Here is a 72089-nt window from a genome sequence, read left to right on the forward strand (position 1 = left end):
CGGTACCATATACTGGCTCAAATTTCATGAGATAATTTCTTCCCCCATGAGGACTCGAACCAGCGCGAATTCCGTAACGCGAGTCCTAGGCAGGATGCCTTAGACTACGACGCGGGACCTTAGGAACATGTTAATGAAACAAAATCCTGAAAGGTCAAAGTAACAGTATCTTTTCCAGTTGGTTTCCGGGATAGGAAGCGTTGTCTCACAAGCAAACATTCTGATGGGAGCAAATAAAAAGGTTATTTTTTTTTTCTTCCGCCATATTAATAATGTCAAAAGAAGTGCTTATACAAATTTTGGCCACTCGACCGTAATTATGAGTCCATCCAAAAAGTGATTTTACCTGGGGCCGTTTACAGAAAAAAACACAATTACATGGAAAGATTTATTGAAACAGATACAGCAATTGTTGCGCTAATTGTCAACATATCTCCCACTGGAACTGAGACATTTGTCATACCATGGGATCAATTTTTGTACCATTGTGTCGTAGAAGTCAGCTTCCTGGGATCGAACCCAGCGTTGGACAGCCGCCTGCACCTCTCTACCTATCCCATGATATGACAAATGTCTCATTCCGGTGTGGAATGTGTTGAAAAAATAGCTCAACAATTGCTGTGTCTGTTCAATAATTTTTTTAATTAAATTGCGTTTTCTTTCTGTTAACGACCCCTGGCGAACTTTTTTTACGGCCCTCGTAATTGCGGTCAAGTGACCAAAATTTTTCTAAGCACTTCTTTTGACGTTATTAACATGGTGAAAAAAAATAACTTTTTTATCTGCTCCCATCAGAATGCTTGCTTGTCAGCCAGTCAGAGAATATTGACAAGTTCTTCAGCAAAAATGTAAGCGAGACTATAGACATCCGTCCCTGTAAGGGAAAATCCATGTTTCTGCATATTTAATATGGCGAACAAACCTACATCCATTGTCATTGCCTATGTGTCACTTGGTCCCATTGCACCCTTTGTAGAATTGTCTGTTTTAACTCTACTTTCCAGGGCTTTTCTTGGAATATGAAATGTAATGAAGGCTTGACGTACAGAAGTGCCATATTTAATGGCTTCAAAAGCACGGTATAAGTCATCTTCATTCCAAAGACACGTTTGCTGCCGGGCTTTGATTTATATTTTATCGGAATCTAGAAATAACGATACTTTTAACATAATAATATTCCTCAATTGTAGGCCATCTATCCCTGAAAAATGCTGGCCATCTCTCCTTTTTTTACGGGAGAGATGGCCATACCGCGTAATAAAAACTGGCAGCAGTGAAGAGAAAAAAATACAGTTAAGATAGAATGTTTAAAGATGCCTTACCTCTTTAATAATGTTTCCAGCAAATTTCCTCACAAAATGCAGTATTTCTCTATTGTTATTTCAGAAGGTGAAAAATTATTGCTTGCTCACAGACTCACGAACGGCTATAAAAAGCGGAAATAATAACCTTCCGTTTTCGCAGGTGCAACAATCACTTCGTTTAATTAACATCTGGCGGCAAACCGATTTTCATTGGAAACAGATGATTAGAATAAAAATAAGAGCGGTTGGTCGTCTCACCCGCATGGCTATCTCCCCCGGAATTACCCTACTGTAGTACTTGAGTTCCTCTAATATACATATATTTGTATTATAATAATGTTGTTAATGGCGTCAATTAAAGGTTAGGAAATGGATGCGATTTCTTAGCTTTCTTCTTGTGAAAGTGGTGGTGGCCGAACAAGCCTCATTATTTCGGCCCATAGCAAGATTTCTGTGCTTTGCCAGAAGAATTTATTTGAAGAAAATTATTACCCGTGAAGCGTACTTCAATTACATCTATTTTTATTAATTTAGTGGCTATCACGAAATTACCTATCCTATTTTGATTTTAGGTCTAACATGGGAAAAGAGAGAATTAAATACTGGAAATACAACGCTATCAACTTATTGCAGCCGCCAAAATGGTGAGGGACTAGACAGTATCTAGCTATAAAGCTACAAAAAAAATGGATGTGTCATGGAGTTCACGCAAAGATTTCATGAACAGAAATAATGGTAATAGAAATCAGACTCCTAAATTAGGAAGGCTTTTTGCTCTTACGTCCGATCTGGAAGTACGGCTGTATATTAATTATACGTGGTGGATCGGAAAGTAACGTACGATAATTAAAAAAAAAACGTTTAATAGGTAAATAAAAATTAAAAAATACCCAAATGAACTCACAACTTTCTTCTACTTTTCTTCATAGTCGCTAAGTTTTTCAACACATCTCTCCCATCGTAGTACCAGTTTCAGTACACCCTGTTCATAGAAGTTCGTTCGGTTGGAGTATAGCCATCTACGGACAGTTGATTGCACTTCTGCATCGGTCGCAAAGCGATGGTCGGCCAGGAATTTCTTCATGGAATCAAACAGATGAAAGTCCGACGGTGTAAGGTTTGGACTGTATGGTGGATGCTGGAGCACCTCCCAAACAAATGTGTTGATTTTCTCACTAACAGAAGCCTCAACGTGGAAGTGAGCATTATCATGAAGAGGTTCGACATTGTCGGTATTGATGTTACGGCGTTTGTCACGAAGGGCACGACGCAACTTTACCAACAATTGAATGTAGGCTGCAGCATCCACAGTGGTCTCGTGTTTAGCAAAGTCCACCAACAAAACATAATACATATCCCAGAACACTGTCACAAGCACTTTCTTAGGAGATTGGGTCACTTTGAATTTTTCCTTTACTGGGGAAGCAGCATGTTTCCACTCCATAGAGGCCTGCTTTGCTTCGGGCGTGTAGTGATAAGCTCAGAACTCATCACCAGTGACAATTTCTACCAGAAAGTCATGCCCTTCTGCAGCGTAACGCCTTAAGTGGTCCTTGTGGTCGTCTGTCAGGTTCTTAGGCACCCAGCGGGCACTAACTTCATGAAATTTTAATGTGTCATGCACGATATCGTACACCATACTGTATGAAATGTTGAACTGCTGAAATAAGTTTCGCAGTTGGATCCGTCGGCGATAAAAATTGCCGCCTCTATGCCTGTGACATTCCGCTGGGTTGCAGCTGTTATAGGGAAGACCAGGTAACTTGATACCCTAAGGGTGAAACCTAACCATTTTTCCCCCATTACTACAAATGCTAGTGGATTATGGTGATTTTCTAGTTTGAAGGTTGAATTTTCTTTTGCCAACTTCGTTTCGAATTTCGATACTGACAAATACTATAAATGGTAGTGATTTTGTAACTGGTATGTTGGCAGCTGAGGCAAATATCGACAATATTTGCCGGTACTGGAGTTCCATGAAATTAAAATTGTACTAGATTTCTCAGCCGGTTACTGGAAGATAGTGAAATTCGAACTTATTAATAATTAATTAATATTAGTATTAATATTAATACATAATAGTTATTTTATGTGTTGCGTTGTGGTTATAATTCAAGAATAGTCAGATAAGTACGAATAAATATAATATACTTGGGGGTGATAATGCACGTGGGTAATGGATAGAAATATTATTTCAAATTTTAATGAATTTCTTTCGTGTTTAGATTTTTATTACTATGTCAAAAAAATGAAATAGTGTTGCAGTGACTCCTCCAAGGAAGAAAATGTGTGGCATTCAGAGTACGCTTCAGAAATCTGTAGTTCACGTGTATAATGAGTTGAAGAAAGAAGATAATGAAGAAGGAATTATGCTAACGGAGACAGCAATTACAACCAGAATAGGAAAATTATTAGGAGTAAGTATTCTTAAACATACATTTCAAAGTGGTATTCAGTTTTAGGAGTTTGCACTAATAATTTCATGATTGTGGTCAAACAAAACAAATTTTTAAGTTAGGCCTAGATGTTTAATCAAGTCAGTGATTTTCATATTGCCAAACTAAATACATTTAAGATACTGTAATACTGCAGTAGGTGATAGCTTAAATACATTTACAAATTAGACGAACAAATAATCAAACAGCACGAAAGTAAATTTCCAGTTTTCTCTTTTAGTATTAAATTAACCGTTCAGATCACAATTTACATGCCACATCGGCCGAAGAAAATACAAGTCATATTGTAATTATTAACTTGATATTGCAGCAAATATTACATGAATGTTGGCCTGTTATGGTGCTTAAAAATAATTCAGTTTTATATAATAACTATATAACATACTCTATAAAGCATAGGAACGTTGACTCTGGCTGAATAATTTATTCATGACTGGTCTAAGTAATATTAAATATGGTGTTTCTTCAGAAAAGCCACCCCACCCAAAGTACTTGTTAAGATATAACACTCGAGAGGACGAGGACGCACTACTGGGAAACTAACCATTTCTCTTCGTCATGGACCTCTCGCATGTTATATTGGTAATTAGTAACAAGTTTGAGGGAGGGACTACAACAATGCATTAGAATATACAGGTAAGTGTCAAAGGATTTTTGTGCTGAAAGTATTTGTGGCTGTGCACTAAAACCACGTGTTCATCACTATGTAAATATCACAGAAATCAATTAAACAAAATAAAATTATGCCTTCTTTGATGTAGCTTTTCTGGAGAATTACCTAAATATTAGCCTACTTAAACCTATCGTAGACCCAACCTAACATATTGATCATTTTCTATTCATATAGCTGCAAATGTTGGTATCATGCATGAATTTTATGATATAACAATTTTTAGAAGTGTTATGTTATTGTTTGTTATTACAGCTTGGCTTTACTACAGCCACGAATGTGAGAAATTCACAGAAGGGGACCCCACTTGTGACACCAGGAAAACATAGACTACGTAAACATCCAGTGACTGATGCTGATGATTTTACGAAAGATGCAATTGCGAGATTTATTTATGACAAGTTACATAAAGGTAGGGAAGTTACAGGAATTATTGTGTTGATTTATGCAATGTAATTCTGATATTAGTCATATGTATAAAAATATGGCATAATTTTCATTTACTGTTACAGGGGAAGTACTAACAGTAGCAAAAGTTCTGGAACATATGAATGATGATTATGAAACATATTTATTTAGAGTATCCTTATCATCGGTGAAAAAAATTTTGAAAGAGATGAAATTTCTATGGAGCAAAGGGGATCCTTATACACATGTACGAGAAAGTGATGTTATTCGTTTTTAAGAGAATATATAAGAAATGTGGAGCGTGAGAACCCTAAACCCGTAGTATTCTTGGATGAGACTTGGATTTTTATGAATGGTAAATTTCAATGTATTGTGAGACATTGAGTGATTGAATTTTTTTACTAACAAATAGGTTAACACTTATGTGGAATATGAAATTGCAATTAATATAGGCTACTAGTAATGAATTCAAGTGGGATCAACATGTTTTGCAATTAATAGTTTCATATTATAACTAGAGGTTAGTTATAAAATTCTTGAACGGTTTTCCTGTCTTTAAAATTTTTGTGTCTCTTAGAGTGTCAATGTGAATTGCTTGTGTCTCTCTGTTTTTTTAAGTAGGATCACCCACTTATTCATGAAATAAACCAGGTGAAGTTTCCAGTGACATGAATGGTGTTATTCATAGACCAACAAATGAGGGTGGAAGATTAGATGCCGGAACGAAAGGTGGATTTATACTCGGTAAGTTATATTGATTTATATTTTACATAAATTTGGCAAGAGTAATTTTTTAAATCAGGGTACAAAAATATAAAAATTGGTGACTAAATAAAAACGTGGGAAAGCCTTTCACCAAAGAGGATCTCATGTCATGTTATGTTTTATTTTCTTTATTTAAATGCTGTGAATTCATGTGACGTAATTATATGCCCAGGTATAATTTTTATTGCAGGTGCTGATTTAATTTTTTCATGCAATTGAAAGAAAAGTCAGGACTACCATAGTGCTATGAATAGCCCTGTAGTTGAGAAGTGGGTGCAAACACAGTTGTTGACCTGAGAACATTAGGGCAATGCGTTATTGTCATGGATAGTGCTGCATATCATAGCAGACTTGTGAAAAATCAGCCAACAACAAAATGGAGGAAAGAACAGCTACTGGTGATTGCAACTGAATATAATAGATTTGTTGTACTAAATGATAAGAGTTGATGGTGTGAAATCACCTTTTGATATTATATTTCAATATTAATTTCCATACTTTGCAGTTATTATTATTATTATTATTATTATTATTATTATTATTATCATTATCATTACTACTACTACTACTACTACTACTACTACTACTACTACTATTGCAACCGTTTCTCTTATTTCTCATAATTAGGCATACTTATAGATGCTACTTTTTTCTTTCAGGTGAAATTGAATCTACATAAGAATCCTAAAACAACAGAGCCTTGCCAATTACTGTTCTGAAGCGGCCTTGTCTTATGTGTTGTGTCTATATACAATTAATTCTTTCAGTTTTTTTTCCCCCCTTTAATGTAATGAAGTTGTTGGTTGATTGATACCAAGTGTTCAGCAGTTGATGTCATTTGTTATCTTGCACTCCAATATTTAACCAGATGATTGAAAGCTGTGTAAAGTTAAACAGTCAAGACAATGATCCATATCTTCATTGAGATTTCAGAAATGGCATGGGGAGATTCTGAAATATCAGTTCTTTGTAAATATTTGAGACAATCATGGCCTGTGATAATATGAGTACTGCCACTGTAGATTTTCATAGAAGTTCAGTTATTAAATTAGGTGTATTGTTTTTACTATGTATTGTACTATATTTTTGTTTCGCTTAATTGATGAATTATATATGCTGTAAATTCAATAGTAGACTGTAGGCCTATAGCTTAACTGATGAATTGTATGTGCTATAAATTAAATAGTAGGCTGTATACCACAAGTGATGAATTGTTTATGCTTGTGATGTGAAGTAATTTGCATGATATTTATTATCAATTTCTACATATTTCAACTGATTGAATTGTTTATACTTTTAAATTGAATTAACTTGCTTGCTATGTATTATATTTTATAGCTTAACTGATGAATAATTGTTTAGGTTTGTCAATTTAATAATCTGAGTGCCATGTACTTCATATTTTTAGTGGAGCCACCAATGTAGCTTAGTTGGTAGACTCGTTGGCCTGCAAATTCAGAGCTGCACTCGAGGGTAGTTTGGATCCCCCATTTGGTCTGATTAGTTGGTTTCTTCTGAGGATTTTTCCTCCATTGTGGAGCAGATGCCGGATGGCCTATTGCAATTTTTTCATTTGCTTTAGAATCATTCCGATTTTTGTTACCACATTGTCATGTTCTGATCTTGTTATTCTTTTAACAGTGTGGTAAGATGCAGGTATAGATAACCTTACAGTAATTTTGCTACCTTTCAACTACCTCATTACCTCCCACTCCATAAAGTTCATGGATCCACAGAAGTACCAGTCGTCGATGTAATTCGACCATTTTGCTTAAAATATTAAAACACTGTAAAATATTGAGATTTCATGCTGTTACGTCCAATACTGCAGCAAGAATATCTGATTTTGAGTCTGATAGTATGACAGCCTTCTCAGATTTATGAAGTTGATACTGGAGATTTTGTAAGCTTAAAAGTGTATCTAAATTTTCACTATCAAAATTAGTCAGTGTTTGAAGTTAGTTAGTTAGTTAGTTAGTTAGTTAGTGGCATTTAAAAAGGGCGCGTCAGCTACTATGGCTATTTGCACCCTTATCTAAAATCTTTCACTAAACACAAACACAATACAATAACCAGAAAGTTTAAAAAACTAAAAAGCATTGTCACGGTTAAAATGGGGCAAACAAGTGTTTGAATATAATTCCCTGTAAAAGGGAATATACTGGTATTGTACTACAACACCACTACATCTATGGCTTGGTAAACAGGATCCATCTATAAAAAATACTGTATGTAGTCACTCACTGACCAGATCATTTATCGTTTCTAATGATTTTTAAAATGTCTGGAAAAGTATCACATTTCTTAACATCATCTGTTAAAGTTAACTTATATACTATTCATTTTGAAATAACTTGGGATTGTGTTTTATTAGTAAAGTTTCCCTTGATTGAGCAAGTTTGAGTTCTCCAAGTAGAGTCAAAAAGTCTGTTGGGATTTTGGCTCAGTTTATTAATATTTGTGGACTGTGATTTTTTGTTCTAGACAACCATATTATCTGCAAATGATGAGATTATCATAAGACCTATTTCTTTAGTTAGACCATCGACATTAATATTGGAAAATGTATTCCTGAAAACAACAATGTGGGAAGCCCAGATGAATCTGTCTCTATTTACATATTTGTGACAATGAATCAAATAATCAAGTCACTGACCCAATGTAACACTTTATCATGGACACCCTAAGTTTGCAATTTCTTAAGTGATTTATATTTACAGAGCCATATGATCCTTGCAAATAAATTAAAATTGCTAAGGTGTTTTGTTTTCTGTTTAAAATATCTTTAATATCTTGACTAAAATTTAAAATCTGTCCATTTGTTGAATGTAATTTTCTAAAGTCAACTCAATAAGATGAAAGTTAGTTACTAGATTCCAGGAACCAATTCAATCTATGAAATCATCTCTTCCATAATTTTGGCTATCATACTGGTAAGTGGTATCTGTCGATAACTCGAAAAGATATTAGTTGAATAATTGCTTTTCAAAATTGATGTTATGATAGATTTTCTCCAGACAGATATTGTATTTTAGTTGAGATTACAAGATAAAAGTAGTGAGTTTGCTTGTTTGCCAACATATTTAAGAAAATCAGCATGTGTATTGTCTGGACTTGGAGATGTTTTGGGTCTTATGTTATTAAATGAATAGTAATATTCAGTTCTTGATTAAATATTGTTATATAAAGTAGATTGTAGATTTAATATTTCTTTCAGTTTTTCCTTAATAGTCTGACGTACACAGATAAAACTAACACCCACACCACCAACTAATCTAATAGAAATTAAAATATAATTAAATGTAGAAAAAGTAATTAAAATTATAAATACACGTAATAAACCATACCCCCTAATTTCAACAATATACTATTTTATTCCCTTTTACAGCTTGTAGATAATTATTAATTATAGTTATTACTTATTAGCATAATATTTATTGAACTTATTGGCTATTTCACTTCGTTTGAAAGATGTTATTGTGTACAAAAAGCATTTTTTGATGATCGTTTCATGCTGTATGTTGTGTATAAATCTATGATTTCTGGCCATCTGTTCTGTGTAATCCATCTTTTGTATAGAATTAATAAAATACTCTTTTGGTAGTAATTATTTTATTAATTGAGTATTTAATTTACACCAGCTCACATTTCTTGAATCATTTGTTTTTTCTTATTTAAATTTAGGACACAAGAGCCAAAAAGAGACTTCACAGTTATGTATCATACATTTTTTCAATGACAGACGTGGAGTTCCAGAAATAATAAGTGTAAGTGTAACATTATTAAGCAATTTACAAACAAATGAAATCTTTAAAAAGGTATCTAGAAGTGAAATTACTTATGGCTTTTAAGGACCAAAATTATTTTTGTAAGTTGATTTATTATTATTTCAGTTTTAGCCTAGTTGTATTATCCATTTCCTTACTAATTTCAAAAGATAATCAGAAGTTCATTCGAATTCCAACCAAAAGTCAATTGGTTATTAATTTATCTACCTTTAGGAAGTACAGTATATGTACGCTGGAATCTTTGAAGTGAAGTGACAATAATTTAATTGGTCTTGGAACAGATTTGATTCTTGAATATTATATACTATACTTTGTTGTATATTTACGTCTAGTAACCTATTAATGCTAATACTAATAATAATGTAAAGGAATAAAAGAATAGAACATAGCAATACATTTCTCATTATTATTGAAACTATTTAGAATAACCTTCCAACATTAAAGTAAAGTACGGTGAGTAAAGAAGTCATTCAGTACATAGGATCGTGATTTTACTACATGTGGTGATATTTGGTAACAGTTGGCAACACTGACAAGGCGGAAATATTTGCTGTTTGGGAACTGAACTTACGTGATCCTCACTATACCGGCCGCCCGGAACATGGCGAATCACAAAGGTTCTCACGCCGTCTGGGAAGAATGCGCACCACCTGGAAGTATTGCTACAGTCCACACAGTCTTCCCCATACAACCACACATGTCCCTGTGAATTTCACTCGGGTTATGTCCTTTAGCTCACAAAAATCGCACAACACTACGCTGCTCTTCACAAGTCGATGACAGTAACATGCGCGCCATCTTTGTTGCGTAGTTCACGCACACCTTTCTCTCGCCAGAGCTGCACATGCAAAACAAACTGTCTCGGTGAAATTTCAACATCCCAGCCGCAATACCGACGCAGAAGAAAATATTGTGTGCTACTTTTTCCGATCTACCCTCGTATTATACAAATGTAAGATTTGGCTTGACGGTGCCAATTGTGAAAGTGGCACACCAGATGGCCAGAAGTGTCGGGCGACGATATTTGTTGAATGCAGAGAGCGAATGTGCTAGTAAATGATGATGGTTTCATTTTAAACAGAGATAGTTACAATTTCACAATAAGGGCTCCTAAAAATGTTGCTGCCGAGAACTCACAAGGGTCGTAAATTTGTTTATGTTTCATGTTTTGTTGTTTGTTTAATGTTTTTAACTTTATTAGCCCTAAAATGTTTGAGTGACTGTTGTCCGGACGATCTCCAATTTTTACATCAACAATCCCTGTAAAATGTTCAAACGGTCTCTTATTTTTACATCAACAGTCCCTGTAAAATGTTAAAATCAATCGAAATGGGTCTATCTCTGCATAACGTTCATAAATGTGTTCATGTTTCATATATTATTCTTTGTTTCATGTTTTGTTCTTTATTGGCCTAATATATTTCAAAGACAGTAGTCTAGAAGATTTTTTTTCATGAACAATCCTATGAACTGTTAAAACTGATGAAAATAATATTCTATATTATTGAAATACATTTATAGGCGTGCATAAATAAGAGGCCATAAATTGTTTAGTGTTTAAAAACACTCTTGTGAATTTATATAAATATACAGTAGGCCTAATATGAAATAACTATGTATTCCTTTCATTCACGAAATTTCCTTACCACCATCACGAAATTAGATACCCATATCACGAAATTACCTACAAAACACGCACTTTTCAATCCTATTTTCTATTAATAATTACAATTTTAAACATATAAAATACATCTCTCTGTTATATATTTTGTTACAATAATGCCATAGAAATAGAAAAATATAGTATCATTCCCAAAATGGGAAAAAACTAGCCATAATATTAAAAATATCACGAATATAACTTTCCTTACCCTACCTTATGGTAAAATAGGGTTCAATAATAATGGGGTAGAGTGGCCAGTTTCTTTCTCTTTCCATTGCATACATCGCCGACTAGCTACATATTACACTAGTCAGACATGAAGGATATAATGATGATAAATCATGTAAATTATGTGAACTAGAAACTAAGCCGTCAATACCAAATTTACAAATGAGGTTACGCATGTCCAATACTTAAGAATGAAACGATATTATGTTTCCTCCTTTCACGTATTTTTCTTTACATCCAAAGCAACAGGAGTAGTTTGCCCTTACTGTACATAATAGCTTATTATCTTACTTTGAACACATTTCACTAATGAAACACAAGCAAGAACCCACTTATTAAATCACTACAAAATCATCTGCAGCATACCGAAGTCCCATGACATAAGTTTCCAATATTGATACCCTACGCAGTAGACGAAGAGCACTCTATCTTATGTTTACTTTATGATTACAACATAACCGTGAGAAATATTGTAGAGGAAAAAGTCGATATTGTTACAAAATTGCGTCTGTTCCTATACGTTATAATGGCTTGACACCTAACGAGGAAAGTATCACATCCTGCATGCCGAAACTTGCCTCGAAACTTGACAGCTGGACATCCCCGTCTCACTGGCGAACGGAATGGAGTGCGCATGTGAAATGGAGTAAACTGTCTCACGTCCAATGGTGTCATGAAGTATAAACAAGAGACAGATGTGACTCGTATTGATTGGATGTTTAAAAAAACAATTCTTTTTGGCAGCACTCACAACGAAAAAACTCTTCATTGTGACACTGTTGTTCACATTGTTTTTTCGTCGTTTGAAGACAATATTTGACGGGTACTACAAATTCAGGAGGTCGTTCTGTGGTGTATCTGCTTGCACACCAAGAATACCTTATTGTATTCCGGAATCATGGAGCTGAAAATTGAAATGGACAAAGGATTGCAATTTAAGTATGGTGTTCCTATGAAAAACTTCAGCGTGAATATCTTCGCGTGTCGCTATTTTTCTTTTTTTCTTTTTTTCTTTTTTTTTTATAAGCGGCGGTAAAGGGCTTCCCACTGCCGGAAGAACTTATTAAGCGGTTAGGTGTTTCCCATTATACCTAGAGGAATCTAGAGTAATTCGATTGTCTTCTAGCATGTTCAAAACGAGCAAATTGTTTCTTTTTATGTTCTATGACATGTGTCGTTATATTTTTCACGTGTTTCTTCCATAAATACTGTTGTCGCTCTGATGTAACGCGACGGAAAATCCTGCGAACGTAAGATATTGCATGGTGCTTTTTACCACATACATTCAGCCAGAATTTCACAGCTTTTCTCTTCTAGTCCACGCTGACACCTACATTTACTTTTTTTTTTACAGGGTTTGCGACATAGCTTGAACTGGACGATTTGCAGGGGGACTGACTATTCGTATCACTGGCTTCTGGGGATTCACTGTCTGACTCGAATATCGAACTCGGGCCTGCAACATTATTTGTGGCAGGAGCAAGGATCTAGCGATCGGTATCACTATCACTTGAATCACAATCACTTCCTTCACATTCATCGAGAGTTGTCTCCTTATATCGGTCCAATCCTGTACAAACTATATTCAATCAGTTCAATAATGCAGTGGACCATTTCCTTTTCTTTTGCGTTTATGTTTCCCGAAAATGAAACAATATTGTTACGGACTGGTGGCGAACTCAAGAACACTAATCGAATTTACGTCTTGCTCCGTGGAACTCATTGCAACAGTTCTCCTTTCTTACACAACCCTCTACATCGTACTGGATACATTAATCCTGTAGCCTCCGCTTGTATTACTGACCTTCATTCACATGCTTCTGTTTGCTGCTGGTTGTCACCGCTCCACTGGTTTGCACACAGTAAGGGCTGTCCATTCCAAACTGTAAAGACTAGTATCCACTTCCCTACTGCTTATATGTATAATTCCGGGGTATATTTCGGGGTCTTGCAGTGAAAACAGGCAGCTAATATTTTGTACATGATCTTCTCGTAGAACATCGGTTATGTCAACAAAGTTGCGAGGCAAGTTTCGGCATGCACGGTGTGATACTTCCCTTGTAAGAACTGATGGAATAACTGTGTTTCTAGATGTGTTAAGAACTAGCTCTAATTTTCACCAGACTCTTAATATGACTAATCCACTTCAGTAATAATCATCCTCCCATGATAGAAAACTGACCAGAACTGCAGATAGATATCTTCAACACGCCAAGGCAAGATCGGAAAAATCCTGACGTTTTACTTAAGAATGGAAGTTCAAACACTGTAACGCCAATTTAGTGATTGAGTTAAAAATCCATCGGAACATGAGTTCACCACCACATTCGGCAATATTAAAACTCAGGGGTGTCTTTAGTCTGCAAGTGGATCAGCTTAATGTCACCAATGAAGAGGGATGAGTATTTGTAACCCTCCTTCTAGGAAAGAAGGCTTGTGCTTTGGCACAAATTATATTTAGTATCAAAGCCAGATAATGCTCACGATCTACGAGAGAGAGTACAGGATGTATTTGCCAGTGGCGAAGCTAAGGTATAAATACGGGTAGGCTGTAAAAAATAACTGCGTACTTTATAGCTTTTTATAAGGGAGATGTTTCTCGGCTTTTCTATCACAATTTATTGTGAAACAGACCCCACTACTAGATGATGGCCAATCATTTTCACCACCAAACAGATTACAGGTAGGTTATAAATAACATTATCAGGGCACGCTGTTAGCCAAGGATGTTTCTTAGACAATGAAAATTGAAAATTGATATTATGTTCTTCTCCATCCGTTATTTTAATATGTAAATACAATGTCGATCTCGGTCATTTTGTCTCATACTCCAAGCTTGAAAAACGGTATCTCTTACAATTCTGTAAATAATAAAATGAGAGTGAGGTGGAGAAGAAAACGGGAGTATCCCGAGAATATTCCTCTGCAACGTCTCCTTTGTCCACCATAAATTCCATCACGACCTGCTCTGGGATCGAACTGGACCTTCTGGTTGGAAGGCCATCGCGATAGCACTGCAGCCACAGACGTGGATTCTGCGCACCACATGGGCAAAGTTCGTTACATGTGTTCAACACGATGGCGAACAAGAGCAGAAATTGAAGTTAGTGTATAAATGTGTAATTCATTGCTCACATATGTGTTAACATTTTTAGACACATTGTATATTTATGGATCCCGCAGAACATTTATTTGTGAAATATTGATCCGTTCTTGTTGATTATATATAAACAAAATGTATTACTTACAGAAAATTTATGTATAAAGTTTCTAAATCCATTGCACTTACTGCCAAAATAGTAACAAATAATAATATTCACAATTATCTGGTCCTCTCGGGAGTTATGCTTGCTAAGTACAGAGAGGTCTTCATTTGACGGCAACCCATAACTGTATAAAGTTATTAATGACTTCAAAAATACGTTTCTGAGTTAAAGTCTGCTAATTTGTGACTTAAGAATGCTTTCATATCACTTTTAACTTTATTTACTTTCCGGGATAAAAATTACGGACCGTGCCATAAATAGGACGATATGCATAATGGTCAGTGACACAGAAGTTGAATAGAATAACCCCTTTTTGTAGTTCAAAAAGTATATATATATTTATTATGCAGCAGATACATATACATTGTAGAATCAGTGGTTCACCTGCACTTGTGACAGAAGCCAACGCATTGTACAACACTATTTTGTGTGGTAAGGGTAGAAACATTTAGGGTGGAGTTCAATTTGACACTTGCTGCAGACAATTAGTACACCTTCGCTGAGTTTCATTTTCAACTGGCCAGTGGTGTTGACCATCAAATCTTATATCTCCTGATGGAATGGAAGCATCTTTTCCTTGGTGGGAACGGTCCCCATGCCTCTTCAGTACTCTAAGAACCAGGAACACAGCGAAAATTGGGGAGCTGTTCTAGATGTTTGAGGCTTCATTTTTCTGTACGGCAACATCAAGAAAATAAGCGAAGATGGACTACCACTTTGTTGTTGCCGCTGCCGCTGTTGCTAACATTGGTACTGCCAACACTGGTGCTGATGTTTCTGCTGCTAGAGCTGGTGCTGCTGTTGCTGCTGCTAGCGCTGGTGCTGCTATTGCTGCTGCTAGCGCTGGTGCTGATGGTGGTTGTAGTAGTAGTAATAGTACTTGTAGTACGATGGACTTCTAGCTAGAATTACCTTCGCTGTCTTGGAAATTTTCATATATATTAGCTTCCTTCTCTCCGGACGACAATAACTTGTACGAGAAAACCAGCTTCATTTTTGTCTAATGTGCTTTCGAAATCATTTGTTGCAGCTTTCGTGTTAGAAGATCCTGGCATACTTTCATCTATAATGTCATCTTCATTATCAGCATTACATATTTTCTGTAATTTCCGCTACTTAGTAAAGTAGCATTTTACTGCCAAGATTATTCAAGCAAACCTGATGCTCGTCGTCCGATTTATCACTGTCTTTATCTGTGTCATGGGAAACTTCTGGATGGGTCATATAAATATTACATTCTCGCTGTTATTATTTTGGTTTTTAATTAACCCCAGAATTTCACTCATGGTTAGACTGGAAATAAAAGAAAGTAATGGAAACCATATGCATATTATGAAGAATACTGCAAGAGTGCACATGGCATAGCGTCCTATTTTTAGGACGGCACTTTATTTCACCTTGTACCTAGCAACATACAAGAACATTTTATTGTTGTTATATACCATATAAAAACTAAAGTATTGAAATCATTATGTGAAAATAAAATTCAGATTTCTGTATCATCATTACAGAGCAGAATGTACTTACCCGCGGTGCGTCACAAAATACTGTTTTCCTGCCACCTTATCAAAAATGAACTGGTACGAACAAATGTTCGCGCGGAATTCAAAAACTCCCAATATGAAAATAAAATATGATAATTTACCTTCTAAAATTGCATCCAACTGTACTAAACAAGAAAAAGTTTCATAGGAATCCGTATTTTAAGCAAATCCTAGTTTAGGATGCTATGCAGTACTAGGTTGAGGAAATATGTATCAGTAACCACGACATCATTCACTGAAACTGCTACATGAAGGATACACCTATATTGTTATTAATTTCCTTCGGTTACAATCTTAAACTGCACGCTATCATTAATTTTAAATTATCAAAAATTAGCTTTATGCAATGTGTATGGCTGCAACATAAAAAGTGAATCTGAGTATTGTAGTAAGAACAAATACTTTCTTACATTTCCGAATCGATCTCGATCTCCAAAATGTTAAAGGAAATGGGTTGAATTTTCTTAAAGAGAACTTTTGTCAAGGAAGAGGAAATGCTATGTCACTTACTTTTTAAGCTTAGAGACTGTGAATAAAGTCAAATATTGGAAATAAAATTAATTTAAACTGACAATTTCCAAGGAGAATAAAATTGTTAGAGTCAGATATAGTTCCCACTATCAAACAAATTGTCCTTCCTCTGACACATATCTTCAAGTGAGATATATTGTCTGATAGTTGTACATACCATGAAGAATCTGAATCAGAGGACATTATGTTAGGATAAAATACAAACACCATTAAGGAAAATACGAGAATTTTACATTAAACAAGTAAAGAGATAGGTTTGGAAATAAATCCCGAAAAGAAAAAAATATATGATCATGTCTCTTGAGCGGAACATAGTACGAAATAGACATGTAAAAATTGTAAATTTATCCTTCGAAGAGGTGGAACAACGGAAATATTTCGAAGCAACAGTACCAAATGTAAACGACACTCGGTAGGAACTTCAACACAGAATAAATCTTAGAACTGCCCGTTATTATTCGGCTGAGAAGCTTTCATCGTCCAGTCTGCTCTCAAAAAAGCTGATATAATTTTTTCAGTTGGTTATTTAACGACGCTGTATCAACTACTAGGTTATTTAGCGTCGATAAGATTGGTGATAGAGAGATGGTATTTGGCGAGATGAGGCCGAGGATTCGCCAGAGATTACCTGGCATTTACCTTACGTTTGGGGAAAACCTCGGAAAAAACTCAATCAGATAATCAGCCCAAGTGGGGGATCGAACCCGCGCCCGAGAGCAACTTCAGATTGGCAGGCAAGCGCCTTAACCGACTGAGCGACGCCGGTGGCTAATAGTTAGAATTTATAAAACAGTTATATTACCGGTTGTTCTGCATGGTTGTAAATTTGAACTCTCACTGTGAGAGAGGATATATGAGAGTATTATGTCCCGCTAATTTAAGGGATAAATTACGGTGGTTAAACATAGCAACTGTCATGAATTTCATAGTAAGTTTTACGGACAGCACCATGTATATGCAAGTCCTTGACGAACAGTACGGTTGCAAATAAGACGCCGGACTCGCATTGTCGAGTTAGTGGAGAGAGCAAAGTCAGCTTTCTTTCACCTTTATCTCCCACGCGCTAGGACGAGTGCGCGATTAGATTGTCCCATAGCCCTCTCTTGCTTTGAGACCCATATTAAGACCAGCTGATCGCAGGAAATCCCATGATTTTCTGTATGTTAAATTAACGCAAACCCAGCGTTTGCGTTGAGAGTAAAACTGGCGTATACGGTATACTTCATCTCAGTAGTACTCACGCTTATTCCTCGCGGTCCGGATAGCGTCATGACGCTACCGCTCTCAATATAACGAACATCTCCACGGGCGCGGCCCCCCTCTCTTTTTCGTGTGTTCACTTCGAACAGATCAGTCAGTTTTGTGGTTGCAAGACAGAAGATGGTGAGACGCATGTAGATCAACCAATCGAAGCCGGGACCATGGCGTCCGCCATTAACACAACACTATTTTCGTCTCATATACCAATTGCTACTAATGTCGAGAGAGATTTATTAAATGCTACTAGTGTCAGAGTAATATACCACATAGAATATAATAAGGAAATATCAGTGCTTGAAATTCAGTGAATTGTGCATACTTCGAAGTTATATTTTGATCGCATTTATTTAAGACATAATGGATTATTCCGAGGTTTTTGAATGGTACTACCTCACGAGATATTTTGATGGACAATATTACATTATTATCAGTATTCGGTGATCCAAGCCGAATGTCACCCGAGTCAATAAACGCCTTTGTAGGTAAATTCTTTAAATGATTTTTCATTGTTTTACGAAGTTTGTTCGACTAATTGCACCTTACGTAACCAAATTAACGCACTGAAGTTTCCATATTATTTCATTGTTTAATTAATTGCATTCTAATATAATCAATGATTTATTTTACCATTTTGTTTTCATTTAAACTCATGTAACTGAGTAGGTATACCAAGTAGGTATATCCTAGATTCTCTTTTATTGCTTAAGTAAAGTAAAGTAAAATGAAATAACAAGAAACATACATAACGTAGTAGACCTGTTAAACATTCTGCAACTTTTCATAACATAGCTAAATAGCTTAATGTATAACTCATATATACAGGGTGTTTAAAAAATACGGGGCATAATTTTAGGTATGTATTTCCCATATGTAGGCAATCAAAATAGTTCATTACAACAAGTGTCCGGAAATGCTTCATTTCCGAGTTGTGGCCTTCACAACATTGAAATTTACCGGAACGTTTTTCTTTCCGCAGGTCGTTGTCATTACAGAAGATGTTCAAAATGTCTACCTCCTGCTTGAATACAGACCTCACATCGATGTCTCATTGACCTGCGAACACGATCCCAAACTCCAGGAGTATTGCGTATGTCCTCAGAACATGCCACAATTCGATTCCGAAGGGATTCCAAATCAGGCACCGGAGACGAATAAACTCTTTCAACAGTCTCCAGACAGTCGTATGAGAAACATTGACTTGCAACGCTACCCTTCGTGTGCTGATAGAAGGAGTCATGTTCACAGCCTCCAGAATCTCCTCCTGTACTTCTGGAGTTGTAGATCTTGGTCGTCCCCTTCCTAAAAACCTGGAGAGTTAAATTTTCCATACTCGCACAGACGGTAATGGAGACGTACAAATCTCTTCCGATCTGGATATTGTCGCTGTGGGTACCTCTCCTGGTACGACGAGCCAGCGCAACATTGCCGTCCGCCTTACCGTACATGAAGTGTATCTCTGCAGCTCTTGATTTGAATACATGTCGCACAGTCTAACGCCTACACAACACTGAATGTAACCTTCGCCTCGGAATGAACTGTCAGAGTGCCCTCTTAATGTCTCCTTTGACGGCAACGACCTGCGGAAAGAAAAACGTTCCGGTGAATTTCAATGTTGTGAAGGCCATAACTCGGAAACAAAGCATTTCCGGACACATGTTGTAATGAACTATTTTGATTGTCTACATGTGGGAAATACATACCTGAAATTATGCCCCGTATTTTTTAATCACCCTGTATAAGAAAGTTTTACAATATATTATAATACAGGGTGTCTATAAAGTCCCAGTATATTTTTGACTTCTAGTTGAGAGATGGCATTTAATTTACAGGTACCACAATATATACTGTAGAAGAACGGATTGCCGGGCGTTTGAGAGATCGGCCTTTGAAAGAAGATTTAGGAAACCAGCACCAACGCAACAGAATATCCAAACGCTGGTGAACAAATTCATGCGCACGGGGTCCGTAGCAGATGAACGGCGGTCAGGTCGGCCATCAACATCCCAAGAGAGAGTGGAAGCTATCCGCGAAGCTATAGAGCGTAGCCCACGTGCATCCACTCGTCGTCTAAGCCGTGAACTAGCGATACCACGTGCGACAGTGTGGAAAGTGTTACATTTCACATTGAAAAAGAAGGCTTACCATATCCAGCTACACAAACTGGAAGCAGAGGATTATGCTGCAAGAAGGGCAATGTGTTACGACCTCTGTGAGGCTGCAGAGCGAGATCATTTAATGGACAACATTCTCTTCAGCGATGAGGCTACGTTTCACATCTGTGGGATGGTAAACCGCCACAATTGTCGCATATGGGGTAATGAGCGACCCGTGAATGGCAAAGGGACACACCAAAGGTCAATGTGTGGGTGGGTATCACCAAGCAAAAAGTGTATGGGCTATTCATTTTTCGTGAAAACACTGTAACTGGAGGTACGTATCACGACATGTTGGAACAGTTCCTGGAACCTCAGTTACAACAAGACGGTATCCTTGGTACAGTGGTATACCAACAAGACGGTTCACCACCCCACTTTGCTCTACAAGTTCGAGAATACCTGAACAGAACATTTCCAAACAAGTGGATTGGATGAGCATCACCTCGCTTGTGGGCAGCCCGTTCACCTGATCTTACCCCAATGGACTTTTTTCTGTGGGGTTTTGTCAAAGACAATGTCTACAGAACGAAAGTTCAGAATTTGGCAGTTTTGATACAACGGATAAGAGAGACATGTGCTATGATCAATGTGGCTATGTTACACAAGGTATTCAGGGCTACCGTGACCCGTTGGGAATCATGTTTTGAAATGGACGGTGGCCACGTGGAATGGGAGTAACCTTGTCTATACTGCAACATCCTTTATGTTGTAATTAAATCACTATTTCCCAAAAATATACTGGAAATTTACATACACCTTGTATAACCAGTGAAGTGATTTATTTGATTTGATTAAGCTGATATTCTTCGAGCCTGATCCAACCTGTGATCCTGTTCTTGAATACGCAGTACCTAGTTAAGATAATAGCTCGACCATTACCATCCTGAAATATCCTGACGTAAACATAACAAACTGATGTCAGAAATACCTTGACAAAAGTAATGCTCGGTAGGGCAGAACCACAACATAATAATTTTGGTGTCAGAATTTAATCATAACATAACCGTGACCGATAGCATCGGCCACAACAAAGTTGTGCCCAACAACAACAAACAGGCACAACAACAATTTGGTGCCAGAAGTGGCACAACCATAACAAGACTAAAGTGCTTGGGGTAATTTTTGGGTCTAAGAGGGATGAAGTCACAGGATAGTGGAAAAAGATACACAACGCAGAACTGCACGCATTGTATTGTTTACCTAATATATTATATATTATATATTATAATCGAGACGTTTGAGATGGGTACGGCATGTAGCGCGTACGAGTGAATCCAGAAATTCATAAAAGAATATTAGTTGTAAAATCTGAGGGAATAATAATGTTGTAGACTATCATAGTCCCACAATATCAGCATTTGAATATCCTCGGAAAGTAAAGGAGATTATTAAAAATAACACGAACATTTTATTCTTTGAATTACATCCATGTATTAATGAGGTAGTATGCGAATTTGGTAGTGGAATTGGACGGAAATCCTTTGAATTGTAACGAGAAACTAATAACGAAATATTAGATTATTGTAACATTATATTTTTAATAATAGCTATTATGAACCAGAATCCTCTGACGAGTGTTGAAAATGAGTTAAGAAGAGTCTCTAGGAATGTCCGAAAATACTGATTTTATTGGTCCATTGGCACTTTCACTCTTACTTTAGAGTGTTGTAAATGTAAAAAATTAAGTTAAAATATCTCATTATGGTAATGACACGACGTTGTTTGTTGAAATAATTTTAATTGTTGTAAGTGTGTGTATATGACTTTCACAAATATGCCAGGGAGAAGGACAGAAGGCAGTCTAATAAAAAGAAATACTGTATGTGTCCATTGTTGCATTGCGTAATATTGTGTGAACAGCTTCAGTCCTTAACCTTTGAGGCACAAATGTTATTTTTATGTTTTTCATGTTATGGATCATAAGAAAGCTTTCATCAATTTTTTTCAAAATTGTAACTCTGCACACAATTTTAAACACAGTTGGTATCTATATATATCCTCAAGGGATGGTTCCACGGTGGAACATCTGTGCTATAATTGTAGAGAAAGAAAGAAAAACGGCGGTTCATCTGAACAACCATTATGCTGCAAAAGTTTAAGTTAATCAGTAAATTTGGAAATATTTTGAAGATCTGTGTACGATGAAATATACAATTATCAGCATAGTAGTGACACCAAATGATTTTTACAAAATATTAAGATGATAAAGGGAAACATATTTATATTCGGTAACAAAATATGAAAATATATTGTGGCTAGCAGGAGACGGTTAATCTGGTTACCGTAGGTATCCAGGGGATATTTATCTTTTTTTTTAAGTTATGTATCGATATTTGAATTCGGCAAATTTATTTTAAACTACAACAGAAGAAGTGTTGGCAGATGATATAAGAATGACTGCCTGTGATTATTTAGTGAATCGATTATCAAAGCAGAAGAAACAGAAGAAACAAACGTGTGCGAAATCTATTAAAAACAAAAACCCACAATACTGAATATGAATTTCATGTTTGGCATAGTTTACCATGAAAAAAATTATAATGAAAGAATTAAAATACACTAAAATAAATATTTGGGGACATTTACTTGGAAGAACAGCACAAATAATCATTTGTGGTTGTCTACACAAACTTACAGAGAGAAAACAGCAACATTTATTAGAACACTTACCGATACTTCCGTTTTGTATTCCATAATTGAGGCGTGTAGTTGCAAAATCTGATACATCACTTTTTTTTTCGAAAATAAGTTAACGTTATATTTCATATCTTCATATGATTCTACAACTGCTATAACATGTTATGATCCAAAGCCTGATACATCAAATGGATTTGTATGATGAAAGAATAGTATTGGTTGCAAATCCTTGGTTCTTCACAAACGTTTTTCCATCATGCTGATAAATTATGTTTTAGTGATGTATCTGATTTTGCAATTAAACGCCTCAATTAATAAACAGTGATGGCTGGAAAATGGAGTATGGACGTCCTACGAACATTAAGTGTTCTTAAAAGAAGAACAAACAAGAATTAGAAGACATTTAAAATGCATCATCAAGCCCTTCAAAATTATTTCAGACAAAACATTCGTGAAATATTTAGCTTAGTACATCAAACAATTTCATACTTACAGTTTGAAAAGTTACCATCTTTTCCGTCATTAATATGTCCCCTAAATAATACATTAATTATACTTTTAAAATACACACAACTGTAATAAACATGTATTGATGCAGTGAACTAAACGGTAATAAAAGTGAATTGTCATCAAGAGGATATGTGTTGATAATAGGACAACCTGTTTATATTAGCAGATAATGGAGAATTTAAGAGACTAATCAAAATTTGGATCGTATATGAAATTCACTTGTATTACGATCATATGGTGAATGTTACATTCCATAGACCTCGGAGGGAATGTTGGTACAACTGTTAAAACAGAAAGTGCTGTACCATTTTTTTATAATTCATACAGCTTTCTATGTTTTATTTGTTATTGCGTCGTATAAGTCGAGATTGTGCCATGCGGTACAAAAATAAACCTTTCACAGTTCAAGTTCACAGGAAGTTAAAACGAGGAAAAAAGTGCAATCTTTTTACAACAATTTTTAATATTCAGCTATAAATACTGTCGTCATCGATCTCTGCTTTTAGTCATCTTCACACAACAGCTCACTTCTCAGAGTCAAGTTCAGCAGAAGCGAAGAAGGGAAACTCTGGACTGTATCAACCAAGTTCAGTAAGTGTTAAATAATATATTTTCATAACCAAAGCTAAATTCGTATGTGTGTGTAAATAATTATTCAACATCACATTGGGTCTTCAAGTTACAGAACCTGGTATATATATTTTATGATTTCCAAACGTTTGTGCATATTTACATAAAATGTCTTATTATTCTTACGTTTAAGGGGCATGTTACAACACTGAATGAAAAATTACGTACCTGAAATTTTTTCTTTAGATTAGAAAGATTATGTTATTTGAAATAATTTCTGAGGCTAAATTACAAGTACAGGGAAAAGTCCTATTAACAAAACTCGCCTAAATTATCTCAACCAGAGATATTAGTTGCAATGCGCAGCTGTGTAGTTTCAATACCATTCACAGTAGAAATCACTTTTAACGTTTTCTGTCAAATTTTACGGAGAGTTCTGTGCGAGAGGAGAAAATAAATGGCTAAAAGCAGGGACAAATTATAATAATCTGTAAGTCCCATTCGGTATATTGAAAAGGTGAATGATTATTATTAGATAAGATTTCGTTTTCATTGTTTTACAACAGAGTGCTTACAACTTAATTATTGCTATGCCAGGCATTTTTAACGTGAGAAGCTTTAGCGGAAAACTATATGGATAAAACTGCTTTTAGTCAACTTCAAAACAGCTCAGTTTTCAGAGTTAAGTTCGGCTGAAGCGAAGAAGGAAAACTGTGGTCTACATGCAACCAAAATAAGTAAGTGTTAAATAATATATTCTCATACCCAGAGCTAATTTCGTATGTGTGTGTAAATAAATATTCAATATTACATTGGGTATTCCAGTTACAAAAAGTGACATATATGTTATTATTTCCAAAAGTGTGAGCATATTTACATAAAGTGTTACCGGTACAGACAAATAATTAATATTTTTAAGGGACATATTACAACACTGAATGAAAAATTAGGTGTCTGTAATATTTTCCTTAGAGAAGAAATTTTATGTTAATTGAAATATATAATTTCTCAGGCTAAATTACAAAGTCTTATTAAGAAAACTGGCCTAAATTATCTCGGTCATACATTTCCAGAGTGGCAATGCGCAGCTGTGTAGTTTCAATACCATTCATACTAGAAACCACTTGTGACGCGTCCTGTCAAATTTTATGGAAAGTACTGTGGAAGAAGACAAAATAAATGGGTAAAGGCTAAAAATAGGGGCATATATAATCTGTAGTTCAATTTGGTGAAACGAAAATGTGTATGATTGTTATTATATAAGACTCCGTTTTTATTGTTTTACAACAGAGTGCTTGTGTCTTAATTATTGATTGCTATGAGAGAATATTTTTACGTGAAAAGCTTTAGCGAAACCTATACGGACAAAATTGTGCCATTTTATTGTAATACCAGGGACGGCCGGTCCTTATGTGCTCATGTGCTACAGCACATAATAAAATTAACAGAGAAAAATATGTTTTGTTTTAAAAACCTAAAAAATATTTGTTTAATTTAAATAGTTACAGTATGTTTCCATTCTATATTGTTAAAGCATTTTGAATCGTCCACCTTGACAAGTTTCAACATTCACCCTCCACTCCAGTACGAGATGTGTTAAGCACAGGAAAGATGTCGACATGGAGAAATGCGCGTGTTTGAGTTACCCTTTTCACTTCCCCGCAAGCACCGAAAATCTCATCAAACTGCTGTCCCTTCTGTGCTCACCAAACAGTAGCCAGAACAGAATAGCCAGCTTATGTATTTAGTACCTAAAACTTCATTTATTAAAAATGTATTTAAATACGAAACATTTCCTTTTCTATTAGAAATGTAGTTTTTAGCCATCGTTTTCAATTCTTCTAGTTCATAAAATTAGATATATATCCAGGTCGATGGCATTTAAGTGTACTTAAATACGACAGACTCATGTCAGTAGATTTATTGGCATGTAAAAGAACTCCTGCAGGACAAAATTCCGGCAGACTGCGACGCTGATATAACCTAGGCAGTTGCGAGCGTCGTTAAATAAAACATAACATTTTTCAATACAAGTGATAGACAAGTTCGCCAACAGGAAGGAGAATGGACTTCAAATTTAATTATTAGGATGAGTGCTATTATTATTATTATTATTATTATTATTATTATTATTATTATTATTATTATTATTGTAGTAGTAGTAGTAGCACATACGTTTAAAAAGTCACGAGCCGCCACTGTGTAATACCATGACGTCACTCATTGTAAAATGTAAACAGAATTGTAAGTGGTTTCCTACTGAGTCTGTCGACCTTCATTCTTTACTTAACGTGCGTCCAATATTATGTAAAATTGTGTTGTTTTTTTCTTTTATTTTCTTCTCTTTTGTTGTAGCCTATAGTTTGATCTTAGCAATCATCCTATTTCTTATCATAAATACAGTAGTGAAACAAACAAGAACCGACAGTTTATTAATACTGATAAATGTTTTCGCTACAATCTAAACAATGAAAACGTTAATAAATTTATAAATTCAGACCGATTATTCTAATTCTTTAAAAAATGTTAAATCAAATTTCTAAAACTATTTACAAAAAATATCTTATGTAACATAATATATTTTGACGACTTCAAAATTAAAACGTTCAAGAAAATCGGAACTTTTGTTTCGCCTGCTGTCTTGGGTAATACAGAGCAAGTTTACTCCAGTGTCTCCTGCACATAACAAGGACTTGGACCTCTTTCCTAGCGAGGATTGCGTCGCTCTCTCTCTATACTCGTTCTGCCCAGTAGTCAAAAAACGTCCGCGATTCCGCGACACATTCGAATTACAATGCTACGTTTATTATAGAGAAACCTAGCGCCTAGTACCGGCCTTATACTCGTAATAAAATGAAGCTGACAGAGTAAGAAATTTAACTTGTCTTGAAACATATTGAAAAGGTTGTTTTGGCAATTCTGCATTGTAGATTTTGTTAAATATTGTGCATTGTCGATTTTAAACTCATTTTAAGAGCGATATTCACGCGTTTGTTAGTTTGAATTCTGACTTTATTGTGAAACGTTCATTTAAGGTTTTCTTTTTTTTGCATTTGATACCTAGGTCATATTTTTAATACGAACTTTACATTATCGTTCCGGGTTCTTTGTTATGTCTAAGCGATCGCAAAACTCAAGTGTACCATTCTTTAGCAGAAGTCGTGTAGCGATTCTTGCGAGGTTAATGAAAATTTCACATTGGCAAAATGTTTCTTTGCAGCCGCAGCGTGACGATGTTGTCGTGAACGTTCTTCCCGGAAATAATTTCATATCCCCTGTGAAAACTCAGGTGATAATAATACTAATAAAAATAATAATAATATTAATAAAATAATAATAATAATAATAATAATAATAATAACAATACACAACATTTTAAAAACAGATAATGAAAATTGTAAAGCAATTAAGCAATGACCCCACCCTTGACAAAATTCTAAGTACGCAATTGTACACTTAGATATTGAATTTCGAAATCATTAGCGTATATTTAAATTACAAAAGTATTGTTTGCGTCCATTGTTGACAGTAAGGTTAGCTAGATTCAAACTGTTAATAACAGAAACGCTCCTTCACTCACAGAGAGAGAGAGAGAGAGAGAGAGAGAGAGAGAGAGAGAGAGAGAGAGAGAGAGAGAGAGAGAGAGAGGTTAGGAAATAGAAAAAGAAAAGTCATTGTCGTACGTAGTTCTTACCAGAGCAGTATATATTGGAGAGTACCGCATTCTTTTCATCCGACGAATGCCGACGCGGCGGCCATATTTACTCCTGCGGAGACTCAGTACACCGCAAGACTTGCGTAGGAACACTGGTTTCTAGTGTGATATTCCATCGTTATCATAAAGAATGCCGTGTTGTTGTACAGTTAATCAATGTGTAATCAATTGCTGTTGTACTGAATTAGCATTACAGCTTAATGTCTATGCGGTGACATGAATATATTAGGAGAAAATACACAAAGTATTAGGGAAAATACGGGAACTTTACTGAATCAAGTAAAGCTATAGGTTTGGAAGTAAATCCCAAATAGACAAAGTATATGATTACGTCTCGTGACCAGAATATTATATGAAATGAAAATATAAAAATTAGACATTTACCTTCAAAGAGGTAGAAAAATTAATATATCTTGGAGCAACAGTAACAAATATAAATGACACTCGGGAGGAAATTAAACTAGAATATATATTGGAAATGCCTGTTATTATTCAGCTCAAAAGATTTTGTCATCTGGTCTATCAAAAAATCTGAAAATTACAATTTATAAAACAGTTATATTACCGGTTGTTCTGTATGACTGTGAAACTTGGACTCTCACTGAGAGAGGAACAGAGGTTAAGAGTGTTTGAGAATATGGTTCTTAGGAAAATATTTAGGGCTAAGAGGGATGAAGTTACAGGAGAATGGAGAAAGTTACACAACGCAGAACTGCACGCATTGTATTCTTCACCTGACATAGGGTAAACATTGGTAATTTCGTGGCAGCGGTTATTTCGTGATACTTTTTCTTTTCTCTTTTGTGAACTAACCAATGGTGTTACGAAATCCAAATTTCCGCCAAGGGATTGCATATGTTGTTCAGTTTCCAGAAACATACAGCTAAGCTTTGTGTGACTACTGTAGTTGCTTCAGTGAGCTTTTATGTTTGGAGAGAGCAAGTTTGCGTCGACTTCTCAGGCATACAAATTTTGTGGATATTTGTAGCTACATTGCAGGTTTATTACTAAAGATAAGCATATGATATTTGGTACAAAGATTTATTGTATCTTCATGAAATTTTAGGAATTTTTTTTTGGAATTTTAGATACATCTGTAGTCGCCATATAGGCTTAGCTTTACTGATAGAAATCTTAGCTGTTTGAGGCGAAATTTTTTTGAGCATTAAGTGTTACAATTTTTAAAATAGTATAAAATGTGTTACAATAGGAATTTTAGAAATCTGAAGACAAGATGTGATAACAAAGAAGAAAACGGAGACGCAGTGGGTTCAGTGTAACTTCTGTTTGGTTTGTTATCATGCTAAGTGTCAATGATAAGTGCTAGATGACTTGCAACAAAATTAACAGAAGATGGAACATGGTTCCACCATTTTGGACCGGAAACAGAGGCAGACAATGGAGTGGCATCATGCAAATTCACCAAAGAAATACAAATTCAAAAGTACATCTTCCGCAGGAAACGTTATGGCTAATGTGTTTTTCGATTCAGAAGGACTGTTGCTTGTGGACATCATGCCACACGGAACCACCATTAATTCTGACGGGTATGTTGCAACTCTCAAGAAACTTCAAGTTCGACTGAGTCGTGTTCGACGACATCGGGAGAAGCAGGATGTTCTGCTATTGCACGACAACGCACAGCCATATGTCAGTCACAAGACCACAGAACAGATCAGAAAATTCAGATAGACAACACTGAAACAACCGCCTTACAGTCCTGAACTGGCACCGTGCGATTACCATCTCTTTGGTGAACTGAAGGATCCCTTCACGGAACGAGGTTAGAAGATGACTCTCTTGTGCACGCTGCTAAAGAGTGGCTCAGACGTTTTGGTCCAGACTTTTACCGTGCTGACCTACAGGCCCTCGTTCCTAGGTTACGTAAGGCAGTTGAAATGGACAGGGATTATGTGGAAAAGTGACATTTTGTTCCTTAAGGATACATCTACATTCTGTGATAATAGCAAAGGTGTAGGATAAAAATATAATTTTTAAACAAACGTTATGCATTACTTTTGGAGTTACCCTAGTAATATAGGCTATAGTAAAGTCCGTAATAAAAGTGTTCACCCTTTCGGGGCAAAGAAGATCCCTTTTCAATTTCAATTTTTACTTTGATTTCATTCTTATTATGTGTTGATATGTATTTTTGTTTTCTTTCTATGAATATTAGACGGAATTACTATGTTTGAAGTCTTGTAACAATAAATGAGAATTTCATATGACGTTAATGAATTTTTCCACAATTCTTCTATCTCTCACGAAATTATCAATGCAATATCACGAAATTATCAAGGTTATCACGAAATAACCGACCTTTCAGCTTAAGTTGTAAAAGTGGTTTATGGCACATATTCAAGAACGTATCCAATCTTTTATGTCTCCAGATTTGTACAGCAAGTTATCGTCTTTCAGATGCAAAAATTGGAATAAGGATATATTTACACATTTACATTTTGAATTAGTTTTCATGAAATTATCACGAAATTACCTATGTTTACCCTAATTAGGAACATTAAATCCAGACGTTTGAGATGAGCAGGGCATGTAGCACATATGGGCGAATCCAGAAATCCATATAGAGTATTGCTGGGGAAGCCGGAGGGAAAAAGACCTTTGGGGAGGTCGAGACATAGATGGGAGGATAATATTAAAATGGATTTGAGGTAGGTGGGATATGATGGTAGAGACTGTATTAATCTTGCTCAAGATAGGGACCGATGACGAGCTTATGTGAGGGCGGCAATGAACCTCCGGGTTTCTTAAAAGTCATAAGTAAGTATAATGACGTAATATTTATATTTGAAAATATCAAGGTGGAGAAAAGCGGACGTTGGAAACTATTCCAAACTGGTATAATAATAGAAGAAATGCGCACAAGTGTGCAAGAGTTGGTTTGTTATTATTCTTTGCTGTATTCGCTAATCGACTTAATTCTGTTATTGCATTTTATTATGTGATATCTTTCGCAGAGCTGATCACAGAGTTCGCACACGCATTCCAGAATAGGAGAGTGGTAGTGTTGGGTCTTGCAGAGTTTGTGGCGGTAGCCGTGGGTCGCCAGACTTGTTATTGTATGTCGTAGTTCTTGGTTGGGTCCTGCCCAAGTTCTGTCGGTCATCGCGTTCGTGCTATAGAATTCAAGCCAAATCTCGTCTCTTTTCTGTCTCCTTTCCTCTAGCAGTCTGGTCGAACTCTCGGTAGATGGCAGTTTGTACCGTAGGTCCTCTATTAAGAAATTTTCCCTCGCCAACTCGTAGGCTATTCTCGATGGCGCGTGTTTTGAGATCCCGAGAGCTGCTTTTAAGAACCGCGCTTTGACGTTTTCCATAGTTCTGAGATCTCTTAGGCTTAGGTTGGTCCATATGATGTCAATGCCGTAGGTTATTATCGAGACAATTTTTGCCTCGAAGAGCCTAATAGCAGTGTCCAGGCTGAGCTGCCTTACATTCTTAATATCAAATATTGCCTTGATTGCTGATGTTGCCCTTTCTTTGACATGGATCCGGAAGGACTTCGTCGTTGTTTGCAGTGTTACTCCCAAATATTTAAACGCGTTGGTGACTTTTAGTGGTTCATTTTTGTAGTAGAGCGTGTCGTTGTCCGTCTTTCTACCTCCCCTCCTGAACGTCATTTGTACTGTTTTGTCAAACTGGTGTAATAGTGGTAATAAAAACAGATCTTGATTTTCAAGAAATTGTCTTAATAAAGGGAACTTAAAATATCTTATGCTAGATAGAAGCATTCAGGATGTGTTAGAAAGTTTATTTTCTACTGTCCGTTCTTTAAATCCGATCCCGGATGTAATAGGATTCAAAAACTGCATTACGATTCATCACTTTTTCTAAAAAAAAAAATCTGAACAATTAGTCGAGTTTCTAGGTACAGTAAACCCGAAACAGAAAAGTCTGGTGAAGATAAATGTGAGCAAAAGAAATTGATGTATGCTAAATTGTAATTTAACTGAAAATGGAAATATTGACTTGAGCGAACAACAAGCTCTTTACCATTTGTTGGGATCAGTTTTGTTCAAAATAAAACAAAATAAGTTATATAGTATCTGTGAAAACTGTATTTCATATCTAATAACTGATAATAGGGATGAATCTATAAATTTTATTAGCAAATTAGTGACTCAAGTCGTACATGGAAATGTCACGTATACCCTTGTAAATTCGTGTTTGATATAATTCTAAATGCAGAAAAATATGAGACGTTGGTAGAAAATGTATTGACACTAAAGGATCTGAAGTCTTTATTCATTAACATTTCAACTCATACGTTCCCAATTCGTTATAATATATTTGAAAAAGTCTTATCACTATTTTAGGCCTAGAATATATTTATTGTTAAGAAAATTGTCTGTTATAGCAAATGCAAGACAACAATTTGCTAAATGGGGCGGTCGAAATGTTGGTGTGAGAACTGCACTAGAAAATTGCTGATGTTATCCATATTGAAATGGACATAACATAAATAATAAAGTGTTATCTCTCATGAGTCATTTCACTATGACAATAATGTTTATTAATTCTTGTCTCCTGTGTTGAATAAACTACAACAACACGTATGATATCGCCTTTAATCACCATCGTTCTAGCATTACTGCTTAGGCTTCTGTGCCGAGCAAGGAGTAAATATGGCTGCCGCCGTCGAGAATGCGGTACTCTCTAATATACACTGCTCTGGTTCTTACTATAGGCGTATACGTAGAACTTGGATTTTTTTTAAATAGCACTTCACAAACAAGGAAAATTAATTAAAATTTCGCTGTCTAATTTTAAATAGGGAAAGAATAGGTAGAAAGTCAAAATAAGCTCTTTTAGGCATTCTCAGACAGCATTTTTAAGCATATTTTTTCACGAAACGTGTAAATACGAAGTCCCAAAGCTATATACGTTATTAAAAGATGAATACTTTTTTTTCCCCCCTGAAGATCCGCGGTCTATTAACTTCGTTCCATAATGTCTGACTTAAGTACTTACTTACTTACAAATGGCATATAAGGAACCCTTCTTTGCTACCCTCAAATAAGCCCGCCATCGGTCCCAATCCTGAGCAAGATTAATCCAGTCTCTACTATCATATCCCTCTTCCCTCAAATCAATTTTTATACTACCCTCACATCTACTTCTCGGCCTCCCCAAAAGCTTTTTTCCGGCCTCCCAACTAACACTCGATATGCATTTCTGTATTCGCTTTTAAGTGTTACATGCCCTGCCCATCTCTAACGTCTAATTTAATGCTCCTAATTATGTAAAGAATACAATGCGTGCAGTTTTGCGTTGTTTAACTTTCGCCATTCTACTGTAACTTCATTCCTCTTAACCCCAAATATTTTACTACGCACCTTATTCTCGAACATCTTTAGCCTCTGTTGCTCTCTTAAATTGAGAGTCCAAGTTTCACAACTATACAGAACATCCGGTAATATAACTGTTTTATAAATTCTAACTTTCAGCTTTTTTGAGAGCAGACTGGATGACAAAAGCTTCTCAACCGAATATTAACAGGCCTTTCCCATATTTATTCTGCGTTTAATTTTCTCTTGAGTGTCATTTATATTTGTTACTGTTGTTCCAAGATAATTGAACTATTCCACCTCTTCCAAGGATAAATTTCCAATGTTCATATTTCCATTTCGTACTATGTTCTGGTCACAAGCCATAATCATATACGGTACGTTTTTCTTTTCGGGATTTACTTCCAAACCTATCCGTTTCATAATGTCGGACAAGAGAAATAAATATTGCCGGCAAAGGAGGAGAGTAATATAGTTAACAATCAACCAATGGCAGAGATCTCATTCCACGCTTGAATTGAAGTTAGGTAGTCTGAAGCGTTCTACCCCCGCCCAACTTCAAGACAAGCTGAAATGAGACCTCTGCCATTGGTTGAATAGTAATTATATTTCTCTCCTCCTTTGCTGGCAATGTTTACTTCTCCTGTCAGACATTATGGAACGAAGTATAGACATAATAAAATTCTTCTCAAATAATATACTGTACAGATTAAGCTGAACAAGTTAGTCACCGGAGAAGGTCAGTCGGCTGAGGGGCTTGTTTGCAGATCGTGAGTTGCCCTCTGCGTGGGTTCGATCCCCGCTTCGGCTGATTATCTGTTTGAGTTTTTTCCGAGGTTTCTCCCAACCGTAACTGAATTTCAAGTAATATATGGCGAATTCTCGACTTCATCTCGCTAAATATCATATCGCTATCACCAATTCAATCCATGCTATATGACCTAGTAGTTGATACAGCGTCGTTAAATAACCAAATAAATAACTAATAAAACTAATTTTAGTTATTTGTTGAAATTCAAATACTGTATTCGAACACCACTATGCTACAATGAGCAACTCGAAAAAGGCTACACTAATAAAATTATTTCTAATAAAATCACTTTCAGAAAAACCTTAACACACAGATTTAAAATATAAAAAATTGCAAACGAAAGATCATATTTATATAAATAAAAATATACAAATCGTTATAAATACCACCAAATAAAATAATTAGGAGGCAGACAAACATATACATAAAGAAAATGAAGCTACAGATTGAATTTTGTATCGTGGAATTGTCATGACACGGACTACCAAGGGGGGGGGGGTAACAATATCACCTCACATAAATAATGTGAATCACATCTTAAATTAGAGTAATTATTTATGTTATCGTTAGTTGAAATTGTTAATAGACACATAAAGTGTAATTTCAAAAAGAAACACGGAGAAAAATAAAAATTATATTGAAAAGTCGTCAGTGGGGTAATCCCATTTCCCCTCTTTGTAGTAGGAGGGTTAATCAATCCTTTACACATTTTAATATTTTTTATTTTCGGCATTTTAAGCATCGAAATAACACAAAACTACTCTATTAGCTCACTTGCTAATAAACACAAATTGCATCGGTTATGTAGGTACATTACTAACGTGACTGTACTTCGTGACGTACATAGCCACCTTGCAGCGCAGCTATCTACAATAAAGACACTCAGTAATTGTAACCACGTAAAAGACTATTATTTTGGTACTATTTTCCCGCTCTCTAGTCATTATATTAACTTATCAACAAGCCATAATAATGAATTATTAAACTTAAAGCCAAGACAAGCTCTAAATTTATCAATATTCCATTGTAGTATTAATCCTATGTGCTCGCAAGAAAGCAAAGTCGGGCGAATCACAGATGAGTAATTAAAAACTAACCACGTTCTATACGTATTAGGCCTATTCGTAAAAATAAGGCTTTACGTAACTACGACTCTTGTCTAATAAGGCGACAGTCCTCCAACTTTTCATCGCCGAGCCCTAGCCAGAATTCTTTCGATGCATTCCTCAGATCAATGTCCTCTGCCCCCAGTGTTGCCAACACCTAGTGGAAAAAAGTGGCTACAACTGATCCCGAAAGTGGCCAGAGGTGGCTAAAGTTTAAATCGCATCGTTAAAAACGATAAGCCTAAGTATGTCAGGTACAAACACATTAAAAAAAGTGTACGTATTATATTGTAATAATAAGCTGAGAGAGAAGGCATTAGGGAAATAAGCAACTGTTAATTATGACTCACATAACAGAAATACACATCATCATCGACGCTGCTATCTTCCCCATCCCTTGTTTCCAACACCCTTTCAGAAGTACTAGGATCATTCTCTGATGACGTATAGGTTGCGGTTGTTCCCACAAGACGAAGAAGTTCAGAAAGAACTTAATATGAATAACAGCACTTCTGCATACGGCGCGACGTAATCCAAACTTGACGTTCAAAATAGCCGAAAATGTTTTTTATTTTTATCCTGTTCGTCAGTTTATTTATCACAAAAGTGACTTCACTGAAAACTCTCTCTACTTCAGCATTCGAATGGGGCAAATTTAACGCAGAAGTATGATTTACAAAATTTACAAAAAAAACTTTTGAATTGACTGTAGGAACAGGTTTTAACCAGTCTTTTAATTCCCCCAAATTCTCCCATTCTTTACGGTACTTTTGAGTATGTTTAGGTTTCGGCATGATTGATAATATATTTTATTATTCACGTGATATTTAATTAAAACACAATCACTAATTTCAAACACATCACAGCACGATACCTGAACTAAATTACCACAAAGCAACTATTATTTTAAGATTGAATGCAATCAGTCTGCAGAGACAAATCACAACATAAATGCAGCCTTGAATGATGTGAAATACATCATCACGTGCTCAGTGGAAAGAGAGGAGAAAATTCATCATTTAACCGAGGGAAGTCCCGAATACCGATGATGCAATGCTTACCTAATTGCATGCTAATGTGCAATTTTGTGTAACGGTAGTGACCATTGAAAAGTCCGAAGTCGAGAAGTTAGATCCACGTATGCACGTAGGCTGTAAGTAATAAAAATTAGAATATATTTAAAAAAAATTCAAAATGGCCAAAAACAGCTAAATGGAGAACAGAAAGTAGCTAAAATACCACAGGTGGCATTTAGAAAAAATTGTTGCTAGATCAGTATTCGAAATGGTTAGATGTGGCTAAATTGGCAACACTTAGCTAGAAGTCTCTTGAAGTTTCTGCATCCAACAATCTGTCAGCGGAACGTGAGTCACGTGACGCACTCCCACCGATCAAATAACAAAACCCACGGCGCGTTTAATATGTGGTATATAGAGAGAAAGCATCAGATTAATAACGCATACTCTGTAATGAAGAAGCTGCGATGTCTATAAATAACAAAACAAACACAAGAAGCAATCATGCCTCATGGTGAACCGAGAAGTAAAGTAGCACAGAATAAACTGTGATCGGTTTCCTGAAAAGAATATTGAATCATATTTTTTACTTGAATTTTATTCTGCAACCAGTTGTGAGTTGATTTGCTGATCCCCAAGGAGAACGTTTCAGTTGCACGAATGAAAACGCCCGAGTTCGTACTACTCGACCGACTTGTGAATGGTTAGAAGCAGGAAGGGATTTTTATTACCGTAACTCGCTCAGTCACAACTTTAATCCTATAGAGCATGTATGAGATAAATTTATACGGCTGTAACATTCTGCATTGTGAATGTAGAGACCCTTAGAGATTTCCAGACTGTTCTAATTCAGGATTGGAATAACCGAAAGCACCTGGCGTTGCCCGGGTTATGCTTCTTGCTTCTTTTTTTAATTAAACTGGTTGTTAGACTTTTCGGAAATCTCAGAAACTCAACTATAGACAACCAAAATGAATTGTTTTTAATAAGCTTTCCTCGTCCATAAAGAAGCTATGGTCACACAAACTTTAAATGAGTTAGCATTGTCTTTAAGTTCAGGAAAACAAAACACATATCCACTTAGCATTGTCTCAATATTCTACAGATCTCACATTTTATCTCTGCCGATCAGTGACTGTTAAATTTCAAGTGACTTATCTTAGTTGTGGGAGTCAGCGTATTAAAAATCATTACAACCTTTCTGCCGCCTCCTTTCCTTCCCATCACAAATGTGACGTTGCACAGAGGCAGAGATAAAATAATTTTAAGATCTGTACATTAATCTGAAGCTGTGCATTTCACGTAATTTCATGTCTATGTGTGCTTTTGACTTGCATTGCTGAGAGAGCTGACGATAAACAGGGAATTCCTTTGTTCCCAGTCTGAACCCGTTGATATGTCATCGTGAGCCAAAATTTATCTCTCTATCGGTTGTACCAAAGAATCAATATATACGTATATAATTTAATTTATATTGGAAGATTTTTTTACACCTTGACCGCTATACGTCTGCTTATACCACACACAGTCTTTTTATAAGACTTAAGAAATTATAATTATCTCATAAATAGATCATATTATTTACAGTATATTAATTCTTATTTTATATACAGAATACAGATATAATATTATAAACTCGCAATCAGTCATTTTTAACATAAAGACTAATATTCTGAGAGACGTATAACGGTATTTTAGAAATTAAAAAATTGTTATTTTCACAACGCATAACATACTACATTAATAAAATAATTATACAGATAGAATTTCGCAGTAATACATTTTCGGACATGAACAACAATATTTTGAGAGACGTATATTTTAGAATTAATACAGTGTTATTTTCAGTCGGTTTTCGTACATTTATATATTACGTTAGCAACATGACAAAAGTATCATTGAATTGATTTTTGATATGTAAAATCATTTTTTCCCACGCCTTTGTATAAAATATAATTGAAAATATGAAAAACACGGAGTTTTTAAGTTAATGTCTGCAATTTTGAGCGACTGTCCTTGAGCTTCATTTTAATATGACCATTACAAATGCTAGTAGCCCTGAAATTGAAGTTGCTTAAAATCAAAAGGCATGTTAGTGTATATTATACAAATGCGAGGGATAAAAACATCTTTTCCTTTCATTTTGCCAATTAATATTGTCACATCTTGAGCCGTGCCCGCCATCACGACCGTTCACCTAGTACGTCACTTCGTCCGTCAGAGCGCTCTCAGACGTTACAGTATAGATAGCGATATGAATCCTTTCATTTTTTCTTTTCCAAATAATCCTATTGGCCGGTTGATTACGTCTCACGAGGGGAGAGGGGGAGTGAGTTTACTTGTTCAACGGCAGATACACTTAACGTCACTCAGGGTCTCGTACGCGGCAGATACACTTAACGACACTCACGGTCTCGTACGCGGCAGATACACTTAACGACACTCGGGCTCTTGTACGCGGTGGAGATAAATCAGCGGAGTAGCTAAATTTCCGTCGTCATATTTTTATCTTCGATTCTATGTGTTTGAGAGATTGCAGTGGATCGTACTTTGAAACATCGCTTGCTAGTGATACGTCTTGGGGGCAAGTAATAGTATTTGCGTCGAGTAACATATTATGTGATATATATGTATTTGAGGTAAATTGTATTGGTGATTACGTGGTGAGATATGATTTGAAATGTGAGTTTTTATGTTCCGAGACGGTTAGTGTGATAGAGCAGCGATTACGGTCTCATACTATTGTTTTAGTATTTTCCCTGCTCCATTTTGATTTATTGGTTTCCTTTGCCGCTATTTTAGCAATCGTGTGCGTTGGGTTTTCGTTGCTATCTAAACGATCATTGAGATTGAAATTATTGTCTGTTACTTATATAACGTGTATCTGTCTCTATCCCTCTCTCTCTCCGTTGGGAATTCTTAATTGTAAAGTGCAGAGATTTTGTGTTAGTGCAATTTGCACGGTTCATGCGAGCAATATGTGCAATTGGTAATGTATAGTGATCAGTCATGTGATGCCTTATGCTGGGTAAAGTTTTTGTTATTGAATATACATATATGTTTAGTTTGATTAGTCAGATTGTATGGTATCTATGGTTGAATGGGCAATGTATTAAGTTAGTGTGCTGGCTGGGCGTTGTGTTCAGATTCATACTTAGATGGTCAAAATATATATTCAGAGAGTGGTTCATGACCAGATGGTTAATAGGTCAGTTACTGATTATCGAGAGACGGCCATATTAGATTGTATTATGACTTATAAGTATGTTGGCCCCAGTCTAGTAATACTTTCACGATTCAGATATCGTTGTGATACCAGTTCAGATTAACTTGTCTTATTTTCATTCGCTCATCTCATATTTCTTTGTTATTTCATTTGCCATTTATGTATATTGTTATTTACTATTGTTAATTATATCTGTTATACAAATTCACACTATTTATTTATAAAAGTCTCCCACTGCGCACATCCAATCTTCCAATGTACCATCCACCTGGCGAAAACAGCCAATATAAGAAATATAGAGGAGGAGTGGATGATCGTACCACCTCCCTCCCCACAATCTATGTATTACGATTTTCATGAGTTTTTTCACTTCAATTCTTGTTCCATTACATAATTTTGGTGGGTCAATATTTCGGAATAGTACTATTGGAGATTCAATATTAAGTACTAAATTATGTGGTAGCAATTCTTGTGGTTCCAAAGAATTTAAGACTACAGTTATAAAAGACAGCCTGCTCACTATCTACAACTGCATTAAGAAATACATAATACGGTCCGGAACTGTGCAAAGATACTTATTACATGAATTGTCTAGATTCTAGCCTTCATGATGTATCAACAATGTTACTTAATTTTGTGTTATAATTTCCATGGCCTCGTGAAAGTTGATGTTGAATACAACAGACAATAATAAGGAACAATTATTGACAATATAACATGCATTTTAATATTATACATGAATTTTTGGTCTATTTATTTCAATTTTTTATCTTTTTAATTAATTTAACGTTCATTTGCACAATTTTAATGTAGCCTATGTTTTTCTCCTGGTTATGAAATGGCACATATCAGTCAAAGCGTGTAGATTTGTATAGAGAACATACACACAAACATACGTAAACGCAAGGTGGCTTATATATTAAGATATTCAGCATGACGACATACTCGCGCATTAGCAACTTTTGTTCTTTCTAATCTGTACCATATTTTTATTTTTACTTTGCTTCCATGATTTCCTCATTTTTGTTAAGATGCAATCATTTCATTTATTGTTTTGTTTTCAACGTTAAAAATAAAAAATAATATAAACTAACTTAATTTATATATGAGATAAAGTTGGATAAGTTAACATATTTAATATAAATTTTACTGTTATAAATTATAAAGTAAAATAAATAAATTCTTGCCCTTTACATTTTTAAGTAGTGTGTGTCAACATCAATTAAAATAAGAATTTCATACCTGATAATTACTTTAATATAGACCTATTTAAGTAACGAAAGATATTACGCAGTTTTACATGGTATATATCTTAATGAGACTGACAAACTTTTGGATCAAATGTAGAATCTATTCTTTCACATTTCTGGTATGGTTTGCATGGACGCTGAGTGCTTGCTTTCGTGTTTCGACGCGCACTTTCAACGTTATATACCATACTCGTCTTAAACTGCATCCCCTGTGCTTAGTGTCATTTCCACGCAGTTTGGTAACCTCAATATACTAAAGTACATTATGGAATGTTTCCTATGGAGTGAGTTTTTTGGAGATGCACATGGCATAATTAGTAGTATCTGGTTCAGATCTTGAGGCTCAAAGGTTCTACAAGGAACTATTCCAAAACTGACAAAATCCTTACTACATTACATTAAATTTGCCAAAAATTATATCAGACTACGCGATCTGGGCTCATAAATTTTCAAATAACTGATTGCCTCAATTTTGTTCTGTCCATTCGACCAATATAAGTAGCATATACTGTATATGATATGTGCATTGTATTCTAAACAATATCAGTGAGTAAGTGTTGTTTTGCAGACAATGTCCATCGGTTCAGTCCAAGCGGAGACAGCGGTACCCGCACCTCTGCAGCTGTTACTGCTACAGTTGTTGAACCTGGTTGTACATAACATCACGAATGCCACGAATGGAAATCTCAAGGGCACGATGGCAGAACTCTTAGACTTGAACGCCACATATAACACACACCTTGAAGCGATGCAATCTTTCCTCGAAAATAATTCCAAGGAACAGCAGAGCTTCTTGGAGAAGAAATTAAAAACTCTAGACACGCGTTTCGATGAGCAGAATATTCTGATTTCGAAAAGAATAAGCGATGATAAAAATTTGCTAGAAAGAAAATGGCAGGAAACACACAAGGATCAGAATGCATTCATAACGAAGAAATTTCAAGATTATAATGATCATCTGGAGAAGAATTTCCTGGAACAGAAAACAATAATGGAAAAAAAATTAGAGAAGCAATATGAATATATGATGTCTACATTCGAGAAGTATAACGGTTTTCTGGAACAAAAAATCCAGGAACATAACGGTTTTATGGACAAGAAGTTAGATTATCTCAACGAGCTGCAAAACAAGAATGGCGATAATATACTGAAGAAGTTAGATGGACTGGAGAACTGTCAGTCTAAGGCCTATTATGGTAAAGACTCTCTGGGAGGTCTTCGACAAGTGAGTTAGCAATTTAGCATGCTTTTCTTTCTAAATTCATTACAGAATGTTCCAAATACTATACTCTCTCTTGTGAAATTAATATACTATGTAATACTGGAGATTAATAACAAAATCGCTCATTGTTATCTTGCATGATATTGTTACTCCCACAAGTAAATTTAGTACCTATATTTCACTCCTTATACTAACACATAAAACATCTATTACTAATTTGGCTCAATTCTTATCTGTATCGTTAGTTGTGCAATTGACAATAACTTTCCAGTTATTAATTTTCTGCAGGTAGCTAATCAGAAAATATTTTGCAGATTTTTGCTTTTATAAATAATAGAATTCTGGATACAGTATAAAAGTACTATGAGTTCATATATTTAATAGTATAATGGTTTTACGACTTATTCCATATGTTATTTCGGATATTGCTTGAAAAATTTGTTACTTGTCAGCGATTTCTTCAATGGAGAGTGAAAGGAACTGGACAACCTACCCATTATCTCCTGAATTAGCTGCCTCATGAGTGATATCTTATTGTATCACTTAAGTTCAAACCTGCCTAGGGGCATTTGACTAAACAAGCAATAAATTAAATATAGTAAAAAGGTAAAGAAATGAAGTCTAAAACAAAATATACAATTCAAGTTTCCGTTAGGAAGTTACCTTTATAATTACGTTTTAGTGCTTTATTTTGTTCAGTTGTGTCCGTTAGTGAAATGTTCGGTGACTGAATTTTGTAAAACAAATGCACACGATTTTGTATGTCAATGCTTTATGGGTGTAAGAACAAGTAGCTTCGTGTTATTAAGTCTGGATATTACTACTGTGTTCAGTCCGCTAAGCATTCTTCAGCTCTGTAGCAACATTATTGCTGTTAATGACTCCTCCAATTTTTTCCTCTCTACCGCTTCTCACAACCTGTTCGCAACCATTGCCGGATTTAGGCTTAGGCAACCCGGAAATTTTCAGAGGAGCGGCATTTTCCCTCTCTCTTTCTCTTCCTTTCTTTTTGTGAAATTTGTTTTTAAAACACTTATTGGTAAATCTTTTCTGAAGTTTGGTCTTGAACACCTTACGGAAGTCGGATATTGTTTTTATCGCATTGTCGTAGTCGTGGCGAGTGTTAAATGAAAGTGTGCAGCTCCATAGTTACATTGCAGTACCAGAATCACGTTATTATATTATGAAACTGCTTAAATTTAACTGCATAAATAAACAAATAGGTATGCATTGTTGAAAATCAAATTGGATATGTGTTTATTATTTTATCGCTATGAATAGTAACCACACCTCTCAATTACATTTCTAATATAATACAGTTTTACTATAAATAATCTTTCTGATTACAAACTTGAATAACTATCGTTAGGAGACACTTAGAAACATGATATTGGTACCAATGGAAAGAGAAACACAAATATTTTCGTTACGTTGGTGAACCTGTCGCATATTTAATAATTTCGTTGCTAGGAGAAGATATAACAGAAAAATGGCTGCAAACGAAGACAGAAGGGCATTTTGTGTACTAGATTTTCACATATCCCAGTCTGTTGTCACTGTACAACGCATTTTAGAAGAAAATTTGGTGTCGATCCATCCAGTGGCCCAGTATCCATAAGAGGTACGCTGACTTCAAAACGAGGGGATGTATCTGTAATCGGAAGTCAACCGGTCGTCCATCAATAAGTGACGAAATGTGGAGCCTGTGAGAGTTTCACACGAAGTCCACAGAAATCCACCGTAAAAGCCAGTAGAGAATTAAACATCCCCCAACAAACTGTGTGGAAAATTTTACGGAAACGTTTGAAGTTCCATCCATACCGTCTGCAATTGTTGCAGGCTCTGAAACCAAGCCAAGCGACATCTTTCTGTGAGGAGATGCAAATCAAAATAGAAACTGAAGGTTTCATCGAATCATTGGTGTTTATTGACGAAGTCACTTTCCATCTGTTAGGAAAAGTGCACAAACACAATGTGAGGATATAGACTTTGGAAAATCCTAACAGTTATGTGGAACATGTACGCAACTCCCCCAAAGTGAACGTGTTTTGTGCTATAAGCCATGAATAGGCGTATGGCCCTTCCTTTTTGTCGAGGCGACAGTCACAGGTAATTCGTATCTAGACATGTTACAGTTATGGCTTCTTCCACAACTGGAACATGACATCGAAGGTCTCATTTTTCAGCAGGATGTCAGAAACAAACTGAATACACAACTTCCAAGGAGATGGATTGGACGCGCTGGCCGTCAAGATTTAGACGTTCCCCCGACCTCACTTCTTGTGATTTTTCTGTCCTTTTTTATAAAACAGCAAGTGTATCAGCCAACATTACCACCTACCATTGAGCATCTTCGTGTCCGCATCACAGAGGCCATTGCACTTGTGGATGGTCCAATACTACAACATGTATGGCAGGAAATTGATTACAGACTTGATGTGTGTCATGTGACACAAGGAGCTCACATCGAGCACATGTGACTTACTTATGGTTGTGAAGTAAATGTTTCTCTTTCTGTTTCATGTTTCATGTTTTCCAGTGACAAAATTTAAAAGTTGTTGGAGTTTCTGTTTCTGTTGATACTAATTTCATGTTTTCTAATGTTTGCTGATTTAAGATTAGCACATGTGATTTAACCGAATGGATAACAAAAAACATTTGAATTTCTCTTTCCATTGTTGCTACCAATATCATTTTTCAAAGTGTCTCCTAATGATAGTTAATCAAGTTTGTAATCGGAAAGATCATTTATAGTAACACTGTATATTGTCAACAATACTATTTAATCACTTTCCAGCATGTGCACTACATAATTCAATATGAAAGTTTTATTCCGCAAAGAGTTGGGTTTATTTTTCAATTGACTTTGTACTTCCTATCAAAGTAAGGAATACTCGTAAAAATTATTCCACCAACAAAATCAATGCTTAAAAATAAACAACAGCTTGACTTTCACAAATCAATTTTGTTTCAGGAATGAATAAGTTTGAATATATTTCTTTGCATCGAGTCTGATGTGCTTCGTCAGATCGACTTTGATGACAACATTAATGTTTTCTCCGTGAAGAAAGTGTAAAGGAAACCTTTATAATTCATAACTAAGATGCATGTATTTTGAATTCAGTAATTTATTGTTTTCTGAATTGTAACATTTCATTTAAAACTAATTTAAACTAAACATGACCTGTATAATAGCTGTTCATAAACTCTTTATGGGAGTTGCGGGCGGCAAATTTTAGCACTGCCTAGGGGCGACACTGTGACTTCCAGCCACGTTCGCAACACTTAGACCTTCTCTGAAAGTGCTGTGAACCTCACTGAGACTCTTTGTTTCTTGGGCAAACTAATGAATCTTATTGCCTGACTGTGTAACTAATATTGTTACATTGTGCTCAAAGAAACTAACCAAAGTTGTCATTATTTGAGTGGGAGAAAGATGAAAAGAATTAACTTGTAATTTTATCCCTTACAGGGTTCTTTATTTGTTGAGCGAACAGTAAATCATTGGTAGATTAATTCAGAATCAAGTCTGATTCACTAGTCACTGATTTATGCAATGGGGAGGGAAAGAAATTGGCCACAGTACTCCACTATCTCCTGGATTAATTGCCTCATGAATTATGCCTTATTGTTGTCACTCGTAAGGTTCCAATATGTCTTCGGACAGTTGACTTAAAAAATATTGAGAATCGTCGACTTTGTGACCTGCACCGTTTGGATCAGGCATGCCAGAAATCAGACTCTAAATGTGCAGTTTTGTGCGCTGATCGCCGGCCTGTGCAGATTACATCACTTGAGCGTTGCTCTTACCCTTTCTTAGCTGGAGGGGTGTACAATAATCTATTTTGCGCTTCTAGGGTTGGATTAAATAGGCATTTGGACATTATAAAGACACTTAGCAGAAGGAAAAACACACGGTTATTATCAGTGTCTATACTTGACAATTGTAATACAAGAAACTTTAGGCTTACTCAGTTATACTTTATGAAGAAGTGAATTGTAAAGCGCAATTTATTAACTAGATTTTTATATAGTATTTGAAGAAAAAAAAATATTACAGTAATTTCGAAACAACAAAAACCGAATGCCGTATTTCATTTTACGTACTAGGTACTAATTATTTTAAAGTAATAGACCCTATTCTTTCATTGTTTGTCGAGCATTATTATTTATTGGGACCATTGGTACAAATGTTGAAGAAATATTATAGCCTACTCCCAATTAATTACATGCAGTAGGACACTATAAAGTTTTTATACAGAAATAATTTTCTTGCTGTATGACAATATAAATTAACATTAATATTAATAAATGATATAAATTAACCTTAGAATTTAAATTCACATAATATAGTTTATTTGGAAAACGTTGAGAGCAAGTATCGCCAAGTTGGAAGCGTTACTGAAAGAAATTAAAAGTGTAGTTCACAAGCTGTGAAGCGATGATATTCTATTTATGTCAGGTTTAAAGGTTTATTAATGTAAGTATATTAGCATAATAGAGTGACGTGAGATGGAAAATTTGTCATTATATATTTTTCCAGAAAATTTTTCCGCCTTGCAATTAGTTGCTTTCTTCGCTCCTTATAACCTCAAGAGCCTCATATGTATTCCTCACTATATTCTCACCACTTACCAGCTTATGAAATGAAAGTCGTAAGTCGTCTAATCTTTGATGGCTGTGTTAGTACAGACTCCAAAACAACGCCATTGTCAAGTTCGTTTTGCCGTGAGAGTATTGATTAAGAAATAAGCGCTGGCAATATATTTTGAGAACTTTACTAATCTGATCTAAACTGTCACAAGACTATTACCTTGACATTAGATAATGAAAGCCTTTCATTTTAAAATAATTATTGTTGGCTGAGGAAAACATTATAAAAATTATGTTATATGATTCGTAATTTCTCTTCTTCGTTATCTGTGAACTCCTCACTTTATTTATCATGACTCATTCAAAGACACAGCCAAATCAGCACCCGTACTGAAACTGCGTTACTGAAAGAAAAGCTGATATGGTGTTGCAGGTCTGTATAGCAATGTCGCGTTCCCCTCCAAGGCGATTCACTCCCTCCAGGTAAGGGAATAGAAAGTGCACATCGCACAGAGATAGATCCACAATGTACGCGACTGCACAATGTGCAGGTTTTGGTATGCCTGGTTTGGATGAAAAGTTCCTGGATTCTGTCAATTTACACAAGACACATATAGTAATTAAGTTTTTCTCTAAACAAATGCTTAAGTAGTCAATTTCTGTCTGTTGCGGAAATTCATTTCTTGATATTCTGACATAGGAATCTCACCCATATTTGAAGGAATAATTTTGCTTACATGTTTATGAATAAATAATATATCCTAAAATTATTATATAGGAAGGTCCAACGTTATTGGAGCCTGCCGTTGACGTCCGGTTTTGTCACCGCTCGTGCTACATAATATGAAGCCTCTAGATTGAAACCCTCTAAAGACCATTTTGTTCAGAAGTGAGTTCTGCCCACATACTGCTTGCTAAGAATGAATTCTAATGCTTTATAGAGTTTCAATACAAAAATCCACTAAATTAAAAGCAAAAGGTTTGTTAAAAGTCACTGTTAGGTTGAAATTTCCCTCTATTTTCCAAGAGTTACTGTCAAAAATCCTTCAATTTCTGAAAGTGGATGTAGGGGATTTTGAATCTACAGGATTACGTATTATATTATAGAATATTGTTTAAATTAGTAACTCAATGTTATAATGGTGAATATATTGCATTAATAAAAAACAATGTAATATACCAAATTAATGACAAATAAATAACTCAAGTATAACATTACATACATACATACATACATAGTCCACACCTATGGAGTAACGGTTAGCGCGAAACCAGGTGGCCCGGGTTCGATTCCCGGTCGGGGCAAGTTACCTGGTTGACATTTTTCCGGGGTTTTCCCTCAACCCAATATGAGCAAATGCTTGGTAACTTTCGGTGTTGGACCCCGGACTCATTTCACCGGCATTATCACTTTCATCTCATTCAGACGCTAAATAACCTAAGCTGTTGATAAAGCGTCGTAAAATAACCTACTAAAATAAAATACATACATACATACATACATACATACATACATACATACATACATACATACATACATACATACATAAGTGTTCGGCCCATGGGCGGTGTTTTCACTGCAAATCCAACATTCTCCAATCTTTCCTATTTTCTGCCTTCCTTTTAGTCTTCGCAAATGATCCACATATATTGATGTCGTCTATCATATGATATCTTCTTCTGTCCCGAACTCTTCTCCCGTTCACAATACCTTCCAGTGCATCGTTGGAAAGAAATTTTCTCCTCAGCCAGTGACCCAGCAAACTCAAAATCGCGATATTTCCTAGTTTACGTAAATGGATGAACGACTTTTCTTCCCTCCTATACCTAGCAAAGTGATTTGTTTGTATTTTACGCCAGTATCATCGAACTCCAGTCGTAGAAGGGGGAGCAAACGGTGTTTCCGGTTCTCAACGTTAATTCAAAGGTATAGCCAGGTTAATATTAGAAATGTTAGTAAAAATAAAATGATGTCCCTGTACAAATATGCATAACACCGAGGCTGCTACTAGTACTATTTACAAAGTTCTACCGTTATTAATGTTTAGTAAGCCTTACTATCAGTAATTAAAGGTACTTTTGTCATTAAAACCGGTACGAATGAAATTTGTCTTGTCTGTCATAGGAACTCGCTGCACTCAGCAAGTCTGAGAGGGAGCGTCGCCTGCTTGAGGCGTCCAAAAGCGGTAACGCTACACTGGTCATGGCCCTACTGCAGGTGGGCACAAATTTCTCCGTCACAGATGAAGTCACAAGGACTCCTCTACACGTGGCAGCAGAGTACGGCCAAGTGGATGTGGTTCGAATCTTACTGGACGCCGAAGCGCCTATTAACGCCAAGTCTAAGAAGTAGAATGCTACTGCCATGCACTATGGTTCCCGCTATCCGGAAGTGCTGTATTTATTGTTGGACCGTGGGGCGCCTTTGGAAGAAAGAACAGAAACTGATGCAACACCTCTCCACTGGGCAGCGTGGAATAATTACCTGGAGGGGGCGCAGGCTCTCGTAGCAAGAGGGGCGGACATTCATGCACGTATGAATGGCGAGTCTACGCCACTGCAACTGGCGCAGTACAAGAATTACCAGTCTGTAATAGACTTCCTGTCGCAGTTGTAGTCACAGTTAACACATAAGCGGCATTCAGTTGTTTAGTTGGAATACGCGCCAATTAATATTTATAATATGAATGACATCGATTATCCTATCATAGCTCGAACATTATAAGTAGTTGACATAAAAGTCCTGCTGTCTTCAGTGATTGATTTATTAATGTAGATAAAGTGGCTAGGGTCGCCCTGGTTGGCAAGTTGGTATAGCGCTGGCCTTCTATGCCCAAGGTTGCGGGTTCGATCCCGGGCCAGGTCGATGGCATTTAAGTGTGCTTAAATGCGACAGGCTCATGTCAGTAGATTTACTGGCATGTAAAAGAACTCCTGCGGGACAAAATTCCGGCACATCCGGCGACGCTGATATAACCTCTGCAGTTGCGAGCGTCGTTAAATAAAACATAACATTAACATAAAGTGGCTAGCTCTCGGGCTGACTGCCAGTGTGACTAAATTGACTACTACTTTTACCAATTCCCACTGTGTTTGTAATAGTAATCTTAATGATTAATGTAGGGTAGAAATCATCTCTAAAAATTTCCAAATAATAAATTCTGTTACAGAAACTTACTTACAGAAAACTAGCAGTCAATACCAACTCTAATACGAGAACATAGAAACATTTATTTTGTAAATGCATAATGGGCTTATATTCTGTTCAGGTAATATTAGAATAAATTCATTGCTTTTGGATGACTTTATCACACCCTATGATACAAACACTATATATTGATCTAAATTGGATGTTACAAATTACGTTTTTCTACATGTAGGCTAATATAGCCTCTGCTTTCATCTCATTGCATATTTATGAGAACTTTCAAACGAATCTGTTGATATAAATGCGATATAAATGTCAATATCGGAATATTTGCATGTGGTTTACAGGATATTATGACAAAACATCTGCGTGTACAAATTCTGAAGGAGGTTTTGGACCTAACTATTATGGAAGGTTTCCTTTTGAGACTGAACGTTGAACTGACAGATTTAGAATCTTTTTCACTCACTGATTTACTATCAGATATTGCTGATTGAGTAACTTGGATATCTGACTTACTGACTACGTACAGATACACTGCGCATGTGCAGTAAACAAGAGTCACTCTGTATATATGCTACTTGTTAACAGTCGTATGAAATTGTTGCCTACACACAGGTCGACTTCTAAAATTTTAATTCTGTATCTATCTGTACAGGTATGGAATTAAAATTTGGAGCGAGTCTTTATGGGATTCACCTGTATGTGAGCAACAATTTGACAATACTGCCCACAAGTAGCATATACACAGGGGTTCTTGTTTACTGCACATGCCAGTGTATTGCAAGCGAAACTTATAGGCTATAACAAGGGAGCTCAAATTTTATTTCCACATCTGTATATGATTGTTTTTGTTTGCCAAACTTGACAAACTAATAAAATATCCCGATGAATGTTTGAATATTTTTACTACCAGCGGTATGGGTTAAAACTTGAATGAAAGTCTTGCTGCAGGCTATCTGGCTATCTGAACGTAAATTTTAGCTACCTATAGGCAATATCGACAGATTAACTGAACTACATCGCAGTCTGACAGACAGGTAGGTCGATTAAATTAAACTTCTTACATTATTAGCTTTACATATTTCTAAACAGATATTCAGCACTCTATGCGGTTGGTTGGCTGGCTGGCAGATCATTGCAATATTACGCACTAAAAGTTTATAAACTCTCTGTGACTTAACTTTGAAGGCAGTAAGAGACTGGAGCGGCATGTGATCAAACTGATCAGAAAGAGAAAAAGGAATTGGTTGGGTTCCGTCACTGGCTGAGAAGAAACTGCCTACTGAAGTATGCACTGGAAGGAATGATGAACGGGAGAAGAATTCGGGACAGAAGAAGATATCAGATGATAGACGACTTTGACTCATGTTGATCATATGCGGACAGTAAGAGGAAGGCAGAAAATAGCAAAGATTGGAGAAAGATGGGTTTGCAGTGAAAGACCTGCCCATGGGCAGATCACGTACGTATGTATGTATGTATGTATGTAAGTATGTATGTATGTACGTACGTACGTATGTATGTGTATATGTATGTAAGTAACGTGCAGCCAATTCGGTCGAGGAAGGACCACGCCCACTGCAAGCCATTTCGCTCAACAGAGTGAAAAATGATTTCATTTCATTTCACTCAATTCATCAATCTGCTTATACAGTTATATGGGACAGGTCACATATGCATACTAGGCCTACATTCAATTGAATTAATAACTTTTAATTTAAACACATGGTGAAATAGTAGGCCTATAGCTACTAATGACACACCCTCATAAATTCAAGAAATTTCTGAGTTTGAGCTCGTATAATTGATACAATCCACACTATATCGCTTAAAAGTAAGATAGTATTTTACTTATTAAAATAAACATACACTGTCATTGTTGTTTTGATTTCCTGCAACCTACATTTTCAATGTATTTATTTATTTATTTTTTACTTCTGATGCCGTAATGTATCACCATATAAGAATTCGCATAAGCTAAAAAATTTTGTGAGTAAAGCAAATTGAATAAGAAATATATTCACTTCGGAAATAAGTTTATTGTCATCAAAATATATACAATTTACATAATTATATATCAGTTGATGGCGATCCTGTGACATCTCTCTTTTCCAGATACTCGTCATAATTTGTTTACTACAAAACATAACTTACTTACAAATGACTTTTAAGGAACCCGTAGTTTGCCGCCCTCACATAAGCCCGCTATCAGTCTCTATCCTGTGCAAGATTAATCCATTCTCTATCATCATATCCTAGTTCCTTCAAATCCATTTTAATATTATCCTCCCATCTACGTCTCGGCCTCACCAAAGTTCTTTTTCCCTCCGGTTTCCCAACTAACACTCTATATGCATTTCTCGATTCGCCCATACGTGCTACATGTCCTGCCCATCTCAAACGTCTGGATTTAATGTTCTTAATTATGTCAGGTGAAGAATAGAATGCGTGCAGATCCGCGTTGTGTAACTTTCTCCATTCTCCTGTAACTTCATTTCTTTTAGCCCCTAATATTTTTCTAAGAACTTTATTCTCAAACACGCTTAATTTCTGTTCCTCTCCCAAAGTGAGAGTCCACGTTTCACAGCCATACAGAACAAACGGTAATATAAATGTTTTATAAATTATAATTTTCAGATTTTTTGACACCAGACTCGATAACAAAAGCTTCTCAACCGAATAATAACAAGCATTTCCCATAATTATTCTGCGTTTAATTTCCTCCAGAGTGTCATTTATATTTGTTACTGTTGCTCCAAGATATTTGAATTTTTCCACCTCTTCCAAGGATAAATCTCCAATTTGTATGTTTCCATTTCGGATAATATTCTTGTCACGAGATATAATCATACACTTCGTCTTTACCGGATTTACTTCGAAATCTATCGATTTACTTCCTTCAAGTAATATTCCCGTGTTTTCCCTAACCGTTTGTGGATTTTCTCCTAACATATTCACGTCATCCGCATAGACAAGAAGCTGATGTAACCCGTTCAATTCCAAACCCTGTCTGTTATCCTGAACTTTCTAATGGTATATTCTAGAGCAAAGTTAAAAAGTAAATGTGATAGTACATCTTCTTGCCTTAGCCCGCAGTGAATTGGAAAAGCATCAGATAGAAACAGGCCTATACGGACGTGCTGTAAGTTTCACTGAGACACATTTTAATTAATCGAACTAGTTTCTTGGGAATACCAAATTCAATAAGAATATCATAATATAATACTTCTATCCTAAGCGAGTCATATGCCTTTTTTAAATCTATGAATATCTGATGTACTGTAGCCTTATACTCCCATTTTTTTCTCCAATATCTATCGAATACAAAAAATCTGATCAATAGTCGATCTATTACGCCTAAAACCGCACTCATGATTCCCAATAATTTCTCTACGTACAATTTTGTACGACGTCAACAAAAGTAATATTCCTACCACAGTTAATCTTGTCCCTCTTCTTAAATATAGGTAGGATTATGGACTCCTCCCTTGTTTTGGTACAATTTCCTCTTCCCATATAGCAAGTACAAGTTTATAAAGTTCGCTGAGTAATGCGTTTTCACCTTCTTGTATTAATTCTGCTGGAATTTGATCGATACCTTGAGATTTGTGCTTTTTCAAATTTTCTATCACAATTTCGACTTCTGAAAGTGTGGGTTCGGATATAAATGGCTCAGCAGTTTGTATTTCAATTTCGTTCCGATTATTTCTATTTGGCATATGTACAGTTGTCAAAAGAAAAAGTGGCCGCTCTCCAGAAGCAAAGTTCCTTTCGGGTATCTTCGCTACATTTCGGAGACAGGCTATGTTACATGTTGTTGTACCACGTTGCCTGATATCTACAGTTATAATTCAAATATTCTTTGTGTTACTTAATAGCGTAATGGTAGCGTTCGGGCCTGTTATGAGTGAGGTCCTGCGTTCGAATACAACCTAGTGTATTTTTATGTTCTTTTTTGTTTTGTTTTTAAGACAGAGATACAAAATATACATAATTGCTCCTTTCTCTTTTATGATTATTTTAGTTAACATCAGGTTCATTAATGTATTATGTCATGACTTTATCATTATTTATTACGACATTATGGCTGAAAATAAAAAGAAAAAAATTATTCTCAAAAAAACTGTTTCGTGTCATATACAAAACAAACTTACTGGCGTCTGCCTTAGAGCATTAAAAAAAATTAATTGTTCAAAAAACAAAACAAAAAGCCACGATTCAATATATTTAGTCTATCTTCCCCACATCTCGATCACATCTTGCAGTCGAGTGGGCATGGAATCGACTAGAGTCTTTTCAAATAGCGACTGTTCTCAGCCACGACATTTCAAGCATCCTGGACATACATAAGTGTTCTGCCCATGGGCAGGTCTTTCAATGCAAACCCAACATTCTCCAATCTTTCCTATTTTCTACCTTCCTCTTAGTCTCCGCACATAATCCACATATCTTAATGTCGTCTATTATTTGATATCTTCTTCTGCCCCGAACTCTTCTCCCGTTCACCATTCCTTCCAATGCATCCCTTAGTAGGCGTTTCTTCTCAACCAGTGACCCAACCAATTCCTTTTTCTCTTTCTAATCAGTTTCACCATCATTCTTTCTTCATCCACTTTTTCCAACACAACTTCATTTATTATTCTGTCTGTTCACTTCACACGTTCCATTTTTCTCCACATCCACATTTCAAATGCTTCTATTCGTTCCTCTTCATTTCATCGTAATGTCCACGTTTTTTTCCCATACAGTGCCACACTCCACACAAAACACTTCACTAGTCTCTTCCTTAGTTCTTTTTCCAGAGGTCCTCAGAAGTTGCTCATTTTTCTGTTAAAAGCTTCCTGTGCTCATCTTTGCAGTTTTTCTTGGGAAGGATAAATGCGTTAACTTCCCATTGCTTTCCGCACACCACTGTCTCTTTCGAATCTTAATAGATCCCAGGGGCCCAAGCGTGGCGGTGAGAGAGTGGATTTGAGTAATTCGGCCCTCCGGACTTCACCGAAATTCACCGCAATGGTTAAATATTAGTTCTGTCAGGATTTTTGACCTGATCAGATACCGGGAAATCCCAATTAGCCTTTGCCCCCCCGCATCCTGGACGAACTTCTACAAATCATCAGAAAATCTTGGAGGGGAATTGGGCCAATTTTTCCGCAAATGTTTCTTTACTTGTGCCCTCGTAGTTCAGTCGGAAGAACGTCGGAATTTAGATGTAAACGTCTCAGTTTCAATTCCTCGTCACTCCTTTTCATGTTATTGTGTTTGAAGATAGTATAATGTAATAATATAAAAAAAAAATAACACCAGTATTATGCAACTGTATTGTTCCAAACCTTGTATTAAATTTATGTTATTTATGTCGCTAGAGAACGATAACAGAATATAAATGATAACTTTAATATTATTTATATCGCTAACAACGATAACGGAATATAAATAACTTCAATATTATTTATACACTATCACTAAAGGACGATAACAATATAAATGATAAATATCGGTTTGTTTAATTAATATAAGATATTATATAAAATAAAATAACCTTCTTTACAAAGAAAAACGGTTTTTTATATAACAATAATTACTCATATAAAATCAGAGTATTTATATCGCGAAAGAACAATAACAAAATATAAATAACTTGAATATTATTTATATCGATAAAGAACGATAACAGAATATAAATGTTAACTTGAATATTATTTGTAACGCTAAAGAACGATAACAGAATACAAAATATAATTTGAGTATTATTTATATCACTAAAGAACGATTAAAAAAATAAAATGAAAACTTTAACAAGGTCCTAACTCACACTCTTCGAATCATTAAGCGAGCACTCTACCGCTGGTCTATGAGACGCAGATATGGAATAATTCCATAGTTCCGGAACTGTTTCTACAAGGACATGCATCGTGTAACATCGCCGTGACCGTGACCCGAAGTGGACTTAGAAAATTTTCGCTGTTCACGACAACTGTACAAACACATCGGAAAAAACTAAATAGATCAATAAAATAAATATTTTCTCTCTAGCATTATGATATGATAGGATATTCAAAACGAAATACCTGTTTTAACCACAAATCCATAGTTGTGATAAGTGATCGAAAACTTTTGTAGTATCAGGATCTAGCCCCTTTACTTTCAGGAGCCATCACATTTCGTCCAGACATGCGATAAGGAAACCATTCGAGCTAAGATAAAGGTACATTTAATGAAATGTATTAAACTATATTAAATATCTATCCAATGGAAACACACACCTTCAGAGACGTTTTGAAGCTATTTCAGGACAATATTTTGAAATACATAACAAATGTAACAGCATTAATTTAAAAAAGAACATTCGAATTTCTTCCTACAACCGCTTTTGTTGTAAGGGAAAGGATACAAAGAAGTATAACTTTATTCAATTCTTGTTAGAAAAACATTAATAATACTCTGAATATTCAATGTGAAAATGTTTGTAAACAAAGCCTTCGGTGCTACGGGAGCGAAACCAATTGAGAAGAGGAAGTTATATAACCACTACAAAGTGAGTCACTTAACAAGCCTGGTATTTGCCATTTACTTAACCGAGCATTAAATATGAAACGAGATAAAATTCTGAGTCATTGTCAGTTGTACTATTTTGGTCTGATCAACTGAGGCAGCGTGTTTCAGGAGAAACAGTAAATACTTTAGGTGTGGTATTATGGACTATGCTGTTTAAAAAATCCATATAAGCACAAGTCCAATTATCAGTGGATATGGAAATACAGCTGTTTGAACGTTGCCCACAATAAACTTACAAATGAAACGCAGGAAAGACGAATAATTATGTACAACGGAATAGTACTTGTGTCTCCCCTGACATGATCTGAGGGCAGCACTGTTCAAAATGGATGTAGAGAAACAGCTGTGTGTAGTTAACCTGTAGGGTAAAGTTGCCTAATGCCGTGATACTCCTAATGCCTTAATAATTTTTTTAAACTGAATGTCAGTCAAAGCTTTGCTGTTCGATCATAGCGCCAGACATCTTACTCGAAAGAGTGCATCTTTTACCTACTTTTGAGACATCGGCGAACTTCCAAGCAAGATACCCAATCGCGTGATATTCAGTGAGAAAAACGTATCACGGAATTAGGGGTATCACGGCATTAGGCAACTTTACCCTACAGATGGTCTTGTTCTTCCATTTTGACAGAGTAGCGTAATGTTAACGTCAGGTGACACATAATGTATATCTCACATATCTTTCACGAATGATTCATCGACCGTGCATTGACCACCAAGGGCCCTAGATCTTACTCTTATGTACTTTTGGCTGAAGGAATAGGTTATAGGTGAATTCTTCAAAAACAAATAAACATAAGGAATGAATTGGTCGCTCGCAATGTGAATAGTGCTGATCACATAAAAGAACAAGATAGCCCTCTTTCTTTGCAGCTAGAAAATTTATTAATCAATTTATAATTGAAATTAACAATATTTTCAGTTATCAGTTTTTCTATGCTTAACATTGCTAAAGCAGCAAGACGGTCATGCGGCAATGTACTTATTAGAAGAGTCTTCACTCTTTTCAACGTATAAAAACACCTCTCAGGCTGAGCAGTAGTCATGAGAGTAGTAAGAATTGTTTTGAGGAGAGTGAACACTCGTGTGCAGGAATCGCCGATTCCTGTATCCCACATGATTTCCTACATTTTCATAATTCTAGAAATATTACGGAAGTCTTGACTCTCGCACAAAACAGATAGTTCAGTTTTCAGACGTTCTTTACACGAGTAACAATGCTTTCATCAAGTCCAGCTGAAGAAAATTGTATGTAATATACATTGCCTTTAAAAAGAGGGCTATTTAACAATTTTGCTGCCGACAAATGCTTCTTGAAACCGTCTCTCCTTTACCTGAAAAGAAATGATATCACACACCTCTTTCGCAGAGACAAGATTTTGAGATACTTCTTCATGAGAGGGGTTTCTCCTTGTTGATGTAACAAAAGGAAGTTTGTTTCATTTTTTCATGATTGCCTCAAGGAATAAATTTACTGCATTGTAGAAACTGGTGGAATGCAAATTACGATGCTGCACCTGGTTATATATAATATTAACATGACGCATGATATGATGAAAGAGATCTGGGCAAAATTTTAAGTTCTGATCTTCAACATACGAACAATCAATGTAGCTCCTTATGCAGAGCAATGATTTATACGACATCATACGATACGTTAAAATACGATATGATATATATTATATGATGTGATGTGATATGAATTATTGTCGTTCAACCGTCTGTTTCTGCTGGCCCTTCGGGTCAACATTACCGTTCTGTCACTACTTACATGACTGATACTTACTTACTTACAAATGGCTTTTAAGGAACATGAAGGTTCATTGCCGCCCTCAAATAAGCCAGCCATCGGTCCCTATCCTGTGCAAGAATAATCCACTCTCTATCATCATATTCCAGCTCCCTCAAATCCATTTTAATATTATCCTCCCATCTACGTCTCGGCCTCCCCAAAGGTCTTCTTCCCTCCGGCCTCCCAGCTAACACTCTATATGCATTTCTGGATTCGCCCATACGTGCTACATGCCCTGCCCATCTCAAACGTCTGGATTTAATGTTCCTAATTATGTCAGATGAAGAATACAATGCGTGAAGTTCTGCGTTGTGTAACTTTCTCCATTCTCCTGTAACTTCATCCTTCTTAGCCCCAAATATTTTCCTAAGAACTTTACTCTCAAACACTCTTAATCTCTGTTCCTCCCTCTAAGTAAGAGTCCAAGTTTCACAACCATACAGAACAACCTGTAATATAACTGTTTTATAAATTCTAACTTTCAGATTTTTTGACAGCAGACTAGATGACAAAAGCTTCTCAACCGAATAATAACACGCATTTCCCATATTTATTCTGCGTTTAAATTCCTCCCGAGTGTCATTTATATTTGATACTGCTGCTCAAAGATATTTGAATTTTCCCACCTCTTCGAAGCATAAATCCCCAATTTTTATACTTACATTTGGTACAATATTCTCGTCACGAGACATAATCATATACTTTGACTTTTCGGGAATTACTTCCAAACCTAGCGCTTTACTTGCTTCAAGTAAAATTTCCGTGTTTTCCCAAATTATTTGTGGATTTTCTCCTAACATATTCACGTCATCCACATAGACAAGAAGCTGATGTAACCCGTTCAATTCCAAACCTTGCCTGTTACCCTGAACTTCCCTAATGGCATATTCAAGACCGAAGTTGAAAAGTAAAGGTGATAGTGCATCTCCTTGCTTTAGCCCGCAGTGAATTGGAAAAGCATCTGATAGAAACTGGCCTAAGTTATACGAACTCTCCTGTACGTTTCACTGAGACACATTTTAATTAATCGAACTAGTTTCTTGGGAATACCAAATTGAATAAGATTATCATATAATACTTCTCTCCTAAGCGAGTCATATGCCTTTTTGAAAGCTATGAATAACTGATGGACTGTACCTTATACTCCCATTTTTTCTCCAATATCTATCAAATACAAAAATTCTGATCAATAGACGAAATATTATGTCTAAAACCACACTGATGATCCCCAATGTTTTCATCTATGCAAGCAGTTAATCTTCTCAAAAGAATAATAGACAAAATTTTGTACGACGTCAACAAAAGTGATATTCCTCGAAAGTTGCTACAGTTAGTCTTGTCCCATTCTTAAAAATAGGTACAATTATGGACTCCTTCCATTGTTCTGGTACAATTTCTTTTCCCAAATAGCAAGTACAAGTTTATAAATTTCGCTAGATCATGCCCTTCCACCCTCTCGTATTAATTCTTCTGGAATTTGATCGATACCTGGAGACTTGTACTTTTTCAGATTTCTCTATCGCAATTTCGACTTCTGAAAATGTGGGCTCAGATATAAATGGCTCAGCAGTTTGTATTTGAATTTCGTTCTGATCATTTCTATTTGGCCTGTGTACATTTAGTAGTCGCTCAAAATAGTTTTTCCATCTGTTCAGGATTGAATGAGAGTCTGCAAACAAGTCACCATTCTCATCTTGATCACGTTTACCCTTGCCTGATATCCGTTATTAAATTTCTTTATACCCTTATATAAATCTCGAATGTTTTTTGATACTATTTGTTTCTATCTCATTCAGTTTTTTCCTTCAAGTAAGCTCTCATTTTACTCCTAAGTGTACGACTTATCTGTATTTGCCTGAACTGGATCCTGTAAGAATTTTAATTTTGCCCGTTGCCTTCTTTCTACTACCATGCATCAATTTTCATCAAACCACGGTTTCTTTTTCTTAGTTTCATAACAACCTATGCTCTGCTCAACTGCAATTTTGATACTATCCCACACGCTATTAACTTCTATCTCTTTCTCAACTTCGTCGGAACTTCCTAAAGTGGCAAACCTATTCGAAATTTCGACCTGATAATGTAGCTTAGTTTCCTCGTCCTTTAATTTCAGAATATTGAATTTATCAATATTAACTTGTTGCTCTACTCGCTTGGCTACTGATAGTCTTTCTCTTAATTCTCCAATTACCAAATAATGGTCAGAATTACAGTCTGCCCTATGAAAGTTTGAATGTCTACTATACTAGTATGTCTCCGTTTATCTATCAAGATGTGATCTATTTGGTTGTGTGTCAATCTATCTGGAGAAGTCCACGTATATTTATGTATATTCTTATGGGGGAATGTTGTAATTTTGACAATTAAATTTTTTGATGTCGCAAAGTTGACTAACCTAACTCCATTGTAATTACTAGTTACGTGTAGACTCTCTTTTCCAATAGTTGGTTTTAAAATATTCTCTCTTCCTACTTTAGCTTGAAATCCCCCAATAACATTTTCATGTGATATCTCGATAACTGATCAAAACTATGTTCCAATTCCTCATAGAAGCTATCCTTTATATGGTCGTCTTTCTCTTCTGTAGGGGCGTGAGCATTTTTAACTACGATATCGCACCATCTATCTTAAAGTACTAAATATGATAACTTGTCACTGATAAATTCGACCTTTTTTACTGCTGATTTTATTCTTTTATGACCAAAGAATCCTGTTCCTAACTGGTGATTATTGTTTCCTTCCCCATAATACAACAAGTAATCTCCTATTTGTTATATGCCATTCCCATCTAACCTACCCTCTTTTACTCCCACGAAGTCTATTCTATATCTAGCTAGTTCTTTTGCTAATAATGTTACCCCTCCTGTTCTATAAAAGACTAGTTACATTCCAAGTGCCAAATCTCATAACTTTATTCCTTTGCTATGGTCGTGCTAAAGAATCAGTCCCATTCCGAGGCTTATTGTAGGGATTCGTAACAAGCTATTTTTTTTACGGTGATGGGTTGTTAGCCCTTCGCCCAACTCCCAAGCTGGAGGACCACCCCTTATCGGCTCTTCACGACTGCTTATTCAATATATTCGCAGCTACCCTCCATATCTGGAGGCCGTCTCCTCTATCCGCAATCTGAGAACGCGCCATGCCGTGGTGATAGGGACCCACAATACATAGACTTACATGACTTATAATTATAAATTTAGTGGACGACGCATGCATTTACCTTCCTTTATTCAACACTGTGTCCTTCCGTATCCATTCAAAGCATTCCATTAAACTCTCCTTATAAAAAAAAACAGTATTAACTAATGGGCTACGAAAGTTCTATTGTGTTTGATACTCCACGTATTAGTCTAGATCTCTAGAAACACTATCCAGCACAGATATTGATGAGTGCGAATTAGAAAAAATGCAAATATACCGGCAAGACTACTGAAAAATATACGAGCTTGTGAATTCTGTGATGCTGCCTTTTCAGTAATTAGATTCAGCTGATATGCATAGCAATGCACAAAATGTGCATATTTATTAGGACTGTCTAATAATTATTGTTTGTACACCTGCCTTCCCTACAATCATTACCGCCGCTCCGTCGTAGGTCTGGGCAATAAAATTGTCACAGTCGCCTCTCAGAACGGTATTCAACTGCTCTAAACTCCATTCCGCTAATACGTCAGCATTAGGGGTTCTTGGGTTAAACAATTTTTCATGCATAGACCGCCCAATTCATAACGGACAACAATAATCTGCTGCGTATGACCTGTTACATCAGTTGTATAGTCTGACATGACTGACAAAAATTTAGATTGTTGTATTTCATCAGGTATTTCATACGACACACCTCCAGAATGTAGTCAAGAAGTTCATTCTGGATTGTTTCGGAAGTTCCTGTTAACGCTTTTGAGTTCAAAAAATGATTTTCTAGAGACTCATCTAACTTTCCAGCAAATTCCAATAATCCTCAAAACACGCTAGGATTCGATTCCTGTAAGGTTTCATCATGGCATATAATGGAAGTTAAAATTTTCCGCAAAAGTTTATACAATCCATAATTTTCGAGAGAATTTCTTGATTTTGTCTCATTTTTTCTATATGTTTGTTTGTTCGCTGTCTATAAGCGCCGATTAGCTGATCTGCGATGTTTACTTTCTCTAACATAGCCAAATCAATGACATACTTAATATGTTTTGCAGAGTCGTGTTTTTCAGCTTTCTGAGCTAAATATTTTAAATCATTTAATCCTGTTTGTCCAAGTCGCATCATCTTCGAACAATAAACACGGAAAGCAAAATATCGCTTTTTACAACTATTTATGCTTCTAATAAATAGAAGAATTGAATTTTCCAAAGTAAGTCTGATTTCTGCTTGATGATCTCTGAGAAATAACTAAGGAGTGTCACAACCTAAACTCTTTATTTCACACTTCTCTGCAAACCACAGCGATTGAAAACTGTTATTTCCTGATATTTAACACTGTTTTTATTCATATTCGTCTTAAAATAGAAACAGTTTTAAAATTCTGGATTAAACAGAAGACTAAGAAAATTAAAATAAAAAAGTTATGGGATTACTTCAAAAGGAGAATTCACTCAGGAAATGCAGTCGCACAATAAAAAAATATGCCCTGTATTAGGAATGCACAGACACGTAGAAGGGTTTAGCTTTTTTTGTCACATATTTTTGACATAGATAAGTTTCGTCACACTTTACACTTTTGTCACATCGTCTTTTGTCACGCATAACATTTTTGCCACAAGCTTATGATGTCACACATTAATTTCTGACACACTTTATTTTAAGCTTCTTTACTTGAAGTATAATTGTACAATTAGTAATTAATTACGATATATTGTTATACGTTAGAGCAAGGTTATGGAATAAACTTTTTAAGTGATAATACAAATTTTTCAAGTTATGTCTGATATATTGTTATACGTTGCCAAGATTATGGAATAAAGTTCTTAAGTGATAATCAAAATTTTTCCAGTTATGTCTGATAACATACATTTCGGGAAAACTAAACATGGGAAGGAGAAATTAATTCATGAAGGATTTCTGTATACATTGCACAGAGGGCAAAGGAATGGTGCTGTATGGAGATGTGACCAGTGGAACGGCTGTTCGTCTACAATAATGATATCGGTAGACAGACAGTCCATCTTCCAAGGATCACTAACACTTGTGAGGCGTGGCATCGACGCCTTAACACACTAATCGGAAAGTTTCATCCATCATTTTACCATGTTCTCGAATAGCTGCAAGCTGAAACTGCAAAAATTGATAATGATGTTGAAAAATTGGAAGGTGGACAGTCGCCACCATGTAAAAATAAAAAAAAAAATACAGATCTCGATATAAGATTATCACGAATTGTAGAGAGGTATCAGCAATATAAAACAGATGGGAATGTCCTAGGTTACCTTGGACCAATTGAGCATGGTGTCGCTTGACACTTTGATGAAATTACTTGTTTTGAATATTATACACTAACTTCGGATGAAAATGTGTATAAAAATTTATGAGTATTCAATAAATAATAGTGGAGGTAATATTGTGTAGTACATTCAATATTGTGATCAAACATATCCACTGTGGCGCAAAGATACGTATGGCGAAATGCAATCTGTGACAAGATATGTCCATATGACTAAAAAGTCCATGACGGAATGGCCGTGACGAAACATACCGTTGCCGAAAGTACCGGTTACGAATACAGCGGATCCCCACGTAGAATACATAACCTAGTCAGAAAATGAAACTATGGTTGTTTGTTTAAATGATTTAATTTTGTTCTGGTTTACAAATGGAAGAGATCTATACGTAGTAAAGTCAATTTTGAACTATTAAATTACAAAAATTAATGAAAAGCAAGATTAACTCAAGAAAACTTAACAAAAATATTTACAACTGGAAGAAAAAATCAGCAATATTATGAAAAACCATCACGGAAGAGAAAAATAAGTTCAGGAACAAATTCCTAAAAAAAAACTATAAAATGAAGGATATAATGATAATAAATCCTGTAAGTTATGTGAGAACTAGAAATTAAACTTCAAGACCAAATTTACAAGTGAGGTTACGTGTGTGCGATACTTAAGAATGAAACGATAATTATTATGTTTCCTCCTTTTACGTATTTTTCTTTACATCCAAAGCAATAGTAGTTGTTTTCCATTACAGTCCATATTAACTTATTATCTTACTTTGAATACACAAGCAAGAACCCACGTATTAAAACACTACAAAATCGTCTTCAGCATACCCAAGTGACGTGACTTACGTTTCCAATATATTGATACCCTGAGCAGTAGGCCAGGAACACTATCTACATACTTTCTCTATGTTTACACTTATTCGTTAGCAATAAAATTGTAAAGAAAAAAGTCGATGTTGCCTAAGGAGTATAGTATATCTGTGTCTGTAGGTGTCTTAAGAACTAGTTCTAATTTTCACCGGACTTTTCAGATAAATAATCCACTCCAATATAATCGTCCTCCCCTGGTCAAAAACTGACTAGAACCGCAGGAAAGGCAAGGTTACAAGAATCCTGACATTTTAGGTAAGAAACTGAAGTCGAAACACTGTAACGATAATTTAGTGACTAATTAAATATCTACCGGAATATGAGTTCATTCCCACATTCCCCAAAATTGAAACTCAGGGGTGTCTTTCGTCGGCAAGCTTAATGTAATGCGTGAAGAGGGGTGAGTAGGGGAAAGTAGCCATCAATGGGCCACCTAACGATTTCTTATTTTATTTAACAAAGGCTATGCCTTAAAATTACGTTCATATGCTTAAAGAATTACATTACTAACAAGGAATGATAAAATGAAGGTTCAGGGCTACATCCTATTTATATCTTTTTAAATATTAGCTCATTTAAAATTAGGCTTTTAGTTCAATGAAGGCAACAGGGTTCTATGAATGTACCACCATGTTTCCATGAATGGACCAAAACAAAAATTTAAAAACATCTCAAAATAATGTCAACAAAGGAAAAATCATAACAATGTAGAAACAGATTCGATTAATGGATGTTGAAGTTACTTTTAATCCAATTTGTAATCGTATTTTGAAACAGAAAATCATGAAAAACACAGTCCTTGTCCTTTCAATATTTTAAAGTTTTAGGCTATTTCAAATTAACTAATACAGTAGTTAAAAAATGTTAACATACAACTTTAAATTACAAGACAGCAACATAATGATGTAATTTTACATATAAAATTATTTTCTGGAGACAGATTCTTTTTATACTGTAGATGGAAGTCTTCCATTTCAAGACACACATGAAACACAAAGTATTTCTTTTGACTCCGCCTAACATTTGCACAAGCTTCATGTACCCATTTCCTGCCAGATATACACTAAATTATATTATCCTCGATGATTTCTTCGTACATGAAACAAAACCAGGAGTCTTGATTTTGATTGCTTCCTGAAGGGAATTGGTTTCCATGAATGATCCATATTAAAATGCAGTCCATTCATGGAAACTCCAGCTGGTCTATCCATAGCGACTTCGCCATTTTCTAATCACATTTAAAGAGCGCTGAAGAGGTTATACAAAATATATGAATATACAACTAAAAAGGAAACAGACAGAACACTGCTTTCAGCTGTATATGTCATTTCAGAACTTAATGTCATTAAGCCAATGTGCTCTGTACTTAAATTTACTTTAAAATTATAGTAAAAATAACAAAAACGTATAGAGCTTCTTGTTCAGCTCACGTGTTTTCTGCCGCCTCCAAAGACAACTCAGAAGTGACATACACGAGGGGGAAGCCTTGAGGTGACGTTTCACGCATAGTTAATATGACCAAGAATATGGCAACGGTTCATTGAAAGCAACGGTTAATCGATGGCTACTCTTCCCTATTTACGATCCTCTTTCCATGTAAGAAAGTCGTCATCTTTTGTTATAGACTATATATGCAACGAAGCCACATAATGTAATCTACGAGAGAGAATAAGGGATGCAATTATCAGTGTCGAAGCTAAGGACTGAATACTGAGTAGGCAGAAATATTCTGCTTACCTTATAATATTTTTATACAGCAGATGTTTCTCGGATTTTCTAACACATTTTTTTGTGACACAGACTACATAAGATGATGATGACCACTTACTTTCACTCCAAACAGAATATAGGTATAACAATATAATTTAATTTTCTCAGAGTATTCTGTTAGCCAAGGATATTTCTTATACTATGAAAACTGAAATGTTCTATTTTGTCTTCTTCATCCGCTGTTTTACTATGTCAGCGTAGTGTCGAGCCCTAACTTTTCAAGGTTACTTTGTTTCATACGCACAACTTGAAAACGGTTTCTCTTTTAATTCTGCAAATAATAACCTCAATATTCTCTCAATATGAGCCATTTTACACAAAATTAGTATGTTACAAACACACGCATGTTCTTTCGATTAAACTAACACTCAAAAATGCAGCGCATTCACAGGAAACCAATATAGTATATTATTATATCGCGATTTAGGCTATCCCATCATTCTCCTACTGAGCCGTAGCGACTCGATACCATACCCTGGCCTCCCCCCAAGCTTACGAGTACCCTGCCTACGAGCGAAGACGTCGCGCCTGGATACAAGGATTCTGCGATAAGCCTCTCTCAGTGAAATGACTGCCAACAGCGAATTGAATATACTAATTATGGAAGGATCGAAGTGAAACCAAGTGTTAGGATACATCATTATTACGAACTTATAGGCCTACTGTTATTATATATTATTTTAATTACCGAAGTACATATGATATTTCCATGCAGATATTCTGCGTCATCATACGATGAAAGAGAAATATGATATGCGTAAATCACTTTGTGATTTAAGACGGCGCTTATTCCGTCGCATCCCGGCCAACTAGTCACTCATAAGGACTGCACCTCAGCACATGTATGGACTTCGGTCCTACGTTCATAGACATCTATGACGTAGTGCAGAGGGCGGCCACTAGAGGGAACCCAAAAGTTGGAACTTAAACTGAGACGATTCTGTCCGACACTGGGATGGGTATACGGTGTGGCTTAGAGGATAAAGCATCAGCACGTAGAGCTGAAAATCCGGGTTCAAATTCCGGTGCCGGACAGAATTTTTCTCCGTTCCATTACTCTTTCATCCTACTGTTATTAGATATAATAACTAAGTTTTATAGGTGGACTAAGCTAGTCATGTCAAGCTCGGCCACTGGTGGTAGTTGCCAAATATTTGCCACGAGCTTGGGACAGGACATCTCGTGACCCGAGTTGCTAGCACAGTGCTTTGCCAGGTGGAGACGTAAGAACAAGTCCAAGAGAGGGCTGTGTCTAAATCTGAATCCCCCACTTTGCGTGGATTTTTTAATATAAGCAGAATTGGAGAATGTATTCTTATGTAGGCTTATAGCGAATCATATACTGTACAATTCTTAGATTGCGAACAGCACTCCTTTATAAGAAAGTGCAATGTAAAACGTCATTACGAGTTAAAACACCAAGCTGACTATGAAGGATTTTATGGAAAAGAGTGAGTTGTTCTTGTAAAATTTCTAAAAGTGGCTAAATGTGATGTAAGTAGTTCGCTGACAATGTGAGATGTTACAATTATCGTCTAACAAGTTACATGCCATTTACGGTTGTATATAGTTTTTAAAGCTGATGGAAATTGCTGATAGTACATGTAGGCCTATTTACTGTTGTACAATCCTAAGAGAAAACTAAAAATCTGTTTTATAGAAACATAGTTAATATGTAAAAAACAGTGTACCTGTAATAGGTAATATTAATGACTGGGATCTGCATTTCGATTACCCAAGGAAATATAAAACTAATCATTAAATTGATACTAGAGTTTGAAATTTAAAGATGATATAAATAATTATTAATTATTCCGATAAGGTACACATTTTTATTATAATTACTTATGTATTCTATTAATAAATTTCCGTCCACACCTATGGAGTAACGGTCGGCGCGTCTGGCCGCGAAACCAGATGGCCCAGGTTCGATTCCCGGTCGGGGCAAATTACCTGGTTGAGGTTTTTTCCGGGGTTTTCCCTCAACCTAATATGAGCAAATGCTGGGTAACTTTCGGTGCTGGACCCCGGACTCATTTCACCGGCATTATCACTTTCCTCTCATTCAGACACTAAATAACCAAAGATGTTGATAAAGCCTCGTAAAATAACCTACTAAAATAAATTATAAATTTCCCACTATATAATGTACCGTATTTTTCGGAATATAAGGCGCACTTTTTTCTTTGAAAATAGGTCTGAAAAGCATGGTGCAACTTAAGTGTCGATACTACCTTTGTGAATAGGTAAAAGCTTCATGGGATTCTGTGAAAACAGAGATAATAACCTGTCGGTTAGCGCACTGTTCTTAAAGTGTTCTCTTTTTATATATTTTTTGTAGAACATGGAGATAGGGTAAACCATACAGTTATTGGCCACTTAAGGAAAATTTTATGTTTGAAAGTCGAGGATTTCAATGCATTATATTGTAAGGAGGAGCTGTTGGTGCATCTGTAATTGTCAATTATTTCTTTATTCAAATCACTGTTACAAAAATGGGATCAATAATACTGTGTGATACTAGTGACCAATTAAAATTAATATGTGTGAAATTATAGTTATTGGCCACTTCTTGACAGTTATTGGCCACTGACTGCACAGTTATTGGCCGCTTAACAATTATCAACTGTAACAGACATTTATTTTTGTTTTGGCTGCAAATATTATTTTGAACTGTTGCTATTATTTCCATTAGTTATTTACACATGCATTGCACTCCCCTAATACCAGTTTTATGTAAAATATAAATCCACATGTCTGTTTCCTGTATAGACCCTTATTTATATGTTGCTAGTTTACCAAGTTCTTCAAGGAAATCATCATCCTCCGAACTACCCTTAAGGTCCATACTGTTACGTGAATCTTCTCCTTTATAAAAATGAGTGACACAGGGAGATATCACCTTCTTTTTCAAGAATGTGTTGTGTGTGTTTACGTGAATTATAATTTACATAAAATACTTTTTTACAATCTTCACATCAAATTTCACTGGAAGCTTCTTGCAAATGTCACAAATTGGACTTGATTAATTTTGCAATTCTCTGAAGAGTATTCGTCTTCTTTTTTCTGTCGCAACTTTACGTTTTCTCTTTATTTTTTCTTTTCTTGGACAACTTTCCGTTCGCGCTTCTTTCTGTGCATATCCTGGTAGCTCTGTGATATTATCGAAAATGGCAATCTTTCTATATCATGTTTGCATTCTCTTTTAGGTGTCTCTGGCCACACCAGAAACTTGCCGAGTGATGTATTCTTGGCTCTTTTGAGCATGGACGATATTTTCTCACTTATGTTCTTTTTACTTGGTTATTTAACGACGCTCTATCAACTACGAGGTTATTTAGCGTCCATGGGATTGGTGATAGCGAGATGATATTTGGCGAGATGAGGCCGAGGATTCGCCATAGATTACCTAACATTTCCCTTACGGTTGGGGAAAACCTCGGAAAGAACCCAACCAGGAATCGAACCCACACCCGAATGCAACTTCAGATCGGCAGGCAAGCGTCTTAACTGACCGAGCTACGCCAGTGGCTCTCACTTACATATGTTACCACAACCAGAATGTTGACTACTGCAACCTGCATTCACGCTTGTTGAGCTATTGTCATGGAGAGTCGGCCACTGGCGTAGTTCAGTCGGCTGAGGCACTTGGCTGCCGATCCAGACTTGTGTCCTGGCATGGGTTCGTTCCCGCTTGAAATTATCATTTGGTTGAGTTTTTCCGAGGTTTTCCCCAACTGTAAGGAAAATGTGAGGTAAACTATGGCGAATCCTGGGCCTCATCTCATCAAATACCATCTCGCTATCACCAATCACATCGACGCTGAATAACCTAGTAGTTGATACAGCGTTGTTAAAATAGCCAACAAAAATACAATATAAAAAATTGTCATGGAGAGTCACATTCCGGGGTTCATCTCTTGCATTTTATAATAGGTGTAACTGTCAATATTGTCAGCCAAAATTTCTTGTTGAGTACAGGGTTGTTTCCGATCTCTGATAACGAATTTGAATGACGTCATGTACGTCAGGAATCACACCGACAGCTGAATTGCAGCGAGAGGTGACAGACCAATAGTGAATGATTTCATAATCAGAGTGCACGGTGTATCACAGTAGCAACGCCGAAGAGAATTTAACCTTTCTGGGAGATATACATGACAACTCTTTCCGATGTCAAGTACAGTTACATGAAAATCATAGGAGCCTGCAAAAAATCTGGTTTCATTATTTCCAAGAAAGACAGCTTACGTGTACTTAATAAGACTGGCAAAACTCGGATGGGATTTATTCCAGACTGAAAAAAGCAAGCAAATCCACCCCGTCACAAGTCGCCGCACCCCACGAGATGATACAAATTAATTCCATTCGAGCTTCACCAATCTTATTAAGTATACAGAAGATGCCTTTCTTAGAAATAACGAAACCTCGTTTTTTTTGCAGGCTTCTTTTACTTTCACTTAACTGTACTGGGCATTGGAAAGGGTCGTAATGTACCCCTCCCAAAAAAGGCTCGATTTTCTTGGGAATTTCTGCTGTGAGTCGCCGTGCACTCTGACTATGAGATCACTCACTACTGGTTTGTCATCTCGCGCCACAATTTAGCTGTCATGTGACTCCTGACGTACATGATGTCATTCAAATTCGTTTCAGAGATCGGAAACAACCCTGTAGACTTGTCTGCATCCAGTATTCGATATGAAATGACATTTTCAGAACACTCATCAATTTCCTCCTAAGCTATAAGATTCAAATCCCTATCCTTTCTAGCATTCTTTATTTTGATTTTTAGGGTTGCCATAGGAACACCGTACTTTTTAGCAATGACCCTAAGTGAAGTCCTGAGAGTTTCCAATTCTTCCAATGTTACCTTCATCGCCTTTGGCTTATAGTCAGCCCATTTTGGAATCTTAAAAATAACCTAACCAGGGTATAAAATAAATAAGTATAGTTATTGGCCACCCATTAAGACAGTTATTGGCCACGTGGCTAATAACTATGTACACATTTAATTGACTCAAAATAAAAATACTAGTGAAATAGTGGCATCTAATAAGTTAAATGAAGGAAAATAATTGATATTTAAAATTACTTTAAAATTACAGTTATTGGCCGGGGTGGCCAATAACTGAAAAATATGTTATAGTTAAACAGTTATTAGCCAGCAAATTTTCAAAATTTAGGGATTGTATTTTATTACGTTTTATAGGTGTAAAGTCAAAATAGAGATGTACTTACCTCATAATTGGAATAACAATGAATACCAGTTACAGGAAACAGTAATTATTACGACTCAACCACAACACAGTTCTTAAGAATTTCACAAGAAACCAAAGCCCGGGAACGTATGTTTTGCAGAAATATCTTTTTCATCTCACAGTGGTATGTGTTGTTGAAAATTAAAGTAGTTACCAAATAAGAAAACATGCTGCTACCATCTGGCAAAATATTAATTAATTATTTGCACATCCTGTCTTATAATAACACATCAAAGTTCAAGTGGCCAATAACTGTAGGGTGGCCAATAACTGTATGGTTTACCCTATATAGTATTGATTCTGTGAGAGCAAGTTATGAACTAGCGCGCATGATCGTCACAAGACATGAAACTTATTCAGACGGACAATTTATTAAGGGCTGCATTTTAACAAGAGCAAAGAATGTATGTCCCAATGAATTAAAAAAGTTCGAGACCATAAGTTTGTCGCTAAATACTGTAGCTAATCGTCACAACAAATTTTCCTCGTCTTACATTCGTGCACGGCAAAGTGATCGGACAGAGAGCATTGAATGCAGGTACGATTGAATTGTCGTCTGCTTTACGTCAACTGCCCCGAGGCTGGTACCATACACTGTGTAGGTTTATGGTGGCATTGAGTTTGACATGGGTCGACTAAGCCACAAAAACCTCTTAAGAGCTTCGCCACCGTAAATTGCAGCAATTCCACAAGACACATGCATCCAAGCTCTGTATACTATTCGGCTTGTCTTGACTTTACGTGGGCTGGACCTGTGACGGGTTCGTGCACTTAGGTGCGCTGTGGCCTACTGTGCGCCCTAATATGCGATGACTGTTCAAGTCCGACAGGTGGCTGGGTGAAATCCTGGAATTCATGAATTCGACGCTGACAGGTGGGTCATTCTGCCTCACTCCCTGACAGAGAAAGGTTCCGTCCTTATACGAGTAACCTGAAGAGCTCAGAAGCCCGGAGCCCCAAGGTCTCCTATATCAGCATCGGAAAACCGTACTACCCCACAAGACTTCACCCAAGCCTATTTTTATTATTGAAGATGATAGATTTAATGAGGGCGAGATGGTAAGGGAAAGAGGAGTACCCAGGAAAAAACACTCTGCAACGTCTGCTATGTACCCACAGACGCGGCTTCTGAATACCACACGGGAAAGGTTTCTAACGTGTTGAACACGAAGGCGAACAAGTGTAGAAATTGATGTTAGTGTATAAAAATGTGTAATTCATTGTTCATGTAAGTATTAAAATTTTTTTAGACGCTGTAT

General features: G+C 35.9%; 1 protein-coding gene and 1 long non-coding RNA gene across 2 annotated transcripts; both read left to right on the plus strand.

Annotated features, from left to right (window-relative positions):
- The first annotated feature begins 3041 nt into the window (after positions 1-3041).
- Positions 3042-8854, plus strand: LOC138691364 (uncharacterized). Its single transcript, XR_011329867.1, has 6 exons — positions 3042-3721; positions 4686-4842; positions 4943-5193; positions 5457-5582; positions 5794-6001; positions 6263-8854. It is a non-coding gene; the product is annotated as an uncharacterized lncRNA (long non-coding RNA).
- Positions 8855-23664: 14810 nt separating this feature from the next.
- Positions 23665-51186, plus strand: LOC138691365 (uncharacterized). The gene is made up of 3 exons (XM_069813269.1): positions 23665-23777; positions 40754-41410; positions 48126-51186. Exons 2-3 carry the CDS (start codon positions 40757-40759, stop codon positions 48351-48353), a joined length of 882 nt encoding a protein of 293 aa, XP_069669370.1. The 5' UTR covers positions 23665-23777; positions 40754-40756; the 3' UTR covers positions 48354-51186.
- The last annotated feature ends 20903 nt before the right edge of the window (positions 51187-72089 follow it).

Source organism: Periplaneta americana, chromosome 16 (assembly GCF_040183065.1).
Source record: "Periplaneta americana isolate PAMFEO1 chromosome 16, P.americana_PAMFEO1_priV1, whole genome shotgun sequence".
NCBI lineage: Eukaryota > Metazoa > Arthropoda > Insecta > Blattodea > Blattidae > Periplaneta > Periplaneta americana.

Excerpts from the sequence above, each read along its gene's own strand:
- LOC138691365 (XM_069813269.1), top strand. The coding sequence starts at position 40,757 with ATGTCCATCGGTTCAGTCCAAGCGGAGACAGCGGTACCCGCACCTCTG. Across the intron at positions 41,411-48,125 it reads CTCTGGGAGGTCTTCGACAA|GAACTCGCTGCACTCAGCAA; the intron begins GTGAGTTAGCAA and ends TGTCTGTCATAG.